The 56,839-nt window shown below is 33.2% G+C and overlaps 2 protein-coding genes and 1 long non-coding RNA gene across 4 annotated transcripts; 1 reads left to right on the top strand and 2 right to left on the bottom strand.

The window, feature by feature from the left end:
* Positions 1-6,861: 6,861 nt before the first annotated feature.
* LOC136978112 (14 kDa phosphohistidine phosphatase-like) lies at positions 6,862-32,936 on the bottom strand. Its single transcript, XM_067273773.1, has 3 exons — positions 32,742-32,936; positions 22,610-22,734; positions 6,862-7,054 (listed from the first exon to the last, which is right to left on the bottom strand). Exons 1-3 carry the CDS (start codon positions 32,878-32,880, stop codon positions 6,962-6,964), a joined length of 357 nt encoding a protein of 118 aa, XP_067129874.1. The 5' UTR covers positions 32,881-32,936; the 3' UTR covers positions 6,862-6,961.
* Positions 32,937-38,179: 5,243 nt separating this feature from the next.
* LOC136978101 (uncharacterized) lies at positions 38,180-50,349 on the bottom strand. Of its 2 annotated transcripts, XR_010881169.1 has the most exons (4): positions 49,905-50,349; positions 38,897-39,065; positions 38,496-38,605; positions 38,180-38,373 (listed from the first exon to the last, which is right to left on the bottom strand). It is a non-coding gene; the product is annotated as an uncharacterized lncRNA (long non-coding RNA). The 2 variants fall into 2 exon arrangements; XR_010881168.1 differs by lacking the exon at positions 49,905-50,349 and having other exon boundaries at positions 38,897-39,366.
* Positions 50,350-52,198: 1,849 nt separating this feature from the next.
* Positions 52,199-55,195, top strand: LOC136978098 (uncharacterized). Its single transcript, XM_067273751.1, has 3 exons — positions 52,199-52,875; positions 53,959-54,443; positions 54,933-55,195. Exons 1-3 carry the CDS (start codon positions 52,199-52,201, stop codon positions 55,193-55,195), a joined length of 1,425 nt encoding a protein of 474 aa, XP_067129852.1.
* The last annotated feature ends 1,644 nt before the right edge of the window (positions 55,196-56,839 follow it).

The raw sequence follows: 56,839 nt of genomic DNA, 5'->3' as shown, positions 1-56,839 counted from the left end.
TTTTTGTCCCTATGTGACCAAACTTACAGTGACTTTGTTCAAGTAATTTAAGCCTTAAGTTCTATGGTATGAAGATATTAGGAATTTTGTTTTTTTACCCAATCATACCATTCTCCCTCGTACATCCTTTTGATAATAAATTATGAGACAATCTCGTTTGGGAGTTAACAATTTCTTCTTTTTCTAATAAATTGATTATTTTTAAATGCTCACAGTTATCATTGGGTTCTAGAGTTGGATTCCAAGATAGGCAGTCTTCTACTTCACCATTCTCTCTTCCTGCTTGATATTTGATTGAAATAATATTGACTGAGCTTTAGTGACCATTTGAACAGTCTACAATTCAGTTTCTTAATAGATTTGAGCCACTTTCACTGTAATAAAAGACCATCAGACATTAATTTGTTACCATACAAATAATGGTGCCAAATTTTGATTGCCTCTACAATTGCCAAACATTCCAGCTCTGTGATTTGATAGTTGGTTTGGAAGGGCAATAATTTTCTAGAAAAATATCCTACGGGGTGGAGTTTTCCATCAGTTTGTTTTGTTTCGGTACTCCTTCTATTCCCACTTTACTTGCATCAGTGTAAAGAATGCACTCTTTCCTTGGGTTGAATATCACAAGTATTGGGCCAGATATTAAATGTTTTTTGACAGTTTCGAATGAATTTTGACAATTTTCTGTCCACCTAAATTCTGAATTTTTCTTAAGCAATTGATATAGCAGAGATAACAATTTCGATGAATTGGGAATGATAGTACATTACTTTTCCAAGGAATTGTAGTTGTTTCACATTTTTTGGGAGAGAACTCCTGTATTGACTTGATGTTATCACTTAATACTGTTAATTTATTTTTAGACCCAATAACATGGCCCAAATATTTAATGGTTTTTTGGCAAATTTGCATTTATTTAGTTTTAACTTCACTTTTTCCTTCTTGAGAGTATATAGTACTAGTTCAATATGCACCAAATGTTGATCATAAGACTTGGAATTTATTAGGATGTCATTGAGATAATTATGATTAAACTCACACAAGTTATATTTATTCAACAATCTGTTGGAATACGGCAGGAGAGTTCCAAAACCTGAAAGGCATAACAAGCCATTTGTAATGATCACTCATAGTGACAAAAGCAGTTTTATGGCTGTCTTTTGAATTAGTTCTGGTTTCTGGCACACAAAAATTAATGTCAATGGTAGTAAAATATTCTGAATCGTATAACTGATCCATAATGTCTTCTATCATAGGGAAAGAATAGTTATCAGCTATGTGCATCGATTATTGAAAACTAAATAAATTTATCAGTCTGGATTTTTTGCCATAGTCTTTTTTGTCTACCAGCATTAGACTTTCTAACAAAGTTAAGTCTTAAGAGCATTTTGATTTGTTAATTTTTGATCACTGAGGGAACACCTATAGGGTCTTAAATTTGTGGGTACATTATTTGTTATCTCAATGTTGCATTGTTCCAGTTCTAAGCAACCAATATCAAATTTGTCCTTTGAGAACACATCATGAAATTTGTCCAGAAGTTGAATTAATCGTTTGTTTTTGTTTATTTACTTTCTCTTGAGCATCTGCTTGGTCTTTTTCTCCTTCCAAATAGATGGTCTTCCAATGAGACATCTATTTGGTCCTCTTGATTTATATTTACATTGTTTTCCTCAGTAGTGCACTGTAATTTGTACTGATTTTGTTCATTATTTCTGTTATCGAGAAGGACATTTTGAAATATTAATATATTTCTTACTCATACTTAGATTGAAAAGTTTCATCAAATCATACCCAATAGGAATGAGCAGATACATCTCTCTAGTACTGATAGTTCTACTTGATTCATTACCTTTCCTATGGTTAAATTTAGTTTGACCCGACCCAAATACATGTTTTTTTTATAGTGTATAATTTTATCTTTTCTGTTTTGCATTAAAAAACCTTTATGTTCAATTTGTTTGCAATACATTTGTTGATGATAGAGACATTTGTCCCACTATCATAAATTCCTTGCACTATTACACCATTCATTATACAATTGAACTTAATAAGTGGGATGTATTTGAATATGTATTTTGATGTAATTAAAACAATATTTATAATTTTTTCACACTTCTCCATATTGAGATCGGTTGCCTTTACAATGTTTATTAATTTGTCAGGTTTATTTCAACCATTTTGTTTTAACATTCAGAACTCCAATGTTACTTATCTTTTATATCCCATTTTCTCACAAATACGACAGGGATTTGGAGGTCTTTACTTATGTTTAAGATTATCCTCTGCTGATTTTTTTTCGATCTAGTAAAAATATGAGTATGAAGTGGGTTTAATAATAATTGGATAGACTCAAACGTAGTCCATGTACCATCGAGGGTAAAATTTGTTCTTTGGTTATTTTTGCTAGTACACCCAACCATCTTTTATCCTCAAAGTAAGCTTTCATACCCAATCCAACATTAATCTCAGATTAAAGAATTCAATGATAGGTTTAGTCACTTCTAATGCGAATTGATTGAGCATGTTCACTTTTAAGGCATCCCATGAACTTTCATCACAATTCTCTATGCATCAGTTTAAGGCATTGTCCTTCAGGTAATTCCTCAACATAAATATTTTGGTATCTTCAGCCCATTTATAAGATTTAGCTATAATTTCAAACCATTATATAAAGTTCTCAATATGTATCTTATCATCTTTCCCATAAAATGATGCAGTTTGGGATTACCCTGATCTTGGGGCTCTGTCCTTTCCATTTTCTCTTCAAACTGATTTTGAATCATCTGCAATCCTCGTATCTATTTGTGACAAGCCACCTACAAATTCTATTTGCTTCCATCTTCTTCCTACATCCAATTTTGGGTTATATCCCATTGACTTGTAAATTCTTCAATTCTTTCAACTTCATCTGTACTGTTTACTGTCCGTTTGCTTTGGGTCCTAGACCAAGAATCTTTTTTTCTCCTCTGTTTAATCATGAGAGCCCTCATTCTTCATCTCATTTTTCCACAAGGACAACTCTTTCGTTCTCTAATGTCTTTTGACCCAGAATGAAACGAGTGGCCACGTATCTCCATTTACTGTTCTACATACACATAAAAATTAATGACTGGTTTAGCTCAAGAAAACAGAGTTGAATGGATCATAATCACAGACTTCAAATTTTGATAAATTATAGGGATACTAGTGATTCTTATAACCATTACAATGTCACAAGTGTCATTCACTTTAGAATCATTATATATAATTTTTTAAATTATATCTAAATTTAAATATGATTTATGATTGAAATAGTTTCTAATTGTAAATATAGAAGACTTTCCACACATTTTTTTTCCTTCAGTTATGAATGATTTATAGCAATTTCCTTTATTTTCAACATCTTCACTCAAGTTTTGAAAATAAAGGGAAGGTATTTAGACTATACAAATAATTGCAACTTTCCTTTTTCATTGTTACTAACTCTTTAGTAAGATTTAGCAAATTATTGGTTCACAAGAAACCAATCACTGTTGTCAACACATGATAAAAATGCAGGCATTATCATTTACCCAAAGAAAAATTAGTTACTTCAAGAATTTTTTTTTTTTTTTAAATAAATAGGTCAAATGCACGTGAGTGTGGATGAGTATAATGAGAAATAAAATTGTTCAAGTCTGGTAGAATAAATTTTATGCATCAATTGGCTAGTTGCTTTGTCTCTATTACACATGTCACAATGCATTACTTCATGCTGATGATTGTCATGTCACACATTGATCTTTCATTAAATTCATACTTTCTATTTAGGAAAGGAAAATTTTTAATTTAAAGAAAAATATTTAATTAAAAAAATTCCAAAGGTAGAGTTGAAGATTTTTCACATTTTGTCCCTAAAGGTGTTTGATCAATGGATCTCATCCAAATTAATTTGGAATTATAAAGAATATAGGTTGAGAAAATAATAGAACGATTCAGATACATCTGGATCTTTCTAATATTAATCAAGTTTAAAATATTTCTATGTTCATCAAGTTGATCTAATAGCAATTGTTTAAATTTAATAAATTCATTATTGCCATTACTTGCAACTGTCAGTAAATATTTTTAGTTCTAAGATGACATAGGAAGGATCCAAATCTATTCATTAATACAAAATTTCAAACTTGGCTTAGTTGCAGAATATTGAAATGATCTATCTGGCAGTTGCCTTTTTCATATTAAAAATCAATTATTAGAGGTAAAAAAATTGATCTATATAAATATATGTTTATCATATATGAATAAAAATGTGATGTATTTGCATTAAAAAGTACCCACTCTGGCCCCTGAAAAAGACTTTGTTTCCCCAATAACCGACTATATCTTAGTGTGGTTACTTCGTTGGAAGCATGGCATTACTAATTTGTACTGGTACTTCATATGCATTTCTATCAGGTCAGTCCATAAGTTCGTGCGTATTTTTATCTACAAAAAAAGCAGCAAAAGATTTTAATTAAATTTTATTTCAATCTATAATGTATTCACCATTATTTTGTACAATTTTTTGCCATCTCGATGGTAGCTTTTTAATCCCGTCTTCGTAAAATGATTTCGGTTTTGAATCAAAATATTCAGAAATAGCCTTTTTTACAGTGCAGACTAGTGCAGAGAGAGCATCGTCGTCGAAGTCAATGGATCTTCCCGTACGAGCCTTATCCTCCACACTAAAATCGTTGTTTTTAAATCTTTCAAACCACTTCTGCGCAGTCCTTGAACTAATTATGATTTGATTATGTACAGTATTTATTTTTTTGGCTGCATTTGTAGCATTCTCACCAAATAAAAAGTATAAAACGTGTCTTTTATATTCGTTGGTTACTTCCATTTTAACGAAAATAAACAACTGAAATGTTCACAATTCTGAACAGTATTATAGGAATGAGATCCAATTTAACACTTCGGTGTAAAAATTATCACATTAGACTGACATTTTTAACAGCAAAACAAGAAATTTCTCAAGGTCATAAAAATGCGCATGGGCTTATGGACTGACCTATAAATGTAATTTCTCTAAAGTGTTGTAACTGTCATGCTTACATGTAAATTGTTTTATCTATTTACTTACCCCTGCTTTTTTAATTCAAAAGTAGCATTTTTAACCAATAAACAGAAATTGCATTGCCATAATTATCAATGGCAGCTCATTTTGTTCTTAGTCTCTTAAAAGACCCTTTCTCTGGCTTAGGTTTTTTGTTTCCACAATGCTTTAGGTTATATTCTTTTTAACCTAAGGTAAGGTGACTTTGTTGAAATAATAAACAAATGTTGTTTATTTTACATAAAATTATAATAAATAGCTTAAACAAGCTTAAATTTTGTGTATAACTTTCAAATACCCAACTGCTGGAAGATCCACATAAAAAGTAGAACAGCATACAATTACCTACAATTCAAACAACCAATTTTAATCACTATTTAGCAAATTATATTTAATTCTATCCTAGGCTTAGTAAATTAATTTTAACATATCAAAGTCATAGTTGTTATTACAGATGCTCTTTGTGCATTTTATATGAAAGGTAAAGATTCCAATTTGTTTTAAAATTTGACCATATTTTTTTTTTATATATTGGCCCTACAAACAGAGTACTTTTTATTTTTTCTAATAATTAAAACAGAGGTGTATCCATATTGAAAAACAATCTCTATACAGTTTTTATTGAATTTTATTTATTTCAACATTTCTTTTAATATGGAAAAGTTAAATGGAAATATCTGGTTTCTTCTTGTCTTCCATAATTAAAAACAAAAAAATAATAATTACTGATAACCTAAAGAGGAGGACTGTCGGATACAGTTTTAGTATCTTGCAATGTACAAGATCAAAACCACAACTAAATACAACAAATTAAATTCCTGATTTATTCATATCATTCAATATATATCAAATGTTCATCTTTCAATAAGTGATTACAAAAGTATATAACATTTTTAGTTACGATAAATTAAAAGTATTAAGTAGTCACTTCATACAAATTAACAAGTTTTCCAATTGTAAATATAATAATCCAATTTTGAATACATTTAATTATATTTTGCTTGTTCGTTATTCAATGATTTAATTAATAGCTTATCGATTTAAATATTTGTCACGTATTTTATATGAATTTTTTAAACAAAATGTATATACTATATGGAGGTTTTTAATTCTAAGTTGCAGTGATTCTATTTGATGACAAAATCTTTAACGTATCGTAGATCTGCGGTTAACCATTTTAGATCGGCATAAATTGATTTTTTTGTAGAGTTTTGATTAAAGCAGCTTTTAATTTAAATTAACGTTCATTTAATTAAAGATATTTCTAGTAATAATTTATGGAATAATTTGCAACTGTTTCCACCACAAAGTGAGTCAAAAATAGTTTTTTTTTTTTTTTGTTTTTGTTTCCTCCTCTAAAAAAATTTTTGATTCTACAGAAATGAAAAATAACTATGAATGCTCAAATTACATAGAATTTTTCATTTGTATAAAAAAAATCGAATAAATTAGAAAAAAAAACTGCTGCCAAATCAATTGTAATTATAAAATTGTAAATAGTATGCAGCTGAAAAAATGTTTAGATAAGTGAATTTTTAATCGTGGTTGTATAAAATGTATTTTAGAAGTCTAAATAATGTTTAAAAATTGTGAAACATGTAATTGAATGTAGTAAATAAACAGCCATATTATGATTTTCTGAATAATTGTTAGTGTAATTACAAATAAATTCACAAAAGATATTTTGAATAAAAACTGATTTCATAAGGAAATATCATTCCGGATTCTGTTATATCATTTATACTATTAAAGAAACATTGTCATTGAAAATTAGTGGATTACAGATTACAACAAAGAAATTGAAAGGTAATCAGTTTTTATTATGTCATGGTTAAAAAAAAAAAAAAATACAAAACTGTCCACTTCAGATGATTGCTGTTAGATAACATTAAAATAAATTTAATATCCTTCATTTGTTATGGTAATTTTATAGTCAGGATATTTTCTCTTCAGGATTTCACAGGTGATGTTATGATCTGCTTTTCCATATCCCTTTATAATAGAAACACAATGATAAATATACTGAATTTATTTATTAACATTAATTATATTAGATTTTTGTTTTCTAATTTATTTAAAATTTCTTGCCATTCAATTTTCACACATGCTACTTTCAGAATTTATACCATTTTTATCACCATTATGGAAAATTTGATCAGTGAGCATCCATATTTGCATTATTTTGAAATTAATATTTCAATTCTAGGGAAAGTGATGCCCCTCTGATAGCAAAATTCTATTTGTTGTTGTTCAGCTGCACAACAATAATCTTTTAAGAATTTAAGATTTGTTTTGAGCTTTTTTGGCCAATGTATGTCAACTATATGGAAAGATTCAAAAATAACATTTTATCATTTCTCTGGTTAAAATGGGACGCTTAAGTCATGTATTGACATAATTTCACAATATTTTGAAAGTGCATATAAATTTTTTATAATAAAAATTACAAACCCCCAGAAAAAAATTTCTGGCTGTATATCTGGAGTGACGTTTATTGCATAACGAATATGGTTCCAACTTTTGCTGTGATTTTATCATAGAGCAAAATTACATATAACACCACTTTCAGCACCTTCATTTGTCAAAAATACAAATGTTTTGATCTCTTCGAAGACTCTCTTCAGATATTAGGTTAAGGAAGTCTCCGAAGGTACCAAAACAGTTTGTATTTTTGACGCAAAAGTGCTTGAGTAACTGCACCTTATAAGCTGTCTGTAACACTACATTATAAGTACAAGTTTTCTGTATAATAAAATATCCCTCTTTCACTTCTTGTTATTTATATTTTGACTACAGAAACAAGCAAGTTAGTATTATGGAAAATTGATTTTATAAGCAGAAAAAGTTCCTGATCATGTGAGAGAATGTTAATTGACAAGTAATGCAAAGCTTAAAACAAATTTGCATGTTCATATGAGTGTCTTTACAGTACATAGCCAAGTAAAGTCCATTTACTTGTATGACCAGTAACAGTCAAGTTAGTTTGATTGATTATCAGGTAACCAAATATATTGCTTGTATTTTATTCATTTCAAAAACATTTTTTTCATATCAAAATATCAGAAAGTTAATTTCTGAACAGGAGAGAGTTTGAAAATACCATTTTTATAAATGATTTTGAATATAAATAACTCCTGAAAAAATTATGTTTATCAAACCCTCACAGCAGATTTGTGTGATGAGTAACTACAGGGTACATGACAAATTAAGGCTAAAACAGTCATCTTTGGCAAATTGTCAACTTGTAAAAAACAAAAAAACCTTAACACTCACCCACACATTGCAGCTGGGATGAAAACATTTACCTCATCCTTCCTATTCTGCTGACTTATTTAAAAAAAAGTGGTACTCTGTCAGAGATCTTTGGATAATCATATGCATGGAAAACAATTTACAAGTCACAAAGCTAAAAAAGAGAAAGTACTCAATTTTTAATGCTAAAAATGGGATTTTAAAACTATATTTTGATGAATAAAATTATTTTCAACTTTACCAAAAAAAGTCAAGCTTTTCCACCATATTTCAAAAAACAATTTTTTTTACTATCAGGTAACCAAATAAATATCTGCTTTTCATTATCAAAATAATTAACATAAAGGTTTTTGCAATACACTTTCAAAAATGTGCTTTGAGCACAGTTAATAGGTTTTGTGGAAAAAAATATAAAGTAACAAGCAGTGTTGCTAGCTTACCAAGAAGTAGATACTGAAAATCGACAACAACTAGTCAAAGGTCAAAAGAAGAAAATTTCTGTGACTACAGTAAAGGAATTAACTCAACGGCAAGGATTATTCCTTCTGCAAGGCAAAAATAAAATCAGCATTTTTCTAATCATTCGATATCATGTGTATAATGGCATTAAAACATATTAGATTTTTTATATCAGCAGAAGGAGATGTTTAGATCAAAAGGAAATAAGCTCTCTCTCGTTTTCCTAACTATATACTTCATTATGGTATGCACTTCAGAACAAATTTGTCATTAACTATTACATAAGATAAAACTCTAAGGTGATAATACTGGCTATTGTAGATTGAACTTGTAGATGCAACACATACACAGAGGAAATACTTTAGTTTTTATTCACCTTACACTAATGCAATTGGTAGACTGGGTGAGTGTATTTAGTGATGAATTGTGGGTATGAACAAGAACGGGTGATGACAATGGCTACAGTGGGTGATCAGTTAACGAACACTTCACAGAACACAAGAAGTGATGTAAAATAATGAATACAGATTGGCCTTCCCTTGTCTTCAGGTAACAATTCAAAACTTTTCGGAGCACGTGAGACATCGACATTGACGCTCAACCCGGTATATACTGATTCCTCCAAACTTTGAAATTCTTCCTTGTAATTCAGCCTTTTACTTTTCTGACAGAAACAATTCTTTTAGTATTCACAAGACTGTTGGGTGGGCACTCGTTAAGTTTTGCATTGGTTTTTATTTTCAAAAGTTGAGAGTATCTGACCATTCTCTATCTTTGCTATTATATCTAATGTTGCTGGGCAGTATGGCTTGAACAGGTCTACAGTAGGCCGCAGTTCAATCTTATCTAAGAAAGTTACAGTATAATCAAGCAGCTTAAGGAGTAACAAAAATTACATCTGAGAAATAAAGAACTTTGAAGAGCTTATACTGGAACCTGAAACTGATCTGACGACAGAAGAACGCCAAGAACTCTTGAATAAACAACACCAAGAAACTCAGCGATATATGTTTTCTTCTGAAAAAGAGGATTAATGCCAATAGCTGCTATTAAAGATCTTTTGAAGAAGTGGGAGGATGTCAGAACAACAGTCTTAGAATGGCATCCAAACCAGGTTGAGATTAATAGGCTTAGGATCTCTACAATTACAATGCTATTAATTACTTCTGGAAAATCCTGAAGAGAGAAAAGTAATCGACATTAGACATATTCTTTAACTCCCCACAAACGGAAAATCATGACCAATAGAAATACAAGACTGTTTATATGTAATAATAAAAATACATATATATTTTCTTACTATGTTTGTGTATATATTTATTTTTTGGAGTCTCCAGAATGAATTAATCAAATTCCCATAAAAACCTATGGTAAATCGATAATCAGTTAGCAAACAAAGTCTTGGAACGGATTATGTTCGTTAACCAATCACCCACTGTATTTTATTTGGCAACTGCCCAGAGAAAAATTCTATTGAGCATATCTGAACACAAAACAGTAGTTCTCTCAATCTGCAATTATATATAGCTGTTACTGTTTATATTCTCTTTTACCTTGCACACAAAATTTCAACAATTCTAATTTAGGCCTGGAATTTGTAAAATACAGTGTATGATAGTCCCCCTTTTCATGGAGGATACATTTCAAGACATTAGATATCTAAAACCATGAATAATACTGAACCCTATACACACATACTGTACTTACAAAAAAGTTTCATTTATAAATTAGGCACAGTAAGAGATTAATCAATAGGAACTACTAATAAGACAGTATATTATTACAATTGTTCTAATAAAAGTTGTATAACCGTGGCTTCAGCAAATGATTTTTTTTTCCATGATCAAGAACTAGATCATGGGAATAAACCAGAGAGATGCCTTAAAGTGCTTTCATCATCTGAATTGCCAGAACTTCAAGAACAATAAGAATAACCCAAAATACCTGAATTTTACAAACTTTAAATACTGAAAAGACGTCTTAATAATTATTGAATTTTAAAATTTTTGTTTAAATGAAAAATTTTATATAGATCATATTTATGTCTCTTCATGTTATATCTTTTAAATCAGCGGTTCCCAACCTTTTTTTGACCAGGGACCACATTGATTTCATTGTTGTTAGCAGGGACCACAAGGTTTAAGAAAAATAAAAAATAAACTTGTGTCAATCTAAAAATAAACTTTAATCAAAACTTTTAACATAAGTAATTGTTAAACTCAAGAGTAACGTGCTTTAACAGTACTATTATAATAGAAAACAACAATTTTAGTAAAATTTAAATTCAGTTTGTATCAATGTGGGAATAATAATTTAAATTGAATAAAAGTTTTAAATCTTTCGTGGACCATATTTTAGCTCTTGCAGACCACTGGTTGGGAACCGCTGTTTTAAATGCTTATATTTTTATAAAAACAACATAACAGAATTATTTTCAAAATTACATAGAATACTTTTTTTTTATTTTACATGAAGATTGCATTTCTGAACTGTAAACATTAAAAATGAAGATTCATGCAAATTAATATAAACTAGCCTAGATAAGTACATTAAAATTCCCACAGAAGTTTTTATATATTGATATTAAAAGGTATCTATGATTATTTGGTATCCAGATACCTGATTTTCTAAATGGTTATTTTGTATCCAACATCTGTGTACTAGATTAACTAATCATTTATATCTTATCAGTAACTAAGAAAATTTTTCTGGTTTTTGAAAAGGAGTTTAGTAAAAATAAAATTCATGACAAGCAGCCATCCTCCTTATTGAAACAGGCCAGTTCTTCCCAAAAATTACATATTGATTCTATTCCATGATTACAAATAAATTTAATGATCCATATTCATATACTGTACAGTACATATATGATTATTAGATACATGAAGTTCAGTTGTGGTGTTTAGAAATTACACATCTATTATAAAACCTTTAATTTTTCCCAATACTGTTTTTGATTCTAAAGAGATTCATCATGTGACTATGTTCACAATGAACAATATTCAGAAACAGGTAATGTATGATGTGATGTAAAAAAATAAAAACAGAACTATGTAAGAATTTTATAAACCCAGGAAGAAAAAATATTTTGTAAATTTTTTTTTATCATCAGTGTATATCTAATAATATAAGCCATTGATTGCATGTTTGTATATCTAATCTGTAACAGAATGTCTAGAACGGCCACTAGGGACATCCCTAGCTATTATTTAAATTAACAATAAATTTAGTATATTATTATTAGATGCAGTTTTTTGTGTTTTTTACTGCATTTTAGTAGGGTATGCCATGAGAAATTCAGTATATTATTATTTTTATTTGTAATAGAAATTTATTATTGATATGAATTCAATATTTATTTATACCATGGAATGACACCTCTGCTGCTAGAACTGGGCTACCAGTATTGTAATAAAATAAGTTTTATTTTAAATCAAAACAATTGGTTTTACTCACTATTGGCATGGTACAACAATTAAATGTAACACTGTAGTGCAATAAACACAATAACTAGAAAGTTTATTCCATTTGTGTTATACATCTGAATTGTTAGTGCCCAAAAAATGAAAATTAACATAAGCAGTTCTACAAAGTTATCATTCTAAATTAAATACATTGAATAAATAAAAATTAAAGTAAATTCAGTAAAAGAAATTTGTAATATTCAATGAGTTTGATATAATTTATTTTTGATTTATAGTAGGGTAGAATTACAAAGCCATTTGATATTTTCCTTGCAAATGCTTGAGAATTGTGAGTTTAAAATTTTCCATATTCATGTTATATATAAGTGAATCTCAAAGTCATTTTCTCACTGACGAGGGAATGGCATGATTTTAGGGTCATCAATTTTGATCAAACTCTGAGGTTATAGTGCATCCCCAAGAACTTACGTGTGCCAAGCAGTAAGGTGTAATACTCAAAATTAAAGAAGAAAATTGAGATTGAAAATTGCAAATCATCTAAAACCTTTAGAATATCTGCCATTTATATTGTAGCTGGTGGCTTGGTGAGGGTGTGTCGGTTTCATAGTGAGGTTCGTGTTTCGAATCTCGGTGGCACCAATGTATTTTTTTAATATAAAAAAACTATAATTTTTAATTAATTCTTGGTATTTTTAAATTTATTATATTTATTTAAGAGTTATTTTCAAATATTCATGTACAGTACATATGGGATTCATACTAACACTTATTTATAATTTATTTGTAAAGAGGATTAGATTTAAGCAAAATTATTATTATTCAAGGCCAATTTTGTTAATAATAAAGACATTTCTATTAACATGATTCATTCTGTTTGCTTCCTGGGAGCTCAATTTTGTGGATGATAATTACTGTAGAAGCATGTGAAACAATAAACATTTCTGCAGCTCATGCATTGAATAAATGTAATTTTTTCAATAAGAAGATTTACATATGTCATTGGAAAAACAAACTTGACTAATGTTTAAAAATACTTCTCCATCATCAACTAATTTTGGAGGAGAATCATTCATACATTGGAAAATATCAGAGCACTTGGTGTTTTTTTCTACCGCCATTGCATCTTCTGAAATTGTTGAAGAACTGCAATGCAAATTGTTGTTTGGCTGCAATTACATCTTGATTTTGAAGAATGCTTTCGTAATATGTAAATTTTGAAACATTGTTGTGCAGTAATTTGTAGTTTTCTAAAAATAAATCAGTTTTTCTCTCTGACAATATTATAAATTTTTCTTGATATTTTTAATTATAATTTTGTATAAGAAAAAAAATAATTGATACCACCTAAAGTTATAAATTATTTACCTAATATATCTATACATATAAAGTTCAATATATTTAAAATGTATATAGAAAAAATAACTCATAGAACTATGATAAACAAAGATAAAAAAAAAACAAAATCAAGGATTATAATTAAAACATCTTTGTTGAATAATAATTAATTAAATATATTAAATATTATAATATCTATTTGAACCAAAAGAGCAACAAAATTATAGAAAAATACAATATAATAAAACTATGTATAGAAGATTCCAAAAAATATTTTAAAATTATAATATACAATTAATACTAAAACAGACAATTAATTAAAAGAAATATATTTAAAAAATGAACAGAATAAAACCAAATTATAAAATATTCTAAATCAAGATAATGTGGTTTACAAGTTAGAATGTACATTACATGTGAATCTCCAAAAATATACATTAGAGAAACAGAGAAAGTTACAAACAAGACTAAAAGAACATGTATGATCTATTGAATACAATAATGAGAATTATGCTACAGCTAAACATTGTAATTCCCAAGAATGTGAAACTAATATAAATCAAGTAAAAACATTAAAGATGAAAACAATTTTTAAAAAAAATTAAAAGAACATATTGAAATTAAAATAAGTATTAACCTTTCAACAGTAGAACAGTCAGGTGTGGGGCTACCACTTAGTTGTGGAGAAGAAATGTGGGAAATTTTTAAAGTATATTTTCAAGTGTTTTTTCTCATTACTGTTTCGGAAAAAGATTTTGTAAACAGTTTTGTCTAGTAAAGAAAAGTATTTTTTTATTGTAACATAATTCATTTTTTATGTGAATTTTTTTTTGCGATAGTTTTTGGCAGTACCCCCAAAAGAATTTAGCGAGTATAGTCGTCCCTCGCCACTGCCACACGATCGCCTTGGACGACTATACTCATCCCTCACTGTTAAGAGGTTAATGAAAATGAAGGAATGATGTTACATGAAATATGGTTACCAATTTTTAAACACCAGATGACACATAACAACATATAGATATTTGCATGCCAGAGAAACGAGATGGATACCAATTGAGAATTATAATTTAATGTAAAGTACAATTTGGAAAAGACAAGAATACATGGTAAGATAATTAAAAATTAGAAAATATTAAAATGTAAAATAAAAATATATTTATGGAAATAAGAAAAAACAAATTTTAAACGTATTACTGATATAAAATTAAAGTTGTAATTTTAGATAACTCTGTAAAATTTACTATATATTGAGAAAATATTTTGATTTGTATAGCAAAGTCAAAATAATTTTTTTACATTTTAACAGAGATAAAGTCAACTGATGAAGGGTAATAATGGGCTGAAGTGTATTATACATATTGGTTTAATAAAATCTTAGTAAACTTTCCAATTTAAAACTGGTCCAGTAAGTCCTACAAATTGATAGCAAATTCAAAAGTAGCTATTAAGAATATTAATTATAAAATAGGACAAAAAGCAAATAATTATAATGGGCATTTTTAATTCATTAAATTTGTTTGCTGGATAAAAATGGGGGTTTTCTCCATTATTTTACAATGTAGAAATAAAATATCTGCATAACCAAAAAAATTTGGTTAAAAGTTTTTAAATACACACAACTTTATTATTAAAAATATGTTCCATTTGAATTTAAATATTGAAAAAATGAGAAAAAATTTTTTTAAAGTAAGATTCAAACCCACATACACATCATACCAAGATTAGTAATCAGTGTCCCAAGTTACAGCCATTTAGCAAGAAAATACTTTTGAGACTTCGTTATAATGAATACAGAAACCTTTAAACTCATTTTTCTCACAAATGCTTGAAAGTTGTATCAACTGGCATTATTATTGATTTACAATAGGGAAGAATTACAATATATATCAAATTTATTGAAATAGAAAGGGATTAATCCTGAGCCTCCTCTTGTGAGTACGATTTCTGTGTCTTGAATATGATTGTCTCTCTGGGTGCTTATGAATCTTCATGTTATATTATAATCTTTGTGTTAATAACAATTAATATGGCTAAGTGTAAAAATGAGTCAGCTTCTGATTACAATGTAAATATAAACATAGATGGGATTTATAGGCTTGCACATAACCTTAGAGACCATACCACCATTACTTATTACAGTAAAACCTCTAATCTCAAATCCCTCCTTAAACTGAACTGGATGTCAGTTCTGGCAAATACCCTATATAATGAAATTTTGTTTGACTTAAAAAGTAAAAAATTTATATGTCTCAAAGTTGTTCTTCCTTAAGTTGAACTCAGCAGGTGCTGACCAACCCAAGTCTATTAAATTCTGTGAATCCTTGAAATATTGTTTTGTAAAATAGCTTTAATACAACTGGAAAAGCAAGCCAATTACAACAAAGTTGCCAATTTAGCAGAAAATTTGCTAAATCTGTAAGGAACTGAGTCCGAGCTGTATTTTTATTTTTTATTTTTTATTTTTGTTTTCGTTATGAGTATTTTTATTTTGGGGCTTATGTTTAGTTAGGGCGAAAGTTCCCCACTCACCCTCCGGATAAACAAAAATTTAAAAAAAAAAAACCAACTTACGGTCACCGACGAAGCGCCGTAAAACAAAACAAACGCGCCATTGCGCGCCCGATATCGGAAGTCAGACGGACGATCCGATTGGAAAAAGGGGGAGTCCCCACATACACATAGAAAGTAAGAATACTAAATGACTTAAAAAGACATCTCAAGTATGGAACTACTTACTATTAAATATTTTGTAAAAGTCTTTAGTAAATTGTAACACTCGCTGCCCAGATAAAATTAAAGTATTTGTTAGACAGTAAGTATGTAAATGAGGGGGTGGTTTCAGCCAACAAAGTGTAACGTCACCGTACCACTATAAAGCCAGCGAATTCCGGCAACAGAGCGAGGTGAGCTTTCCCTGACTACGAGAGGTGTACTATCGAGAGAGGATCGAACAGCCGATTCCAGATTGGAAAGGATAAGAAAGTTTCGAATAGAAGAAATTGAAGAAAGGATTCGGATAGTGGAGGTGACGGATAGATTTAGATTCTAGTTTTGCATTGTAAATAGTTTAAATTTTGATCTTTTGTTGTCGGAAATCTCAGGGGATTAGTTCTAAGTAATAATTGATAAGTTTTCTTTTGGTTGTCGGTTCAGTGGCATGTCCTTTATAGAATAAATTTGTTTTGGACTTTAATTAGTTGTGTAGTATTTGTTCAGATTAAAACTTGACTTTATTTTACTTTGTTTGACTAATAAATTTTAGATATAAGTTCCGTATCCGCGAAGTCCAGGCCTGGCTTCATCTTTCGCGAACCCACGTAAAGTACCCGTTGGGTCTTAAACATAGTGATTTCGTTATTCGGTGTTAATTTAGTACTTTACAAATCTACCCTTTCTGTAGCATTGTCAAGCAGCTTAAAAGTTACATTCTCTAACTGGTGGAAATGTTAGTGGATTTTTTGTCACAGCAGGCTAAGGTTTATTTTAGTGTTTTGTAATTTCTATTTAGAACAGAGTTCTTCATTTATGGCAGCCATCTTGAATTTTACCTTATGAACTTGTGAAGTCTTTTACAATAATAAAGATCTATTTTCTAACTACCTAAATTTTCTTGTAAATAATTTATGTAATACTGTATATTATGCAAAATTTGATTTTTGATATATTCAGTGTAGGATAGAGAGGTAATGTTGTAATATATCTAAATTCATAATCAGGCCTAGGAGTGCTATTTCCCCTTTGAAAAAGTGAGAAAAGTGAGTTGAAATACAGAAAAAGTGAATAAAAAGTGAGTGCAATAGTGACAAAACAAAGTGAAAACACAGAAGGAAAACTCAGCAAAACAGCAGTAAAAATTGTTATTTCTTTTTATTCTGTTATGGTTAAACACATTTTAAAAATTTCTGTTTATACTGTAATATAGTAGCCACTCGTTATATCGCGTTTTTTTGGTCCCCTAAATTTTAAAAGCATTTGAGTCAATTAATTTTAAATTACCAATTACCACTGAATTTCTATTTGCAACGAAATACGAGAAAGAGCTAAATATGCAGAACAGGTGGATAGATCGATTGTCATTTGTTTCCTTTTGATATAAAAGTTGTTTATTTATTAGTTTTAAGTACAGTCTCCTCATTTACAAGTTTCTGTGAATTCGAAATTTCATACATTTATGTGAATTAACGGTATTGCGTCAATTCACATAAAGGTGTGAAATTTCGAATTCACCGCATAAGGTGTAAGGAAAAGATCTCTCTAATTCTGAACGAAAACTTCTAAAATTTTTATACAGTAGTAACTTCATTTTGCTTTTTAGAGAATTTTTACTCTGTAATTTTATAAGTTTTGATGTTCTATTACAGTGGTCCCCAACCCTATGCCCACGGGCACCATAGCGCCCGCCGATCGTTTTACGTGTGCCCGCCGCTGTGCGACCACGATAAAAATATAAATATTTCGGTTTTCAATAAAATGCTATGTAAAAGTTTTTTCGTTTTTAATGATTAACCACTCAAAAGTAGAAATGGCGTCCAACACAGATAAAAGCACAAAGCGAAATGCGACCGATCTCTTTTTCCCCTCCGCCAAATCTTCACCAACCAAATTTCCCATACCTGAAATGAAATAAACCGGTCCGTTCTGAACATCATAAAATCAACATACAGATCACGACTTACAGATGAACACCTTGACGATTGCTTACGAGCAGGAATATCATCATACTCTCCTAATTACGAAGCAATGGCTAATGAAATGCAATGCCAAAAATCACATTTACTTTCAGATTTATATTTTTTATAAAGAATTTTTATACTCTGTAGATTTTGTATGCATTGTTTAGTAATTACTTGTTTTGTAAAAATTATTGTTAATAGTCTTGTGTATGTTTTATTACATTTTTGGAATTAAATGTTTTCTGTACATTATGTGTATGTATTATTAACTATGTTCAAGTATAAATTCACCTTGAAAAAATAAATGGCGCCCGCCGTCCCGCCGGTATTCTAGAATGTGCTCTTAGGTACAAAAAGGTTGGGGACCCCTGTTCTATTATATATTCAATATTCATTTTTTTTAAATTTTCAATTACAGCATTTATAATTTTTATTGAAAAATATAAACTACACGAATTTCTAATAAGCGATTTATATAGTACTGTATAATAAAATCGCAATTGATGTTTTGTTTTTATATCGACAGTATTTGTCTTTCAATGTCATTGTTAAAGAAACAATGCTAAATGGGCGTTCATGGTTTCGATGTTTACGTAAACGTCAATTAATTCGATATAACCTACGAATAAAATTCAGGATTGAAAAACTAAGCTTATTTTATATCAGAAACACTTGCTGATGAAAGAACAGAGATTCCATAGCATGTATAATCTGTTTAGTAAAAGCCCAGAATTTTTATTACTCGGTTATATCGCGTTTTTTTTTCTGTTTCCCGATAACCAGTGGCTTCTGTATTTCCAGTAAACCATGAATACTTGAAATGTCTTTGGCTTCTGTAAATAATCAGTCATGAAAGATGATGTTCTTTTATTAAGATTATTCTGCATGTTATCAACTTCCTTCTATTTCGCTTCCTCTTGCTTTTGAACACTTAACACTAATAAGCATCACACGTGCTGCTTGTACTTCATTCATGTTCTTGCTGTTAACCCCTTAACGCCCATTGACGTCTATAGACGTCAAGATCCGACATAACCCGAGATAACTCGGAAAAATTTTATAGCGTTACAAAAAAACGGTACTTTGGGACCGAAAAACATTTTTTTTGATGTTTGGAATGTTTTCTAAGTCTCCAAATTTTTTCAAAAATTTTTACCCGCGCGAAAAAATTTTATTGCGATTTTAATTAACCTTTAATGACCTGCAATTAACGCTTAATTGTTTTTTTATGGGATTTTTTTATGGAACTTCATTCATCATTCTAAACTTCTAGTGCGTCGATTTTACTTCGGTAAAGTTATTTAAAGCTATTTTCTGATGTCAAAAACAACATCCAATAGTTTTTTAATTTTTTTAATTAATAGATTTTTTTATAATTACGTTTAATTAAGTCGGGGGGTCGGAAATATCAATTAAAATCGTAATTTTAAAAAAATATTTAGAAATATACCACCATCTAGTATTCACCCTACTTTTTACCCTTCTCCTCCCGAGAGTTTCATGAGAATGTCCCGCGAAAGACGACACCAGCTGTTCTCAAGGTCATCCAGCTGTGTAAACAATGACGCATTGGTGTCAAGTTTCGCGCTAAGGCGAGAAGAGGGGAATTGTACTTTGAAGCTTTTTCTTCAAAATTAACACATTTTTTTCGTTTTTTTTTCGTTTTGATTATTTTTAATTATAATTTAATTATTAATTATGATTTTTTTTTACGCTGCGGGGGAATTAACGAGTTAATAGCCTTCTCTAGTTTTTTTGTTTGCTGCTTCTAACAAAACTTAGACTGTCGCATGTATTTCATTTTCTTCTACATTTTTCTGGTTTAAACTCAGTTGCCAGTTCCATAATCTTCATGTTACGAACAGCTTTCTTTTGTTGTTCTTCAAAACATTTCTGTGCTCTTTTTTCCGTTTCTCTTATTCTTTTAACTTCTTTTCATTTTCCAATCGTTCTTGATAATTTCTATGCACCGAGGAAGCTAATTTCAGTCGTCCTTTGCAATAGGTACAAGGTGTGGGCTTTGGTCATACATGTTTAGTCCCTCCTTAACAATCAAAAGTGAATTAAGCATTCTTTCCAACACTGATGCTCTATCAGGAGAAAGTGCCCGGCATGAAATTGATCCTCTCATTCATGGGAACGGGATTTTCGATGCTGATTTCACTAATTTGGCTATTCTCGGATATTTATCATTATCAGAAACTGTTTATTTTTTAATGCTTCGAGATGTGTAAATATTGATTTCCAAATAAAATAATAAATCTGAAATAAATATACTCCAAATAATATAAGTAAAATAATATTTTATTAATGATTTCATAAATAACAAAAAACTTTTTCCTGCAGATGAATAAAAACCAACATCGTTGCAAAGTTGTTAACCTTTGGGAAGCCTGTGAAAATCTTTCTCACAAGCAATTACAGTCAAACCTGTTTTTATGCGGGAGATAGGGACCGCATTAAAAAAAACGCATAAAAAAAATCTCACGAAACTTCACGAATGGCTGTAAATAATAGTTTTCGCAACACAATTAAAAATATTTTTTTTATGCGGTCAACAGGGACCGCATAAAAAAAGTCTCACATAGAAAATAACTCAAAACCGTACGAAATAGAATTTATTGACAACAGATGTCAGCACTTGACTGCATCGTCTGGTCTATCGTCTGTTTTACATATTTTTGTCCAGGTGGTGTTTTGTTGACTTAAAAAGTAAATTATTTCATTTTTTGCATATTCATGCAATAATATTACTATAATAAGTGCATTTATGCTATAATAAGTTTATTTAGCTATAATAAGTCAACGTGAGACATGACGAATCGCACGAGACTAGTCGCCAACTATACCGCACAAATTAAAAATTCGCATTAAAAAAAAATCGCACAAATAAAAATCGCACATAAAAAGAGCGCATAAAAACAGGTTTGACTGTACGTGTTGTACTTTTTACAACACTTCGAATATTTTAATTTATTTGGTAAATTTTATATGTAAATATGAATTTACATTTTCGTTTACTTTTTTAGTCTCTCAATTAATGCACAATTATAATCGGCATAAGAGAAGATTAAAAAATGGATATTTCACAAGCAAAGTAATCACACATTTTATGAAAATAACACTTACTATATGGAATAATTATACTTGTAGTCAATTTAAACATACATTTATGGGAAGATGTAGATGTGATTTAACGTTAACAATATGCTATGAAATCATTAAAGTAATTTTATTAAACTCAAGTTTATGAAATTATTTAAAGATAAATCAAGTAAAAAAATATTTTTGTAAACGACAACTCCATAACCCGATTGTTAATTAAAACCAAATAATCTGCCAAATTATTGGGCTATAACCAGGATAACTAAATGGTCAGAAACTAAATCTTTTTTAGTGGTAGGAGGTTACGCTACTATCTCGTGTTAATTTTAATAATTATATATTTTGAATTTAAAAGCGGCAGCAGTGTTGTCAGCTTGAGAGATTAATCCCTCTGCGTAATGCGCTTTCCCCTGCAAAAGGACTTTAGTGATTTTCTTAGAAAACAGCCAAAACTGCAGGGATGCTTAGAATACTTATTTTTAAACTCTGTAGAAGGAAATGCAATTCGGATAAGGTAGATTTTGGCGAATAATGAAAATATGGCATGAGTACATAACTTTACTCAACACTGGCTTCTGAATTTGTAATGAGAGGAATTTTTTAAGTGCATAAAAGATTTTTTTAAATACGTTAAATAAATTTTTGTTTTCTATAACCTAACGACACTGAGCGAGCAGTTGCAATTTTGAGTCTGCTCAGGGCCGCGTATTTTCTTCTAAAAAATTCTATTCTGATAGTCCGATAATTCGGCAATTCGTTTGGCTTTAAAATTATTTTTGGTTTGCCCCACATCTTAATTAAGCATGTGAAAATGACCAAAAAAGTGAGAAAAGTGAGAAAATGACCTGAAAAGTGAGAAAAGTGAGGATACTTCAGAAAAGTGAGTACAAGTGAGAAAAGTGAGCGACTCTGAGGCCTGCATAATATTTATTATAAACATTATTATATTTCTAATAATGATTCAAATACGTATTATGAACTTAAATATATCACAGAATTGCATCCCTTATTCTAGTGTTTTATACTTTGCATCTAAACAAGAATTTTTCCATTTTTCATATACCATATATGTATAACTCTCCATAACTCAAACTGACCATTTTTTGATTCCTTCAAATCTGAGATTTAAAGGTTTTACTGTATTTGCTTGATTTAGGACCAATTAGACTTACTACAGGGTCTAGGATTGGAAGCTGTCATAACTCAAAGACTACTTGTATATTTTATGAGGCATAATCTGATATATGATAGTGTGCAGAATATTATGCTTATCAAAGGTTAAAGACTATTCTTACCTGTGAATATCCATATACATCAATTTTTTTCTCTTCAGATTTGTGTCTTATACGACCACCTCCAACACATTCACACTTAAGACCTAATGTAGTTATCTTTGGTTCCACATCATCTAATATGTCCCCTTCAAAAAGTTTAATATAAGATTAGTTAATTTATTTTAATGTAAGTTTTTTTTATTTATATCTACCAAATCCTTAAAATAAACTGATGACTATGTAGACTGATTGATATTTATTTTGTAGATTATATAACATATCAGTTTGAATGGCTAGCAGTGAAAGAAATTACTATGAACAAAAGATGAAACAATAAGCCTGGCCTGATACAATTTTATATATATATAAACATAAACAGTTTACTGAATCTTTATTGAATTAAAAATTTAAAAGATCAAAACATGAAAAATGTTAATACAGTAGAGACTCGTAAATCGAAACCCCGGTAATCGGACTGTCAGACTGACTGTGTCGTGCTGAATCGAACGTTTTTGATACTAAATTTACTTCTAAAGTATAATTTTCATGCTTTTATATTCTTCAATATATTTATTTTGTTTGTACAAAATGCAGAAATAATTTTTAACGATATGATAGCCTCGATTATCATTATAAAAATTTTCGTTAGGCTTAAAATCGACGAAAATTCAACACGAAGCGACACGCAACGGAGAAAAATTTGAACATCGGACAGGTTAATATATTTTTTCGTACACAATCCGTAATCGGAACAAATCCCTAATCTGAACAACCCCAGTCCCCAATTGATTCCGATTTTCGGTTCACTACTGTACTGTGATTCTTACATCTACTAATATAATTTACATAACTTATATTAAAAATAGACAATTTTAGCTATTTATTATATGATAATTAACTACTTAATGATGATGACTATCATTGTTAAAAAAATTAAATGCATTAAAACTACGATAAAAAGTGAAAAATCAAGACTATGATAGCACTGCACCTTTTACTTTAGCAAAAATTTCAAATCCAAATTACTCAGGCCCAATAGTTCAAATTTGACCAAATTTGTTTTGTTGGAATTGCCCTTCCAAGATCTAAACAAGTTGTGATTAAAAATTTGCCTGGGCATATTGTAGTTCTGTAATTTGCATATAACACACATTTTAAAAAATTATAAAATGTTACCAGGAGCCCAAACTACTTGTTCAATGTTGATTTGACTGATTTCCAAAGATCATCAAGAAAAATTGAATGACATCATTTCTCAGATTTTGAATCTCCAACGGTATTTGAAATATTAAATATTTGCATAGTTACAAACCAATCAAATTTTTATGCAAATAAATTTTGTTACACTTTTGAAAACTTTTGAAACATTTACCTTAAATCCCAGGGTAGAGAAAAGTCATTAATGCCATAGTGATGAAACTTTATAGGATCTAGGAACCTTTCCTAGATAGCACTTTATCTTATATTTTGATATTAGTCTTGGATTATTAATTCCAGGCTTTAATGTGAAAACAGTCATATTTGGAAAAATGCATATCATGAGTAGCTTAGTCAAGCAATATAAATTTCCCTAAAGTTGCAGATAGCTTATTTAAAAGAGTAAAAAATTCCATGCTAGCATCATAACCTTGAACTTGCTTTACCTGATTAAATAAAAAATTCAGCAATTTTGTAAATCATATACTAGTATAAAAGAACTTAAATAAAATCATTTTCAGTAGTTTTAGTTTTTGAAATAAGATTTGGATGTTACTAAAATTTTTATTCTTTCTCACAATGGTTGTAATAGGGAGGTGTCTGAATTTATTATAGTTTCTATTCTTATACTAAGGTGACCAAACCCAACTGAAGACTTTTGGTTTTATAAAAATTGTTAAGCACTATAGAACCTAAACAATTTCATGCTGGCAGTAGACTAAAGGAAAGAACACATATTTGTTATTACTCCTGTACAGATTTAGTGTGCAATGAACTACTTAATACACCACTTATGTTTATGAATTACATAGTTTGTATTGTGTTATTATTGTGAAACCGTGGATCTTAGCAGAAAAATTTTTGTAAATGAAAGAAAACTTTCATTTTTTGTTCAAAAATTATTGTAAACAATCACCGATAGAAAAAACTCCTCGTGGAGAAACGGAGCAGAGGTCTCCAGTAACTATCAACCATTAGGTGGGAAAGTTGACACTAAGTTAGCTGTCAAGAATTCGCAAGTCATTGTCAACAACCAACTGCTTCCCATACTAACACTATAAAAGCTCGCTCCACTGGAAACTTAGCGCACTCACATAGGATATTGTTTCTATTCTTGTGTCATCGTTCTCCATGCCCAGGAATGAAGTCCCGTCGGAGAAGACCTACAGCAACTCTTTCACATCGTCAGCGACCGCCATCGAATTATATCGTCCAATCTCACACCAAGAAGTATTTTATTAGGACCTTTGTAAACTCTCTCCCTCAATGGCAATAAGCTTAGCTCATAGCCACCTGTTTGTTTAGAACTTGTAGAGCTTTATATCTACTTGCATATAACCGCATTTAATCGCATAGTATCGTAGAATAGTTGTAATTGCCTTATATTTTATTCTAGTTAGCCAATAAATGTTTTATTTGTTAATCTGTCTTCTGTCAATCCAAACCATCTGTCAACTTACTTACGACCTCCCCACTCACTTTTTGCCCTCCTAGCCATCCAACGACAAAGAGATCGGGTTTTCCAACCCATGCAGTGTAAGTGGTCAGCGAGGATTAACCCCTGACCCTCTGCTTATCTCACATTATATGAAGACCTAAAATGATGTACAGTTCAACCACTGACCAAATACTTTTAATATGCCATTAGTAAAATTTTAATTCACATAAATTTCAGCTTTTGTTATTCTAGATAACATTTGCAATAAAAATCATTAATTTCAATACAGTTTTATCCTTATAAGCATAAAATTAAGCAATAAAAGTATAATAGCTCTATGGGAAATCTCTAAACTCTGACCTATCAACCCAGAAATTTTCTAAGCACCTCACTGATTACAAGACCTATTGAGCTTTCTAGACCTAGTAGTTTTTCTCTAGAAGCATCTGCAGTACTGGATGAAGAATAAGAAAATACAGCTTTTTAGCAATTTTTGCACTTTTCAATTGCTTATATTTCGGCAACCCCTTTACAGAAAAATTGGACATTTTGCACACTTCTTAAGAAAACAATTATCTTTCCTATCAGATATTTAGAATTACTTTCGGTGAAATTGCACATTCAACAAGGGCAAAAACATTAGCCCTTATTTCTTTTACTCTGCTGGATATTAGGTTTTTAGTGGTTTTACTTGGATGTTTGGAGGGTGGAGAAATCAACCCTTGAAAATCAGCAACTCTGGTTCTTGTGACTTTTTACTTGGCACAGAGTCACTTCTATGACTCTCAATGAATATTTCTTGTGGATTTTTAATCATAAGTTTTGAATAATAGTGTGACAATGCCAGAGTGCCCCATGCTTCGGCACCACAGGACCAAAGGGTCAACACTGCATTTGCAATGATTAGTTCGTCAGGACTGACACTACTGTGTCTTTAAGAACAGACACAGAAACCTTGATGGTCACTAATTTCATTTTTTGCACACAAGCGGTTGCATTTGTAGGTGCTTGGATTTGGGATGGAATGGATGGAGACAAACAGGAAGAAGTATACTACAATTTAACAATTAACAATACCCATTTATTTATCTAGACTAGTTACAAAGCTATATACAAATGTCAGTTAGATGCTTAGCTATGCACTAATTTTAAATATTAAGTATAGTCCCTAATCAAGAGTTTACAATCATTCGTGCATTGGTACCTTAGTAGAAGCTGATCCCTTTTCAGAATCTCAGAATCAGTGGATTGTTGACTGCTGGTCTACCAGGTGGTTCGGAAGAAGCTTTGGTGACTTGAAGGGGTGGAAGTCATCATTCGTCTGGAGAGGGCAGAGGATCAGCAACAGCTTGAGCAGTATCCAAAACAGGATCGGGTGCAAACACCAGTTTAAAGAACTATTGATGATGGCAAACTGTCGTGACAACAAACTCCTTCCTTTTTATTTCCAGAAGGTTTTTCCCATGACTTCATTAGGAATCATCACACAACTGTCCAATTGTTGAATTTCAATCATTGGTTCCAGATGACACATTCGATGGGTCACCTCAAACAAGGAACCAAGTCAGTGGGAAAAGTTTTAATCATATCTTCGACGATTTTTCTCTCAAAAGTTTTTGAATAGAATTTTTTCGTCAAATTTGGCTCTTACACTAGGAAATCAGTGTATTGAAAAAATTTAATTTGAAAACAATTTTTATATACCCCATTAATCATGAATAGCTATTCTGAAGAAGCCAATCAATGAAGTAAAAACTAAGAAGATTCACAAAAAGTTATACTATATACAAGCAATTATTTATTGTAAGATCATCACAATGCCAAGCTGCAATTTTAATCATATTTTAAAAAATTATTAATTATTAATTAATTAATTATTTTTAATCATATTTCATTTAAAATATATACTCTCCACTTCAAATTAGTATAATCTTGTCCCTGTACATCATATATTTCTTTTAACAATAGAGTCATGCCAATCATCTATTAACTGCTTTTGGAAAAACTTTTGAATTGAAATAACGTGACTTCTGGTGCAGACTGGAAGTTCATATATAGTCAATCAAGGGCCTCCTGTCCCTAATGTTTCCATATCTGGTCTTGGATTTCATCTATGTAATTCCATTCTTGAGATTAAGGAAAGATGGACAACAGTAGGAATTTATAGGTCTACGATTTTTTGAAATTGCAGCCCAAAAAAAAAAAAAAAAAACATTTATACTCTACTTTCTCTTATCTCAAATCAAATGCTTTTAATCTGTCATCAATATTGTTTGTAAGATGGAAATAACTTTTTTACAAAGTATATGCTATTTAACAGATATCTCAATGGAGTCCAGTTGAGCTTTTAACAAACACTCTTCTAGAGATAGCAATGTTTTATTTGATAGCATCATCAATATATATCTGAAAATTATATACAATACACACATGGTTTAAGATGCTACTAAAATAATCTTTAGATTACAACATAATTATTACATTAAATATTCTAGAAGAGGAATAAGATACAGTAAAACCTCATTATTTCAAAACTTATGGAATCAAAAAATATGACTTTGAATTAACCAAACTTTTTTTAATCAAAGTTTTTTGTAATTCTCAAATAAAATTATGACATTATCTTAAATAATTTCCTAACATTAACTCATTTACTAATGACTTAATATTAGGAGTTATTACTTAGTAATTTAAGCTATTTTGGCTTAAATTACTAAGTAATTTAAACAGTCAGTAGGCATGTACTTAATGAAAACAAAACCAAATTACATTCAAAGTAAGACCTGAAAATAACATATGAAAGAAGCTTATGTACTTCAATAAACTGTAAATTTTGTGTAGAAGATAAAGGCCAATTCTATGAAGAATTCACCATCTTGAGTTCAAGATTACGAAAAGCGTGATCTGATAAAAACAAGCTGTATTAAACAGCTAAAACTATAAGTATACATTCTATTGTGAATAGGCATGTTTATTTAATGCACGTAGAATTATTGAAACAATACATTTTTTGCAAAAAATGTCCAAATTTATTAAATACCAAACAGATTTATTCCATAAAAATAAAAATCTCTCTTCATCGGCAATGTGTACAATGTTTGAATGCCCATGAATGGATATCCAATAAATCGACAATGTATAATTGATAAAACTGAAACCAAAACTGCCAGTAGTCTGTGGAAACTTTCTTATAAACACATAATATGATGGAAGATTTTTAATTAATTATTATTTTTGCAGGTTACTGTACCAGGATCTAAATTTCATTGTAAGCATATTTCAAATTATCCAAACTAAAATATATGCAAAATACTATTCTCTTGACTGGGGACTTGCATTCAAAACAATATGTTGTTAGAAACCATGTGTGAGGAGTTCATAACCCATGATCAAATGACCAATCTGCTTCATCGTGTACAATGTTGTATATAAGCACTACACACAGGTTCTATGTGAGGGAAAGAGGGGATGTCCAGTTTGAGCAGTTGAATTTGAAGTGCTGTAAGATAGGGGATCCCATTGCAACCGCTTCCAGTAATCAACCATGTGAACCAAAATCCGTGTGTAATTAGTGCATCTGAACAGGTTTAGGCAAGCCATGTTCACAGGAAGCATCATAAGATGATTCCCTTCTCAAAGGCATATAAGAATAACAGGTTGCCTCATTCAAGAGGATGGGAAAATTATTGAATAATACTTCTTCAGGTAGTCAACCACATAAGGTATTGTCAGGTCTTTAAAAGATGATAAAGTTTGTGTTTCAGGTGCTTATTTTCTACAAAATGCCTATTATTGAGCTTGCTCATTTGTTTTAGTGGTTGTAAACTATCAAAGCACCTTCTGCAGCTAACAATTTGAGTCAATTTTGATCTAATATGTAAATAATGAGGTGATCTTCAATATATCTCAAAAACTGGGTTTGTATAAATATATCACTCATAAAACCAACACCAGCACATAACAAGAAAACAAGAAAAAATTTACAAATGTTTTCATCTATGTGAAATAGACATCCTCAGGTATATACAGATATCAAATAAATGGCTAACATAAATAAAATGTTTTTTAAAAGTTCAAACTGAATACATGATTCAAATATATTATAGTAAAATTTATATGTTTGAGATAAAATTTCAAAATATGTGTATTATTTAAACAATAAATGAATAATCAATTAATTTCATGTTAATTACTATGATCTAAATATCCTCCATAGTTTAAATTTTCATTAATGCGAGTCTTATGTCGGCAGAATCTAGTTCAAAAATGTCATGCCATGCTGTGGATAGCGTGTCCGTTTCCTTGAAGTTAATAGTGACTCCCTGTTTAATTGCACGATAGATTTCAAGTGCCTCGAAGTATTTGAGTTATGCTTTATCCGACACCATTTTGTGTTCTGTAGTTCAACCCTGGACTTCCTAACTATCCACATACGTTGCTAAAACCGTGGTTTTCAGCTTTTTTCTTGTGGAATATTCATGTTCCTTTATCCTCATGCAGTTGCTCCAATGTATATTAATGAGCAATTAACTCAGTCATCATAAAGAGGTACAGCATAAACTCCTGGAGAGTATGAGTCGTGTATATGGTTTTTATCATTTCTGATGAGAGGAGTTTGTCAGAGAGCGTTGATATCCTATGTGCACTTTAGTGGTCCTGGCTATTTCTCTATATATATTAAAAAGTGTTTCGTTGTATGTGATAACTTTCATTTGTTCTTCTTGTACAATAGTTCTGTTTTCCTTATTTGTATATTGTTTTATATGTTTGACCAAAGAGGACAGGTATCCATTCTGTATTGCTAGGGCCTTGATCCAAGATAATTTGTTTTCCTTTTTATTTTACTCCGAACAATGTGTGTGGGCCCTTTTTACCAAAGATCAAAAAGCAGAGACTTCGTAACAATAAGGGTTATGTGAATGGTTAGGTATAAATATAGGTGTATATGACTTCTTAGGAAAACACAGGTGGACATATGACTGCGCTTCATATTGATGTTGATATCCAAAAAATGTACCAGCATATGACTCTCTTGTTCAACTTTTAACCACAGGCCATAGGGGCTATCATTGAAATACCTAAGTACCGAGTTCAGATTGAGTACCTTGTTCCATACTACAAGAATGTCATCAAGGTATCTGACATACAATGCTATGTCCTCATGAAATTTAGGTAATATGGCATTCTTGTGTTTTCTGACCACTAATTCACACAGCATTCCTGATATTGGACTACCCATAGGTACCTTGTCTGTAAGTAGGTGACATCTTCATATTCAAAGAAAGATGAGTGCACCATCAAGTGCATTAGATCTAACACATCAGGGAGATACTTAAAAGTGCCCTCCACCTTTGCCAGAAGAAAATCTCTCAGCTCACAGAAACAGGGTTCCAGTTTTATAGACAGGAACAATGCTTCATAGTCACATATTGTGAAATAGGCTACCATTGAATTGTCGAGAGCCTGTAATTTTTGAAGTACCTGTTCTGGATTAGTGACAGTGTATGTATGTTCCTCTACATTGCTAATGATGTATTTGTTAAGTAGTCTCTCCATTTTAATAGTGGGAGTAGTAGTAACAGCAGTAGAGTGCTGGTGTTGGTTTTATGAGTGATAAATAATGAGGTGTACTACTCGACTACTGAGTATACTGACTGTAAATTCACATTTGACTGCAGTGGTAGAGTACTGGAGTTCATGACATGTCCATGAGTGAAAATGAAAATGCCAGGTCTCCCTTTCATAGTTGCTACATTTGTGAGGCTCTCAATGAAGGAAATTTCAGTTGTTGAACACCATAAACAATTATGCAACTATACTGGTTGACTACTGGTGCAGAATAACCAGTGATCGACCATCGATGCACGCCAGCTTTCCAATGCCAGTTATTCCAGGATATTTAATATTTAAATGTCAAACCAATCAAAATCATCCATAAAAACTAAAACTAACAAAATTCAGTTGTACAATTCATAGCCTTAAAAAACCTTGCAGGTGTCAGAGCATAAAATTGCCACCAGTAAAAAGCCAAGTCTGAAGATGCAAAATAAATGAGTATACATACAGAGAGAAAGCACTCTCTGATACTCTTTCTGCTATTAAAGGCCAGAAAGTGTCTATTGGAGCCTCATCAAGTTCTGAAAATTCTGAACAATCCAGTCTGATTCAAATCTATCTCCAGCAATTCCATACACATCATCACATGGAAACATGTATCCTGGCTTTTTTCATCATTTGTACTGGCCACGACCAATTGGTACAAGAAATAAACAGAATGAAAACACATCCACCAAGTGCCATTGCACCCAATTCATGGAGAGAGTTCATATTACAAAAGGAAAAAGCAAAAGTAAGCAAAACAGAAGAAAAATAAAGGAGGAAAATGGAAAGATTGAAGAAAAAAGCTGAAAGATCTTTCAGGAAATGTAGTGGCAGAGGGGAAAATGCAGAAAAGTTCTTGCATCACTAAATACAAATGGAGTTGGGATCATCAAGAAGCAAAAGTGTGCAAGTTGTGCCGAGGATTTAGATAGGAACACAGAAATGGATTAACTAAAAACTGTCGGCTGCAATTATTGCAAAAGGTGGTACCATTTGAAATGTTCACCAACAGTAGAACCCTTATGCTGCAATAAAGCAGCTCATATGTGATGTTTGTGTTGTAAATAAATCAAATTCACATAAACACTCATGTGTAAGATTTCTCCCTTATCCAACTGTAATTATATAGATAAACACCGCATCTGGCTTATACGGTCAACGATTATATCATCAGTGGTCAAACTTGGAAATTTCCTGGTCAACTACCAAGTGAACAGCCCATGTGATTAATTTATTTTTTTTTTTCATAATTTAAACAAAGGTCAAATAAAAAATGTTTTCTTTTCCATGACAAGTATAAAACAAACTTTACTTTCATATATTAATTTTGCTTTTCACATTACTACACACCATAATAAAAAATATCGAAGTCTGAAACAGCTTTAAGCAGTCCAGTGCCACTACCCTATATTACACATTTATGTTTTTCTGGAACTTATTATTTTTTAAAGTTATTTACAATGGTAAAAGGGAGCCAAACATCCTGGCCCCTTTCTGGTTATGCTGCTGTATCTGATTTTAAATTTTAGGCTACTACATAACTCTTAAAATAATGCTTTAGAATAAAACACAATACTGAAAAATTTGGCTCAATTCAAGCTCTGAATGATATAAGAATTGTTGACATACAAAAAACCAAATACCAATTTGTTTAAGAATTCTGTAATTAAATAATCAATGCTAAAAATGGATAAAATGTTTATAATGTTGTTCTTTCAAACAGCCTGATTAAATTTTCTATTTTTATCCATAAGTCACATTTTGAATTACTTTCAACTCCTGCCTCGTCAAACGAATGTTCCGTTTTATTGCAGCCATCAAAGCAAAAATTGTTTTCATAATTTTTTAATTAAACAATATCTTAAAATAACGACATAAAATAGGAGAATCTGCTATTTTTTTTAAATTATACTTTACCGTGATAGGATGCCCATTTATAGCCACGTACTATATACTTTTCTTGATTTTCTTTTGGATCGTTTACTCTAATTAAGATATATTTAAATACGTCGACGTCAATATCGGCATCTTCTACAGAGTTTAATTTATCCGCCATCTTATTTCCAAAAGATAAACCAGACGACTTTCCGAAGGATACATCGCCCCTCTACCGGCAAAGTTAATTATTATTAAATAAATTTTCGTGCACATAAAATAAAATTTCTACATTATGATCTACAATTCTAAAATCGTTTCGATGTATAAATTAAAATCATAAAGAAATTTTGTTTAGTAAATTTTTTAATAAGAATTAAAGTTACAATTTACTATATCCCATGGACATAGTCGGTAGATTAACCTACCGTCTCTTCCCATGGATGCAAACAGCCGGATGGCCGAGCGGTCAAAGTGGCAGCCTACCGCTCTGGGGAACCGGGATCGTATCCTGGGGACCTACAATAATACTTTATTTACAAGGACCTCTGCATCCCGGGGGACCCGTCAGGATTCGATCCGAAAAATCTTCAGGCAGTTTTCGGCGGGTGCGTTCGGATATGTCCGTCTCTCACCCCCGGCCGCCCCATTGTGGGCCTGGCCGAATCCATAATGGGCTTGATAAAAAGAGGCCCTCTTAGCGCCAACGGGGCGGAAAGAGTTTAAAAAACACCCTTATGGATGTTGTCCTTGAGTAGACTAATTAAGGATAATTCTAATATTTCTCGCGGGGATTTTTTTATTATAATTAATATTATAATTTCAATTCGAGTTTATTTCTTTAAAATCTTTTCTACAATTGGATTACTTGAACAAGATTTATACAAATTGTTGAAACCAGAAAAAAACTCTTTTAAAATAGTAATATTTTAAAAGAAGTTTTTCTATTTTAGAATTTAAAAAAAAAAAATAGATTCTCGCTTTGTTGAAATAAACTCGAACATAATTGAGATTGTAATATTAATGGCAATTCTATTAATCTTAAGTCGACGGCTGGACGACAGAGGCGAAGGCGGGTAACGCTCTGGGAACCCGGGATTGAATCTGAGTAAAGAATTTTTTTTGGATGGTCTATTCCTCACAACTCGATCGTCACCATTTTGAGTCTGGCCGAATCCAAGATTGACTTGAAAAAGAACCCTCTTAATGGTCACAGGGCGGAGAGTGAAAAATAAAAAATAAGCATCGGTAATACCTGTTACAAATAATGTCAAGAATCAATTACCAATTGCCGTTCAAACAATCATCATCGACGTTTGAAAAACGTTGGAAATTAAATGCATTCGTCACTATCTAAAAGCCTTAACGGCCGGATGGCCAGGCGGTTAAGATAGCAGCCTACCGCTCTGGGGAATTCGGAATCGAATCCGGACGGGTCGAAAAATCCCCGTCCAGATTCGAAAATTTTTTGGAGATGGTCTGACCTGATGTCAGGCCCCGTCCCTCACTACCCGGTCGCCCCATTGCGGGCCTGACCGAACCCATAATCGATGCTCTACTGTACAGTACTTATAAACATCAACTATAGCCCGTTGTATAATAAACACGCCAAACGATATGCCAAATTCTTGGGTCATTAAATTTAATGACCGATTCTAAATTAAATTTTAGAAATGTCTAAATTAAAAATTAACTATTTATAATTATTAAATTTAATACGAGATGGAAACAACTGCCTACCTCTAGTCAAATTAATTTATTTCTAATTTTCAATTATAGCATTTACATAACCCAAGAATTTGGCATATCGTTTGGAGTGTTTATCAAACATATTAGCTGTGATTTTTTTTCTTTTTTGTTTCTGCAAATCGAATTCTCATTCCAGGATGGTTCATTCCGCACTAGAAGAAATGATGATGATTCACACTCCTTAACAGTGTATATTGTACAATTTTTTTAAAATAAACGTTATACATAAAACATTTGAGCATTTTTTCGGCATGGAACGCATTATCGTATTTTACATTAATTTCTAAGGGGAAAATTGTTTCGCATTACGAGTAAGACTCTGGGAACGAATTATGCTCGTTAAGCGAGGTTCCACTGTATTTTATTAAAGGAAATGCATTTCGGTTCTTAGTGACCCCTCTTCAGTCCTTAGACTACAAAAAAAGGAGGTAGATGAGTTTCATTATACAAAATAATACATATATTTTAACAAAATTTAAAAAAAACCAAAATTAACTTACTCTCTTATGTCAATTGTAACCAACAATCAGCCATATATGTTGGGTAATTGATTTCTTTGGTAAATTATTTGTTTATTGTTTATTTCAGGCTTAAGATATTTTACATAAATTTTGATAAGAATAATGGTAAATATATAAAGTAAATCATTAATAGACATGGTAGCCCAAAAGATAGTTAACCATGTTTTGCATGCTCCAGACACACTAGTGAAAATAAACCACACACCAACTTTAGAATGTTTCTTTGTAATAGATGCCAATTACATAAGTGTTTGAAGACGACAGCAATTTAGCATTTTCATTGGTTACCTGACTTCTAGACCACTTTTTTCTATAATTTGGAGATGTATTCTGATTGCTTTTCATACACACCTCTGGAAGAGAATTGAGAGCCCTTCAGACGCAAAGGGAACTATTATTAAGACCAGGAACACACATGCGTAAAATTCGGCGTAAAATCTAGCATAAAACAGAAAGCATAGAAATTTTTCTGAAATTTTGGCTGAAACAGAACTGAAAACAGAGTAGAGCATGTCTCTACTTTTTATGCCAAAATTCCTCCAATAAAGAGAAGTCTTTTCTGTGACGTCAAAGTAGACACGTGGTTTTTATTCTAACAATAGCGGCAATGAGGGTTAACCCTATAATTGCGACGGTCTTGAAAAAACGAAAAATAAATGAAATACAGGGGTTTATCGAATCCGTTCGACATCAGTATCATGTATAAAGACACTGTATTTAAACAACGTTTATGGATGGCTATAGGTGAAAAATTTCAAACAGGTAAGTCTAGTAGAATCGATATATGGGCCTAGTATTTAGATCCCACATTCTTTATTTGAATTCGGAATATAAGTCTATTAATTTAAATTTTCTATATTATAGCAGAGGAAGTGGAGAAAAAATGGAAGGTACAAAGGGATAGATATATGAGAAGAAAAAATTTATAAAATTAGCTCTGTTAGTGGCAGCGGTGTTTCCTATTCGGCCAGAATTTTTACGTACGGTGTGTTCTGGCATAAAAGCGTAAAACAGAAACTGAACTGAAAGCTGATTTCTGATTCAGTTTTCTGCCAAACAATTTTACGCATGTGTGTTCCTGGCCTTATGAATATAAGAAGCTATAGAAACAACTATAGTCTTAAAGTAATTTTGGTAATGCACATCAATTCATTCTTAAACCAGATTCAACATAGACTGAATTTTTAAAGTAAACATACATTTTCTGCATTGTAGATCATTGTAATAAGGGGGGGATACACACTAGAATTGAGTCATCACATTGATTGAAACCATCCAACTGTATTTCAAATGATAGGTGACAAAACAAAGTTCTCTACATAGTTTAATAAAAGCTCATGCCATTTGACGTGTTTGTAAACAATGAATTAGGTTTTTGCTTCCATTAGTGCAAGTATGAAAATATGGAAGAAATTTTCCAGTTGTAACAATTATGCATTTACCAATTTCTTTACAATTGCTACTATTCCATCAAAATTTGTACCTACTGCATCACAACAACACCCACAATCTTACCCATTGTTAATACTGTTGCTGTGGTGGTCATTGCTCGAACTTCACCAGACACTTCTAGTCTGCCTCTGTATATCACAATACAAGTTATCATGTCTTTCCTTTATGAACATTATATACTTGTACATTTCTGTTACTTGCAGTTTGAAAACAATCCACTTATTACTGGCAGTTTTATATTTTATTGAATCCAAATGTGTCAATGCTTGACAGCCAAGATGCTAGAATAAAATCTTCATATGCATTGACAATTTTTCATTTTTAAAACAAATTTGACTCTTACTATAAGAAGTGAACTTTGAACAAAGTCCAAAGTGTTAGAATGATAGGTTTCAACACCAATGTGCATCTAAACTTTTAGCAGTGTTGTATCTTTTATGTACAGGGTGGATCAAAAGTCCTTTAACATTTCAAATGGTCATAAAAAGTACACATTGTGTTAATTAACAACTGTTTATTGTATTTTAAAGTATACAAATTAGGGTTTTATTTTTTGAATATAACATCACATAAGTGTGAGCCTTGTTTATTTTTATACTCCTGTAATCTGGACCAGAAATTTTCTATGACCACCCAAGGGGTTGGTGAATGTTTTGCATTTCATTGCATGTTTTCTTTTAATTCTTCAATAGTGTCTGGGTTGCTGATGTAAACTTTACTTTTAAGATATCCCCAAAGGAAAAAGTCTATTGGGGACAAATCCAGGCTGTGGTGTGGCCAGTTAATGTCACCTCTTTTGGATATCAGTTTTTGGCCAAAAATTTCATGAAGTGCTGTTATAGTCATTGGAGGTGTGACATGTTGCCCCATCTTGTTGAAACCAGCTTCTTTCGTTGAAGCCTGAGAAGTCCTGTAACACTGGTGTGAAAAAATTCTGTAGCATCATAATGTATTGCTCTGTATTGACAGTGATGGGACGGTTTCTTTGATCTTCATAAAAGTATGGACCAATGATTTGTTTTGCTGATAATGTCACCCATACAATCACTTTTGGTGAGTGTAAGAATTTTTGGTGCTTCAATTGCGGGTTTTTGTCACCCCAGTATTTGCAATTTTGTCTGTTAATGTTACCATTCAAATGGAAGTGAGCCTCATCTAAGAAAAAGATGATATTAAAGTTCAGAAAACTCTCCAGCATTTCGTCAGCAAACTGCAGTCTCTTAGCATGGTCACTAGGCTTCAATCCATATAAAATTTGTATGGGATTGATGTTGAATTTTGTACGGGTGTAAATGTAGGTCCTTGCATAGAATGCGATTTAAAGATGTTCTGGGCACATTTAAGACACTAGACTGCTTTTGAGTGGACAGGCGAGGTTGCTCTCAAACAGACGCTCATACACGCTCTGTTTTCTGGCTCTCTTGATGTCCTGGGTTGGCCAAATTGTGACTGCGTTAATGTTGAACCCGTCATCTTGAACTTCCACACCCAATTCTTAATTGTTTGAATTGTTGAAGCTTGATTTGCGTTCTGTATATTGTAATGAGAATAAAATTAGCATCTAGCTTCAGTCGCAGAATTGTTGTTTTGATAGTACTCGCAAACACAAAGCACATGTTGTGCTTCGGTGAATGACCCCATGACACTAAATCCCTATTGGCCATTCTCACATCTGGTACCTCCCCTGCCCCGATATCAGCACCCACGCAGAAGCAGAGGGCTTTTCAAACATTAAGAGACTTAGTCCACCCTGTAGTATAATTGATAAAACTTATTTTAATGATAGCTGCAATAATTTTATTTACACAATTGGTCCATTAAATGGGTTAAGTTGTTCCAAAACCAAACTATAACAAATTACATTTTTATTCTAAACAGAAATTATTCATTTTGACGTCAACTTGGCACATTTTCTTCTTCCGTCTCACCTTTGAGATACTCTTGCAATTTTGCTAGAATTCCCGAGAAAAAAATTGAGGCAATTAATATGGTCATTGTTGCAAGAAATTTGCATTATATTCACAGTTAAATGATTACATGAAACAAAGTACATATTTTATATGAGTTCAAGGACACTACTTACCATCTCTTTTGAAAGATGTAAATTTCTCCCAGTTTTTCATAAAGGAGTCATCTGCCATCTTGTTCCAATTGCTCATCAATAGAAATTTTACACAGCAATATCTAAGAAACTATTAAGTAACACATTGATATTCTAGAAATTTCAACATTGTTGTCTTAAAAAAAAAAAAACAAACTAATTTATCAAGCCATTTGCTTACAAGATGATCTGCAGATGCAATGACAACATGTCACAAGAGAAAAATGGCTAACAGAAATTTGTAGCTAGATCCACTAGCAGATTGCTGCTAGTGGATCTAGCTACAAGTTAGCAAATTTTTAATGCCGCTGTTTGCTGTGCATGCGTGTGGAAATATTTTTAAAAACTACAAATCTGAGAATACAAAAGGATACTCATTCCATGCAGAATTGCAAAAGTATTCGTACATCTCTTGCATTTCAAAGAAAGAAGGCCTCACCTGCATTCTGTGACATGCCGGTGGATCCCTTGCCATCCTTCTCATACTTTTGTCTATTTTCTGTTTTTGTTTGTTTATTTCCACCCAAGTGTCATGTAACTTTTCTATAGAACATACAAAAAACTTTATATTAATGCAAAATTTGCCAACCTACTACATGCAGACACTAAAGAATGTTCCCTGTACAAAAATAATAGATTATCTAATTTCCATTTCAATTTCTTACTGGATTATCTCAATTTTCTTATATAGAAAGGCATTAATCCTTGTTTTCTAGATTGTAAATTCAAATCCCACTTTGTGTATTTGAATGTTGTTTGATTGGGAAAGTGCAGTTTGACTTCAACAGTAAAACAGCACTTGCACAATATTACTGTTGCAACCACATGTGTGATCTGCCAAGGAGGAGTGCTTCCCTGGAGGACATTCTATGGGAAACTGGCCTGTAGTTAGGTACTAGACTAAGGTGACCAGATTTTAACATTGATGAAGCAGGACAAAACTGACGGGGAGAAGTGGTTGTCTTGTTGAAAAAAACTGTTCTAGAGCAACAAAAATTGTATTGTATTATATTTTTTAAATTTCAACATATGTAAAATTTACAAATATAATATATATACCATTATAAATTACAAATATATATACTATTATAAATCTTTAAAAACTCTTTATTCTTTTGCATATTTCTCAGTCGAGTGAATTTTTTTTTAGTAGATTGCTGTGGTTTAAAATGTCGTGAAATTTTTCGCACAAACGTGTTAAATTATATTTCACACATAATATGGCTTTCAAAGTCTCAACATTTAATTGTGATTTATCAGACGTCCACACTTAATTTACGGTAGAAAAAATGCATTCAGTCATGGCATTAGTTCCTGGTAAGGACAGCATGCATTCCATAATTTTTAATGCATTATTGTATGGAACATAATTTGTTTCAAAATGATAGAACAAATGGTTAGAAATATTGTGTGTTGAGATTTTTGCTGATGTCCAAGATTTAACATTTTCCTTATCAATATAATTTTTTTAAATAATTATTACTGATTAAAATCTATACTCATCCATATTCGATTTATGGCATCTGATGTCGCCTTCCAATCTCCAGAAACCCTCTCCATCTCTTTCTATCCAAACACCATTCCTCTTTAATCCCATTTTCACTACATGCTCACTTTACTCCATCATACAAAGTTTTTCTGGGTCTTCCACTCTTTTTTTTTTTGTGGAATGTATTCCATTGACATTTTCAGAAGTCTCTCATTGTGAGTTTGCCGACAGGGTGCCGACTATGTCAAGAGGGTCGAGCGGTCGCGAAGGGTCGTATGTGGGCGATCGGTACTGAGACAGACTCTACGGTTACAAGAAACCGTTTATTTGACACGAAAGAAGCTTACAAGATTTCCGCGATCTTGGAAGTTCTAGGTCGGCAGCAGCCTCTGGGTCTTCCTCTCCTTTCGAATATAGTCTCATTTTGAAGGAGTGTCCCTGGTCGCGAATGGCCAGTTCCCTCGACGACTCCGCGACTCCAGGACGATGCGGTCGACTTCCGTTGATGGAAAGATGTCGATCCGAGGTCGGGAGACGGAGACGAAGATGGGCACCAGACACACACACAACAATAGATCCGTCACTTGGAACTTTCGGGAGAAGAAGCCCTCGCGTCCTTGAATTCTCAGGTTTTATCTGTTTTCCTCCGATTCCGCTTTCCGATTGGTCTCTTCTCGTCACCTGGTGACAATTCGAAACCTTTCGGGGGCGCGGGAGAGGTCAAAATCGAAGTTTAATTCGATTCCCACTCGGAGATAGACGATCTACGTTTCCCCATTGTTCTATTGTTTAAAAGTTCGCGTCGTTTTCTTTAAGAAAAACTATTTCTAACTTCTATTTTTTTTTCCTCTAAAAAAAATAATTTTTTTCTAAAAATAAATGATTTTAACGCGAATTTCAGTGAGGTTCGGACCTATCCAGAGCCTCACATCATCACTCATTCTTTTCACATGTCCAAATCAAATAAGTTGTTTTCCTCCTTATTTCTTCCAAAACCATCTCCTTCAATCCCATTAGGTCTTTGATTCTCTCATTTGTTATTCTTTCTCTTTTTGAGATTCTGCACAATTTTCTCAATGCATCCATTTCAACCGTTGTTACTTTTCTCTTCCCCAGTCATTCTCCATGCCTCCACCCTGTATAACAATGCTTTTAACAATAGCATTATATATTCTTTTTTTTCCCTTGATCTAGTTATTTCTTCACTCCACCATATTCCATTTAATCTTTTTAACTGCTTTCTTACTTTGTGCTAATCTTGTATTAATTTCTAATGTATCCCTTCCATCTTGTTGAATTTGTATTCCAAGATAATTGTAATGTTCACATCCCTCAATCTTTTCTTCTCCTTCCAGTTCCATGTCTGTTTTAGCCCCTCCTAAGCATAAATATTTTGTTTTACTCATATTTATATATAAACCTCCTTTAAAATATTCTTCTTTTATTTTTTTTGTCATGTATTCTAGATCATCCTTATCTTCTGCTATTATCACCTGATCATCTGCAAATTGCAATGTAAACATTGGTTTACCATTAATATCTATTCCCATATTACATTTCCTTTTCCACATTTTCAATACTCCTCCTACGTAGATTTTAAATGAAGTTGGTGAGATACAACATCCCTGTCTTAGTCCTTTTGATACCATACATCCTTCTGATATTTTTTTCCAATTTTTATTTTCATTATGGATTCTCCATATAATTTTTTAACTGCTTTAATAAATGTGTTATTAATATTTATCTCTTAATGTCTCCCATATTTTTGATGTTGGGACATTATCATACGCCTTCATTAAGTCTATAAACAACAAATGAGTTTCCTGTCCTATTGCTAATCTGTTTTCCATAATATGTTTTATACAGAAAATATTGTCCATACATGATGATCTTGTCTGAATCCACTCTGCTTTTCTTTTTCATTTGTTTGATATTCTTTTTCGATTAGATCTTATTATTCGTCCATATAATCTGTTAAATGTTACTGTTACTGTAATTCCTCGATAGTTCCCACATTTTTGTTTATCTCCTTTTTTATAGATAATGTCAAAAAGCCAATTTTCCATTCTTTTGGAATGTCTTCTCCATTAAGACACCTTTCAAATAATTTTGTTGTCATTCTAAATAATTTTTCTGTTCCATTTTTTATCAATTCTGCCGATATTCCTCCAGGACTGCTTGCTCTGTTATTCTTCAACTTCTTACATGCTTGTTTAATCTGTTTTGTCTTTAAATGAATTGATATATCCTTTCCTATGCATATAACTTCTATCATAAATTCAATTCTATCTTCTGTTAATTAATAAATTTTTATAATCTTCCCATTGTTTAAATGAGATAAACTGTCCTTTATTACTATTACTTTCACTTCTAATATTTTTTAGGAATTTCTATGCTTCAGTGCATTTTCTTCCTCCTATGTATGTTTCTATTTCTCTACAATTTCTATCCCAATTCAACCTAATCTTTTCTTTTCCAAAATTATTTTTTTGGCTGATTTTCCAAGTTCTTTATATCTTATTCTATCCTCCTCTTTTTTAATGTTCATCATCCATTTTAAGTAAGTTACTTTTTTTTTGTTGTATCATGTTTTTCTACCTGTTTGTCCCACCAGAATTTTTTAAAAGTTTTTTCATATTCTTTGATTTGTCCTAGAGCTTCATTTGCTACTTCATGTAGTGCTGTTTTTATATTTTCGTATAACTCTATAGTGTTATCATATTCTTTTTCTTTCAATTTTTGATCTAATCTTGCCTGAAACAGTCTTCTCGTAATTTCTTCTGCTAAGCTTTTGAGATTAAATTTAAGATTTTTGATTAGTTCCATTTTTGTTCTTTCTTCTTTCTGTGTCTGTATTACTCTTCTGTAAGGAATAATGATTTTTGCTCTTACTAGATAGTGGTCTGAGCCACAGGTAATCTCTGTGCTCTTACGTCTAAAATTTTAATTTGGGTTCTTTGCTTCGAAATTAAAACACAGTCCATGATTGATATCCATTGTCTAATATGTTGAGTCCAAGTTTATTTATGAATATCTTTATGTTTAAAAACCCATTATTGACTTTAAAGTGATTTGAATTACAATAGTCTATTAGTCTTCTTCCATTGTCATTTGTTACATTTTCTCCATTATGTGCAATAATTTTGTTATTTCTCAATGATCCTGTTCTTGCATTGACATCACCCAATAACATTATTCCTCTTGTCTCTCCAGTTTCATCTATCACCTCTTGCATCTTGTTGTAGACCAAATCTTTACCTTCATGGGTTTCATCCTCATTTAGTGCATAAATTCCAATGATAGTAATTCATCTTCCAAAAATATTTAGGTTAACTTTCATCATTCTTTCATCTATTGTTTCAAAGTTGGTAATATTTCTCTTAAATTTCTTTTTTATTATCATGGATACACCACATTTTGCTTTTTCTTCTTTTGGCACACCAGAGTAATATGTACATAGTCTTCCAGTTCTTCCATTCCTGACTCTTTCTTTTTTGTTTCCGTTAAGATCACAAAGTCAATTTTCATTCTTTTTATTTCTTTAACTATCTCTTGTCCCTTGTACATTCCATGTAGCAAAATTACCTTGCCTTAGTCGTTTACCATATAATTCATCCGGTTTCATTTTCCTGGAGCTTCCTGTTGCGATGTGATTTTTATTCTTATAGGAAACAGGATGCAGGCCTATTGTCCATGTTGTCAAAAGAACAGTTTCGTATTCTATTCTTTAAAAAGATCAAAAATTAAAATCATTTTTAAATTATATATATTTTTAAGAAAGATGGATTTGGAGGGAAGGTTGAGAAGATTACAGAAAGAGAGACTTATTAAAGATATACAATTTTTTAAGTGCCATTTGCAAGAAGAAACCACTCCAAGAACACTTTGGCCAAGAAAACCAATCAGAAACGATATTAGAAGAAAAGAAATATGGAAAATAGAAAGATTAATATTAAAATCAGTAATTAGAAAGAAGGGTAAAATGATTATTTCTTTTATATTTTTAAAAATATAACTAAGGAAAAAACTAGTCAATAAAGATAATTTAAAATTTGTAACTAACATAAAGTATTTGAAAATAAAAATGAGAAATTATTTAATTATCCATTAGAAAATGAAAAAAATTGAATGGCAAAGAAATTTGGTTCTTAACTGACTATAATAAAAATACCAGAAGATTATGTGTGGTTTTTGTCATGTGATATTAGTATGAATTTACCTTTCTTTAATAAAACAATAGATACAGTACCATATATAGAATATGCAATGGTTAGAAGAGAATTTAAAAAAGAAGATAGGAGAATAAGATTGCTGAAGATTTAAAGAAACTAAGTACAGAGAAAGGTTATATCATGGATCATAAAGCTAAAACATATGTTAGTAAATATAATAGAATAAAAAAGTTTTTAAAAAATTTAATATTTGTTTAGTGAAAGCTGATAAATCACATCAAATTGTAACAATGACTTTACAAGACTTGGAAAGGAAAAACCAAGAAATTATAACCCAAGGAAATTTCGACGAATTAGAACAGGATCTGACAAATGAAACACAACAAATGTTAACTAAAAAATTAAAAAAACTGTTAAATAAAGGTACCATTTCAACATTTGAAAATAAAGAAATACTCTCTGCGACAAATATAAGAATACCAAAATTGAATACAGTGGAACCTCGGCATACGTCTACTTTAGAATACGTCCAATTCAAAATGCGTCCTGTTTGGACAAAACAAATTTTGTTTGGTATATGACTTAATTCAATTATATGCGCCATCTATGAACAAGTAGCACTATCGGTGTACTAGACCAGACTAGATGTTCGCGGTGCCACGGTTTATAACTTTGTTAAATTTCTTCTGATTTTAATTTGTAAGTAAAATTTTATTGTTTTTATTAATCATGAATTGCAAAAAGGCAAATGAAAAGAAACAAAAAACTAAAAAAATGACTAGAATCACAATGGAACTGAAAAAAGAGATTGTTGAGAAATATGAAGGTGGCATGCGTGTCGAGATTTAACTGTTGCACACCGTATTCCAAGAACGATGATATTGACAATCGTGAAAAACAAAGACATTATTAAATCTGCTAACATTGCAAAAGGGGTTCAATCAATTTCTAAACAGATTTTTAGTATTAAGAAGAGTTTGATTTGATTTTGATTTAATGATTTAAATAATATAATACACTATACTGTAATAACTTTAAAAATCTATAATAAAATTTATTTTTTTATTAATGTGCTCAGTGTTTAAATTATTTTACAACTCCATTAATATACCATATCAAGAGGGGTTTTTTTTACATGAGAATGGATTAATCATTTTTACATTACTTTTTATGGGAAAGGTTGGTTTGGTATATGTCCTATTTGGTACAAGTCCAAACGTCAGGAACAGATTAAGGTCGTATATTGAGGTTCCACTGTATTAGAATTAAAACACATAAACAAAAAAAAAATGTTGGCCTATTATAGATTTTAAATTGACAGTGTTATATAATTTAGAAATATTTAATAAAAAAGTCTTTATAGGTTCCAATTTCTGAATATAGTATTAAAAAATGCAGATGTCTTAATATCAAAGTTAGAGAAAGGAGAGATCCTACCAAATTATAAAATTGATGAGTTTGGATATAGTACCAATGTACCCTTCAATTAATAAAGAAATGATAGTACAAAGTTTATGTAAGTATAAAGTTTAAAAATATTTAATAGACATTTTTATGTCCAATAAAAATTTTACAGTAAATGGAAAATATTATCGTCAGAATGATGGTATCTCTATGGATTGTGTTATTGGCTGAAATTTATATGTTAGATATGGATGAAACTTTATCCAGTTTTAAAGGAATAGAATTCTTTGCAAGGTATGTCGATGATATACTAATTATATACAACAGTACAATAACAACATCTAATCAAATATTAGAACAAGCAAACAAAATTAATTCATATATTAAATTTACTCATGAGACTGAAAAATATAATAAAATTAACTATTTAGACATAACAATTACTGTATATGTTTTAGAGACCATCTCAAATACTGTAAATATGGAAAAACCATGTAATGCTAAAAGGTCATCAATTATAAGTCATATTGTCCTGTAGGCCAAAAATGTAATATATATTTAATAAAGATAAAACAGATTTTTTCTAGAACAACAAAACCAGAAATGAGAGAGAAAGAAGTCAAAATATTACATAAGAAGTTTATTTTGAATGGATATCCTAGAAATCTGTTAAAGAAGTGGTATGATTATTTTACATTAGATAGATACCAAGTAAAAGAAAAACAAGAAATTAAATTGTATGTATCCTTTCATACATAAAAGGTTTATATGAAAAATATAATAAAATTTTCAATGAAACCTTAATAAAATTAGCTCCAATACAAAATAGTAGGTTATCGGAACTGATGAAAATAGAAGATACTAATAAAAGGAATCCATTGGACAAAGGAGTGGTTTATAGATTACAATGCATGTGTGGCATCCCAAGCTTTTACATTGGAGAAACAAAGAAATTAAAGGTTAGAATATTTGAACATCTGGCTGCTGTATGATTAAAAGTTAATACTTCTCCAGTTTTTCTACATTGTAATATTTATATCAATTTGACAATTATTAGTAAGATAAAAATTGTGTACAGGGAAAAACTATTGTAAAAAGAAGACTAAAAGAACATTTTGCAATTGTTATGCAAAGTAACTCAGTAAATTTAAATAATGGTGCAGTGCCAGTGGCATGCTGGGAAAACCTTGTCAGACATATGTAAGTTGTAATCGCGGTATGAAAATTAATAATAGATATGTGTCGTGGATGGAAATTTAAATTGTATTGTGTACTTGTAATCAAGCCTACTGAAGAGGCCAAAGTATCTGGTGAAATGCATTTAGGGAAAAGTTTACAGTAAAGAATTTCTCTTTGTTGGAAACTGGTTTGTTTTTTTGACCTTTTAATTTTTGATTCTACTTCATTTTTTATAAATGTTTTAGGAGTTAAACAGTCACTAATCCTCCAAGTCTGAAAGGGAAGAGAATTTAATTTTGTGTACTAGTTTATAGCAATGACAAAATCTGACTCCATTGGTTTTTTAAATGATTGTAATATTTCTGAAAATGATATTTTTTTAAAAAAATTAAAATCTGAAAGATGTTGACTAATGTGCTTGAATGATTTTTGCACATCTTTTCAATTAAGTTCTTGTTTTAATATAACCCAATGAAAATGTTCATTATTATTGCGATGTACCGTCCACTCTTCTAACTGACTTATACTAATACAGATGGTTAATGGAAGAAAATTATTTTCTAACCACTCGATACTGAAATTTTAAATTTCGTTTGCTACTTTGATTACCAAAATTTTGTCACCTTCAATAAATTTTACAGCATTTTGAAAAAAGAGCTGCTTCATTGTGTACAAACTCTAGCCAAATTTTTGAAAATTCTCTTTCAAAAAACTCTTCTAAAATTCTAAAATATTTATCCTGTGATAGAAAGTAGGATTTCAAAGGATCAAATACAGTATTTACTCGCATATAAGACAAGAGTTTTATCCATTTTTCACTGCTTCGAAAACCTAGGTTGTCCTATACGTGTGAGCGAATAGTTTTCATTTTTGTATAATTTTTGTAAACTGTGTATTTGTACTTTTTACTGGATTCTCACCTTCTGGTGTTTAAAAACAGAAGCATTTTATCTGGGTCATCTGAATAGTTCTTGTGTATTGTCAGGAGTTAAGAGGAATAGGAATAGGAAAAGCAAAGCTTTTGAATTGAATTCCAAAATTACATGGGAGTCCAATATAGGTTTTAATTCATTCCCACATGAAAACATGATTATTTGGAAATCAGAATTTGAAGAAACTCTTAAGTGTATTCAACGAAGAATGAATTCAACTGTTAAGAATCGACAAAAAAGGTTCCCGATTGTCCAGCTTTACATGAACAAATTATGCTGTTGATTTTACAAAATTTAAAATGGCAGTAATTTTTGTGGGACAATGTGTGCATTTATGTGCATTTGATATTTTATTTGTGATTAAACAAAATAAAATTAGAATTGTATTAATAAATCTAATTTTCGTTATTTTAATCTTTAAAGTCACACCTCATCCCATATTTGAGTAAATACGGTATTTACAAAATTCGTTCAACAGCTGGCAAAAGAACTAACCAGTAGTGTTGCAACAAATAGTATATTCGGCCTCAGGCCGAATGCCGAATATTCAGCCAGGAGCATGGCTGAATAGCCGAATATTCGGCCAAACTATTCGGCTTCATTAACGCACATACGAAAATTGGCACGCAAGCCGCATTATGGCAAGGACCCTGCTCTCTATTGGCCCACTGTCACTACGCTTCTCCAATCATGTTAATTCTTGACAGTTGTAGCGGACAGACAAGAGCGTCATGGCAGTATGTGATAAATGATGATATCAAATGTGGATAACAATGAAATGACCTACACGTGTAAATAACAGAAAAAGAACAGAGAAGGACTGCGAAATAAAAATGTGAAAATAAATATGAAACTGAGTTGATAACATAATCAAACAAGCCGAGGCAGCTTATTGGCACGAAATTCACGGCAGTCAATGCCAAAATAATTGTTCTCATAGACTTCGGAAAGCTAAATGCTTGTAATGAAAGTCAGCCTGCATGGGCAAAAGCCTGGGGCCATTCAGGTTACCAAGCTGTCTCAAATCTGTGAAATCATAACTGTGACTTATACCGATGTTCTATCTGTCTCTTTTCTCCGTTATCACCAGGCTATGAGTCACGTGATTGTAAAATGAGAAATCTACGATGGAAAAGTGACAAATTGAAAGAATTGTGCATGCACATTATGATGTATGCGTAGGCATATGTGGACGAGAGCAATAGAGGAAAGAGAAAGGGAAGAGCAAAGATGAGCACTTAAAAAGGATGGGAAGGGTCAGACCCCCAGATGTGCGACAATTCTCGAACAAATAAGTGTGTACGTGTGCTGATCTTTGTAATAATAAATTGTGAATACATGTGACTAATATTATTTTGTTTTTTTATTTTGTGCAAGATATAAGTTATAAATAAATATAAACAAACAACACTAACCCGATAACATTAAATCTAAATACCAAAATGATTAATTTACTGTATTTTTGTTATTTCTTACTCCTGTTTTTTAAGCATTCGGTATTTGGCTAAATACCAAATAGTAACCGAATATTCGTTGCATCACTACTAACCAGCGCATTTACTATAACCAAGTATTTTCCGATATTAAACTTTTTTAGTCTCACAAACTTCTTTAAGACAAACAATGCACACAGTGTACATATAGAAATATGAATATATTTTAATAATAATATTTTCCACATCTACGGGCAACAAGTCGGCAGCTATTTGAATAGCATTATGTATTATGTGCACTGCACAACAAACACCAATAACGTTTTAAGGTTTTTGTTTAATTTATAAAAAATATTATTTGTACCTCTTCTCACTTTTCTGCTAATGCACACCTTGGCGTTCATACATGTGATACAAAATGATCTTTACAAATCTTAAACATAAGATATAAGTTTAAGTTTTTGTCAATTGTGTCATAATCTTTCCAAAACTCAGGACTTTAAAATGCCACGGGACGTGGCACAAATTGTTAAAAATCGGGACTGTCCTGATTTTGCTGGGACAGTCCCGTGGTGACCAGACACCCCGATTAAGGGACGTCTGGTCACCTTATACTAGACACAAAGAAAACCTGGAAACTATGCAGCCAACCCATAGGCAAGGCACAAACTGCAATCGACTATCAGTATTAAGTGGCTTCATTCGCTCAGCCACCGGTGGGTTGCTTTTTGAATCAATGTATTAAATATACGCAAAACAGTAACAATACTCACAATCTTTCAAGTAACACACTTCTTTCTCTCTCAATTTTATTGTACAAAGTTTCTTTTAAGTCTGCCTGGAGGCTCAGAAATTTGTCCAACAAAGGGTCTCCTTCAGTGTTCATGTCATTTGCCAGTTTATATTCCTGGCTCAAGGCAGCGATGAACTCTATGGACATTTCTTTTCTTGTAGCTTTCCACTCTTGTTCTCTTTGCGATAAATTGACGAAAGCATCTTGTAATTGCTTCTCCATTTCATATCTGCAAAAACAAACAAATGGAAACTAAATATACTTTTGCATGTCTACTTGGAACCTAATGTTAAACACAAGACATTATCTCAGCCTATGTTAAGTGCAGACTTGCACACTTCTAATTTACAAATGGAAGTAGAGGAGACTGCTGTAAAATGTTCATTCTGGAAGTGTCCCCAGAAAGATTTTGTACATATAAGCAGTTTATAACAATAGATGGCGCTACCTCTTTCAAACAGTCCTCTTATCATTTGGACACCATGTTTGAAAGCGCTGCCGTAAATCTCGGGCACCAGTGCTTGTGTATTCCTGACTGATTTAACTGTTCTGCATGGTGTTTCTATCTTCATTGATGAAACAATCAAATTATTTGTTTAAGTGGTGATAAACAATTGTTTAAATATATATATCGGCGGTAATATTGTAAGATTGCAGTGTTTTCTGTTTTAAGATGGCGTTCAAATGATGACGAGACTTTAAAATGAACTTGAAACCCGTTCAGATCATAATTACCAGAGTAAATGTCTATCCTTACTATATGGGGCGTTTTTTTTCTAATTTTGCTCTCTTAAGACACCTCTCTAGTAGACGTGTCCTAAACACATAGAAATTTTTGGGGCCGAAGCATATATTAAGAGCTATAAGCGAAAACTCATCGGATTACTTACCAACTGTGCATGGTGGGAGCCGCCATTGCTTAACCTTGTTCACATTGCAGAGTAGCACGTTGGACGGCGGACGCTTACAATTCATGTCACGTGACCTCGATTCACGCCATCCAGTCACGTGACTAGCTCGCTCGACATCATCACTCACATGACTACAGCTTCGATGCGTTTCCGGTCAGCTATATCACGTGATAGAGCAAAGACGTCGTAGAGTGCGTTCGTTAATAGCGATCGTTTGTAAACATTGGGAATGAACGACAGACAAAGAAAGAAAAAGATGGCGACATCCGTAGTATCGACAGTATCGTGACAGCAGGATCTATAATTTTAAAATATGCGTTTTTAGAGACAAAATTGGAAAAAAGGCTTTCAATGTCATTCAAAGTAGTTACGAAAAACTTTCGAGACGACACTTACCACTTACATCACCGTGTGGGTATATATATATACACTCTGTATGTTGACGTACACTTTCACAACTTGTAATTTTTCATTCATAAAACCACATAATGGACACTAAAACTGCGGAACTATCTGAGCCATGGAGCACGCGCCACGTTGCCTCCTACCGTAAACTACTATTACAAACGTTGTTGCGTCCGACAGCGAGCTTCCCGCCAGAATGTAGAAACGAGTTCAGAATTATCCTTTATTGCTAACACGTGACTACTTTTTGGAGGCAACCCGCGTGGACATTTGACGAACTTTGCTCGAGTTACGCTTCCGTAACACCGGGACATTCTATAACGAACTTCACGAGTTAAGATTTTTGACAACGACGATTTATTTTTTGAGTTTAACTTGTTAAAAAGAGAACAGAATCAAATTACTTTAAAATTCGGATTAAATGTTTATAAATATAAATTTATAAACATATATGTTTTATATAGCCTAATTATTTTAATTTAAAATGATTAGATTTAGATGCAACACACGTTAGAGCAATGTTCACACACCTTTTTTATTCATTCCAGTACCTCGCGGACCAATACTTTTGTGAAATTAAAATAAAAGTAATGATAAGACGGATCATCTCTAGTCTGCGGTATCACAGTTTGAATACGTCTAGACAGCGAGTGACTTTGTTTTAATTTCTTTTATGAATTGCACAAATTTTATTTCTTATCAGACTTGAGGCGCTAACGCCTACAGTCGCCACCAGTGGGCCTGGAGAGGATGACGTCAGGTTTCGTCAGATCTCCGCACCTTTTTCGACCTGCCACGAGACAGTTCAGGTGTGTTCGACAAGAGCTTGGCTACCTCCGACTAGACAAAGGATTGTAGTAGCAAATGACCGAAGCCTACATTGGTGAGCCAGACATTAAAACTCATCGAATTCACAATTTCGCTTGGAGAACAAATATTTTACCAGGTATGTGACAAAATGAGCGAACCCGTGGTCGGCCACGTAGCCGTCAAGCCGCCATCATTTTGGTCCAAGAACCCAGCACTTTGGTTCGCCCAGTTGGAGAGCCAATTCGTCCTCGCTAATATATCCCACAACGAAACAAAATACAGCCACGTAGTCGCGAGTTTATCGGAACGTATGACTACCAAAGTTCAGGACATTTTGGCCACTCCTCCGAATACCGACAAGTACAAAGCAATTAAACGGGCACTGATCGACCGCATGTCCCAGTCCGAAGCCCAACGTCTCGAAAAGCTTCTACGCACCGAAGAGCTTGGCGACCGCACACCATCGCAATTCCTTCGACGCTTAAGAACTCTCGCAGGTCACACGGTTACGGAGGACCTACTCAGAAGAATTTGGTTGTCCCGTTTTCCCACCGATATACAGAAGATACTAACCGTATCCGAGGGCACACTTGAATCTCTCACTAAGATCGCCGACCGCCTTAGCAAATTGTACCCCTCGACATCGAATATCTCCGCCACGTCTACGGCCTCTGCCACGGTCGATCCCAGAATCGCCGCGCTCGAAGTGCAAATCTCTGAGATGTCACAACAATATGGCCGCTCTCCACCTCACCGCTGTTCCTCGAGCCGTGGAAGACTCGGTCGACGGTCCCCACCTAACACCTTCTCGAACAATGTCTGCTGGTACCATGCAAAATTTGGCGCGAATGCCCGACGCTGCCGATCACCTTGTTCGATGGGAAACGAGAACGGGAGTCAGTAGAGACGGCGACTGATTCCAAAAATTTAAGCCGTCGCTTATTCATCACGGATCGTACGTCCAAAGTCACATTCTTAATTGACACTGGCACCGATGTCTCCGTTTATCCATCTTCACGCCTTCCAAAGCGCCGTGCAGAAGACTATCAACTCTTTGCAGCGAACGGCACAGCAATCAAGACATATGGCTACGTAACAATCACGCCAGACTTCTCTCTTTGACGAAACTTTACATGGCGATTCATCGTAGCCGACGTCACACAACCATTGATCGGTGCCAATTTTTTATCCCATTATGGACTTCTCCCAGACCTTCGCAGTGTGAGTTTGCCGACAGAGTGCCGACTATGTCAAGAAGGTCGAGCGGTCGCGAAGGGTCGTATGTGGGCGATCGGCACTGAGACAGACTCTACGGTTACAAGAAACCGTTTATTTGACACGAAAGAAGCTTACAAGATTTCCGCGATCTTGGAAGTTCTAGGTCGGCAGCAGCCTCTGGGTCTTCCTCTCCTTTCGAATATAGTCTCATTTTGAAGGAGTGTCCCTAGGTCGCGAATGGCCAGTTCCCTCGACGACTCCGCGACTCCAGGACGATGCGGTCGACTTCCGTTGATGGAAAGATGTCGATCCGAGGTCGGGAGACGGAGACGAAGATGGGCACCAGACACACACACAACAATAGATCCGTCACTTGGAACTTTCGGGAGAAGAAGCCCTCGCGTCCTTGAATTCTCAGGTTTTATCTGTTTTCCTCCGATTCCGCTTTCCGATTGGTCTCTTCTCGTCACCTGGTGACAATTCGAAACCTTTCGGAGGCGCGGGAGAGGTCAAAATCGAAGTTTAATTCGATTCCCACTCGGAGATAGACGATCTACGTTTCCCCATTGTTCTATTGTTTAAAAGTTCGCGTCGTTTTCTTTAAGAAAAACTATTTCTAACTTCTATTTTTTTTCCTCTAAAAAAAATAATTTTTTTCCTAAAAATAAATGATTTTAACGCGAATTTCAGTGTGGTTCGGACCTATCCAGAGCCTCACAGCAGCAAACGTCTCATCGACTCTACAACGAAACTGGTCAGCCAAGGACATATCCTCAGCGTCACCTCACCGTCAGTACGAACTATTGCTGGCAATTCTTCTTATCATCGACTACTGAGCGAGTTTCCCGAGATAGCACGTCCATCTCCAACCATCGCACCCGTCCGACACTCCACCGTCCATCATATTATCACGACGCCTGGACAACCAGTGTGCTGCAAACCCCGGCGACTTGCGCCGGACAAATACATTCTGGCTAAGCGCGCGTTTGAATTCATGCTCGCTCAAAGGATCTGCCGACCGTCCACCAGCAGCTGGTCATCGCCATTACACCTCGTCCCAAAGAAGAACGACCAGTGGCGACCCTGCGGTGACTACCGTCTACTCAACGCACGAACTGTACCCGACCGTTATCCTGTCCCTCACATAGAGGACTTCGCATCCACTCTTCACGGTTGTGGGTACTTCTCAACCGTTGACCTTGTCCATGCTTTCCACCACATCCCTATAGCTCCAGAGGATATCCCTAAGACAGCCGTCACCACAACGTTTGGACTATACGAAATCAACTTCATGTCTTTTGGTTTGTGTAATGCCGCGCAAACATTCCAGCGCTTCATGGACGAAGTCACTCGTGACCTCGAATTTTGTTATGTCTTCATCGACGACATACTTATAGCGTCCCGGAATGAAACTGAACATCTGCAGCACCTATGCAAGTTATTTACCAAACTTCGTGACTACGGTGTTGTAATCAACACATCAAAATGCGTATTCGGAAAGCAAGAAGTACAATTCCTCGGGTATCTGGTCAACCCAAAAGGAATCCGCCCACTTCCGCAAAAAGTTGAGGCAATTATCGAGTTCTCTTGACCAACTACCGTCCGCGATCTACGCCAATTCCTGGGACTAGTCAATTTCTATTGCCGCTTCATACGCAATGCAGCTCTCATCACTTCAGAACTCAACGAACTGCTTCAGGGCAACCCGAGTCCGAAAGATCACCTCGAGTGGACCTCCGATGCCGACAGCGCTTTCCGCAACGTAAAGAACGCCGTTGCTAGTGCCGCACTCCTAGCCCACCCGTCACGAAACACGCATCTCTCCCTAATAGTTGATGCATCATCCACCGCCGTAGGGGCATCCCTACAGCAGAGGATCGACGGACACTGGCAGCCATTAGCATTTTTCAGCCAGAAACTATCGTAACCACAGAAAAAGTTGTCCGCATACGACCGGGAGCTGTACGCTGCCTACTCTGCCATCAAGAAATTTAAACACATGCTGGAGGGAAGGCAGTTTACTCTATTCACCGATCACAAGCCGCTGACCTTCGCCCTGAAACAGAAACCTGAAAGGGCATCACCCCGACAGTTTCACTATTTAGACTTCATATCACAATTCACCACGGACATCCGTCACGTCGAGGGTACAAACAACATCCCTGCAGATGCCTTGTCTCGAATAGAGCCTATCACACAGGCGATCGACTTCCGGGCACTCGCCTCCGCCCAAGAGTCCGACGACGAACTGGGACAGCTCCTCCGTTCCAATACAGGTCTCCAGCTTAAACAAATCACCATTCCGAACATCACGGCACAACTCTACTGTGACACATCCACGCTCAACGCCCGTCCCTTTGTCACCAAAGACTTCCGACAGCAGGCGATCGCCTCACTGCACGGGTTGTCACACCCCGGGGTGAGAGCCACATGCCGCCTCATTAAAAAGTCCTTCGTGTGGCCCGACATCGAGCGTGACTGCAAAAAGTTCGTGCGTAGCTGTATTGCGTGCCAGAAGAACAAGATCACCCGGCACACCGTCTCACCGACTGGATCATTCGCCCCGCCAAATCAGCAATTCGACCACGTCCACATTGACATCGTTGGACCGCTCCCGCCATCCAACGGCTTCACATATTGCCTCACGGCAATCGACCGTTTCTCCCGTTGGCCGGAAGCATTTCCCATGTCGGAGATCACAGCTGCCGCCGTAGCCAAAACACTTTTTGATGGCTGGATCGCTCGTTTCGGCGTTCCACAGCGGCTAACGACCGATCAGGGACGACAATTTGAGTCCCACCTGTTCAAAGCACTCACAGCGCTGACAGGTACGTCGAGAATCCGCACCACCGCCTTTCACCCAGCCGCCAACGGAATCATCGAGCGATTCCACAGGCAACTCAAAGCAGCGATCAGGTGCCACTCTTCTGACCGCTGGACAGACGACCTACCCATCGTGCTCTTGGGAGTCCGGACCGCGTACAAGGACGATATCAACGCAACCGCAGCCGAGCTGGTCTACGAACAAACGCTGCGCTTGCCCGGAAAATTCTTTGTCAACAACGACAACACAGTTGACGCATCCGATTTCGTCTCCGATCTCCGGGCAGGATACGACGACTGCGCCCCGTCTCACCACGCAAGCACGGCAACCACCAAACGTTTGTGTTCCACGACCTACAGACCTGTTCCGTCTTCGTACGCCACGATGCCATACGTAAACCTCTACAGCCCCCATACGATGGTCCGTTCCAAGTACTCCAGCGCTCCGACAAAACGTTCACGATTAACATCAACAGCAAGGAGGTGACGGTTACTATCGACCGCCTCAAACCAGCCTTTGTCGCCGACCCTACAACTTCCGTCCCAACCAGCACGGAAGAGGGACCCCCACCACCAACAGACCTCGAGACGACCCAACCACCCGTCACAACCCACTCCGGACGACGGGTACGCTTCAACCTGAACTATCGTTAACACTCGCGGGGGAGTACTGAGGCGCTAACGCCTACAGTCGCCACCAGTGGGCCTGGAGAGGATGACGTCAGGTTTCGTCAGATCTCTGCGCCTT

Source organism: Centruroides vittatus, unplaced genomic scaffold, assembly GCF_030686945.1.
Source record: "Centruroides vittatus isolate TY-2023 unplaced genomic scaffold, ASM3068694v2 contig_488, whole genome shotgun sequence".
Classification (NCBI taxonomy): domain Eukaryota; kingdom Metazoa; phylum Arthropoda; class Arachnida; order Scorpiones; family Buthidae; genus Centruroides; species Centruroides vittatus.
The sequence above is the reverse complement of the archived record's forward strand: the minus strand, read 5'-3'. Positions and strand labels throughout refer to the sequence as shown.

Excerpts from the sequence above, each read along its gene's own strand:
- LOC136978112 (XM_067273773.1), bottom strand. The coding sequence starts at position 32,880 with ATGGCGGATAAATTAAACTCTGTAGAAGATGCCGATATTGACGTCGAC. Across the intron at positions 22,735-32,741 it reads TAAATGGGCATCCTATCACG|GGGACATATTAGATGATGTG; the intron begins GTAAAGTATAAT and ends AACTTTTTGAAG. Across the intron at positions 7,055-22,609 it reads ATGTATATGGATATTCACAG|GGATATGGAAAAGCAGATCA; the intron begins GTAAGAATAGTC and ends TCTATTATAAAG.
- LOC136978098 (XM_067273751.1), top strand. The coding sequence starts at position 52,199 with ATGAGCGAACCCGTGGTCGGCCACGTAGCCGTCAAGCCGCCATCATTT. Across the intron at positions 52,876-53,958 it reads TTCTCGAACAATGTCTGCTG|TGTGGTTCGGACCTATCCAG; the intron begins GTACCATGCAAA and ends CGCGAATTTCAG. Across the intron at positions 54,444-54,932 it reads CGCATCCACTCTTCACGGTT|CTCTCATCACTTCAGAACTC; the intron begins GTGGGTACTTCT and ends TACGCAATGCAG.